This window comes from Eupeodes corollae, chromosome 1 (assembly GCF_945859685.1).
Source record: "Eupeodes corollae chromosome 1, idEupCoro1.1, whole genome shotgun sequence".
Taxonomy (NCBI): Eukaryota; Metazoa; Arthropoda; class Insecta; order Diptera; family Syrphidae; genus Eupeodes; species Eupeodes corollae.
In genome coordinates this window covers 96,698,946-96,758,848 of record NC_079147.1, presented here as the reverse complement: position 1 = coordinate 96,758,848, position 59,903 = coordinate 96,698,946, and the positions used below count along the sequence as shown (strand labels likewise).

The window sequence follows — 59,903 nt, the reverse complement described above, 5'->3', positions numbered from 1 at the left end:
TATGCCTACCTACCTCAAATATTCTTTTGAAATGGTTACAAATTTTTATGATTTTAGCTGACAATTTTACAAAAACAATCACTGCCGAATCAGTTACTACAGCCCTTATTACAAGTGAAACATCTACACCATGCAATAGCCCATCGTCTAGTTTTTCTAAACATTTACCATATCCGGATCGCATACAAAATAAGAAAGGTGTCACTTTACTCCCAGAAAATAGAGCCCCAATGTCGACCTCGTCTGCTAAATGGAAAGAGTTCTATAAAAACCGAGAAGGGATTAAGCAGCAAAAAAGAAAAGAAATTGAAGAACGCAAAAAGAAACGCAAGATCCTACAAGATCAGAAACCAAATAAGAAACAAAAAAAAAAAAGTCAATGTTTCAGAAAAGTCACGCAAGAAAGAAATATGTGAACAATGCAACGATGAAGTGGACACAGATGCAGAAGATGATGCATTAAAAAACATTGGATGCGACTCATGTAGCAGATGGTACCATTTGTCATGTACAAAACTCTCTACGAAGACATTCCAAGAAGCACAAAATGAGGATTTTGTTTGCGATTTATGCGCAAATTAAAGTAATGAAATAGCCAAAGCTATTTATATTGTTTTTACTTATTAATTTTTAATCAATGAAATACCTTTAATTTTGTCTTCTATTTATTTTTTTACCTATTTATTTATTTGTATACAAAAACCTACAAGTTCCTACACATAAAGTGTACCTGTAAGTACAAAATGAGTGCTAATATCTATTAAATAGATATAATAATGATAAAATTAAGCTATAAGTAGTTAGTTTATTAAAATCATTAAAATAGTACTATAATATATTTTTGTTCAAAAAAACAGATCCAATTGTGTTTCAGGTGACACGAAAAAAAATTGATTCTTTAAGGAAATTTGAATTTAGCCATGGAAAACCTTAATAGAATTTGTACGGGTTTGATTTTTGACAGTTTAAATTTATTAGGTAGTACCCATGGCATGATAGTTAGTGCGTTGGACTGGTATGCTAGAGGTCTTGGGTTCGATCCCTGCCTATGCCATCTTAAGTCCTTTCACGGGTACTGCCTAGTGCCTCTTGCAGGAATTGACAAATTCTCCAAGAGTAACTCTTGTCATGAAAAAGTGCTTTCTCCAATTAGCCGTCCTTATTCGGCATATAAACTGTGGGTCTTCTCCATTCCTGACAACATCACTCGCACACAGGAATGGTTGAGAGTTGTAAGTCACTAGGCCCTAGTTCTCAACGTACTGTTGCGCCACCCAATTTATTTTATTTATAAATTTATTGGTTACCAAAAAGGGAAGAATTTGTAAAAGTAAAATTTCATAAATTAATGATAAATACAAAGATTTAACTAATTTGTGCCATTTTACTGAAAATTTGTAGGTATACAAGCTTCTATTTAAAAAGAGTACATTTTTTCTGACACCTATCAAATTTTTGTTTGCATTTTTTCTTCAAAGACCGATTGTACTTACTTTCCTTCTTGCCAAGGTCATAGAAAGCCTGATTAATTATCAGCTCAAGAAATATCGCGAAGATCGAAAGCTTCTTAATGACCGACAGTACGGCTTTCGCAGCAATAGGTGATCTCATGGTTTATCTCACCAAACAGTGGACCAAATCTTTACATCGTTTTGGAGAAAGTAAGAACATTGAAATTGATATTTCCAAAGCATTTGATAGGGTTTGGCATCAGACTCTCGTGCTTTTGGTTTTCATGAATCGCTCCTTCATTGGGATTAGTAATTACCTTTCCGATACAAGTAGTATGTGATGCATTGAAGTTTTAAAACCACAAAATAAGTGCTGGTGTACCCCAGGGCCCTGTTTTATCTCCAACACTCTTGTTGGGTTAATCCGCTTGGCTCTTGAAGATTTTGAATCTCTTTGTAAGAAAAAACAACCAAATGCAATTTTGAACAAATTGTTCTTATTTATTAACTTAGTTTAAAGAAGATTAAAATTCTTGAAATATATGGTTATGCTTTTAAACTAATTAGAATATGATTTAATAATAAACTTACTTTAAGATTATTGATCAGACAAAGTATAATCAGTTTGGATTGAATTTGTAAGATTAAATTATAAGTAATTCAAGAAATCTTAAATAAGATGATAATGACAATTATATAATAGATATATAAGATTAAGTTATAAACAATTCAGCACATTTAGAAAAAGGTATAAGAAAGTTTGAAACAAAATGTAGTGGAATAAGTTAGAGGGTGTTGACAGTGGCGGTAACAACTCTTTCACATTTTTATTAATGATCTCCTGTATGCAACTTCTAATCCAATGCATTGTTTCGCTGACGATAGTTATCTTAGCTTCTCTCTTAGTTTCTAGTATCACACTTTTTAGTGTGGCGTTACTACAAGGCTAACAAGAGATACATCAACATTGACCGACCTTTCGTTATTGAAGAGTATAATACGTGCTTTCTAATTTTCCAAGCCTATCATTTTTCAAAATAGAATTATATTTTGCCTTTTTTTTGCTAAGCATTATGTAGCTGATGAGATTTTATACACACAAATTATAATAGGTTTTATTCTTACTTACTTAAGGTGTAGCTACAGTCCTGTGTGAACTAGGGCCTCACCCAACAAACTTCTCCATCTAGCTCGGTCCCTAGCTAGATGTCTCCAGTTTCGCGCTCCAAGTTGGGTGAGGTCACCTTCCATACTTGTGCGTGCCACCTGATCCGCGGTCTTCCTCTACTGCGCTGTCCTGTGGGTGCGGATTCGAAGACTTTCCGGGCCGGAGCATTGGTTTCCATGCGCTCTACGTGACCCAGCCATCTTAGTCGTTGGACTCTTACTCTTCTGGCTAAGTCTACGTCGCTGTACAGCCCGTACAGTTCGTCGTTCCATCTTCTCCTCCACTCCCCTTCGATGCATACGGGACCGTAGATCACACGAAGAACTTTTCTCTCGAAGCGACCCAAGGTGCTTTCATCCGCTTTTGTCATGGTCCATGGTTCTGCACTGTATAGCAGGACGGGGATGATAAGGGTCTTATATAGCAGCACTTTGGTCCCTCGAGAGAGGACTTTAACACTCAATTGCTTTCTTAGTCCAAAGAAACAGCGGTTAGCAAGAGTTATTCTGCGTTTGAACTCAGCGCTGGTGTTGTTTTCTGCATTTACAGCGGAGCCTAGGTAGACGAAGTCCTTGACTACCTCAAAGTTACGTCTGTCGGTTGTGACGTTTTGACCAAGACGTCGGTGTTGTATGTCCTTTCTTGACGACAGCATGTACTTTGTTTTGTCTTCATTAAACCCATTTTTGGCCTTAATTCTCACAAAAGCCCCATTGACATCACGCTGAGTTCTTCCGATTATGTCAATGTCATCAGCATATGTCAGTAATTGGACTGACTTTTGAAAGATAGTGCCTCTAGTGTTGACGTGTGAGCTCTGCACTATTCTTTCAAGCACGATGTTAAAAAAATCGCATGACAACGCATCACCTTGTCTAAAGCCTTTTTTGACATCAAAAGGTTCTGTTAAGTTGTTTCCAACCTTTATGGAGCAGCGTGAATTCTCCATGGTCATCCTGCACAAACGGACGTGTTTGGCAGGGATGCCAAAACTAGACATGGCTCTATATAGCTCGTCCCTGTTTATGCTGTCATATGCGACCTTGAAATCGATGAAAAGATGGTGGGTGTCGATTTGGTGTTGTTGGGTTTTTTCCAGGATCTGCCGTAATGTGAATATTTGATCAACTGTGGACTTTCCCGGTCTAAAACCACACTGATAAGGACCTATCAGGTTGTTGACAATGGGCTTTAGACGTTCACATATTACGGCAGAGAAGATTTTATAGGCGATGTTAAGCATACTGATTCCTCTATATTTGGTGAAGTTTAGAGGGTCTCCTTTTTTCAGGATCGGGCAAACAATACTGAGGTTCCATTCATCGGGCATGCTTTCTTCCGACCATATCTTACAGATAAGATGGTGCATGCTTCTAACCAACTTATCTCCACTGATTTAAAGAGCTTGGCATTCAAGCCATCCGCTCCAGCGGCTTTATAAGACTTCAGCTTAGATATGGCAATCTTTACTTCGTCTAAGTCGGGAGGACGGGATTGTTGGCTTTCGTCGTCTATATGTTGAATGGATCATCCTGCCTTACAGCGGAATTCAGTTCGTCGTCGCTGTTATACAGTCTGCAGAAATGGTCCTTCCATCCTCAGCATTGACTGCGGTTCCACTATGAAGTTTCCACTTTCGTCCTTGCAGCCTTCGGTTCGAGGTTTATGTACCTGTGAATTTCGTTTCACCTGTTCATAAAACTTTCGAACTTCATTTCTGCTTTTAAACCTCTCAACATCTTCGACCACACGCTTCTCATGCCATCTCCCACGATCCCTGTCCTGCTATACGGTGCAGAATAATGTTTTTTGACAAAAGAGGATGAAAGCACCTTGGGTCGTTTCGAGAAAAAGTTTCTTCGCCTGGTCTACCATACCGTATGTATACAAGTCTAAAAGGAAAGTCTTCAAATCCACGCCCACAAGATTGCGTAACAGGAGACATCATGGACCGAGCTAGACGGAGAAGTTTGTTGGATAAAGCCCTAGTTCACACAGGACAGTAGGGGCAAATTAAGTAAGTAAATAAGCTTTATTAGCTTTTGATAAGTATTCACAATCGGTTAAATAATATACTTACAGTGCTGTGCAAAACAGCAGATCTTTTAACTTCATAAATTGTCTTCAAAATCAAATACCAAACTTCTGACTTGCAAAATTTATTTATTACAACTAAAAAAACAACAATTTTTTTTGCTTCATCCTTCAATTTTTATAACAGCTGCACATCATCTAGGCATAAAAGCAATCAGGTAATTAATAACTGTGGTATGCCATTCCACTGCCTTTGAATTTCAGCATAAAGATCGCCCTTTCGCTGTTGTTGCCTTCCATCATGTCCTTACAAATTGAATTTTGATTCATCAGAAAACAATATTGTTTTCCTCCTTTATGATGAGTCACTAATTTCCTAGACTTACATCCCTATTATGAGTATCAATTTGATAGTTGATAATATCTATCAACTATTTGATGAATCGGTATTATGAACATCAACTTTTAATTTTTGAACCGATTGTGAATAGTTTATTGTGAATGAGATTTTTTTCTCGTTTGACGTTTTCAATTATTGTTTTAAAATTTTGTTGTGTCTGGACTTCTGGAGTTAAAATTGTTTTGCGAAAATGTAAGTTGTTCTAATAAAAAAGTTTTCATATTTTAAAAAATATATTTTATTTAGGAACAGAATAGTTAGTAACAGGAAGCAATTGGAAAGAATGGTAGAATTGATGGAGCAAAATCCTGAAGTGGCAAGGGGGATGTTGTCCAAAGTGGACCTAGGAAAAAAGTGGGAAGCTATCGCAGTGGAGTTGAATAGTTTGGGGCCTCCACAACGCGACTCAACCAAGTGGCAAAGAGTGAGTATAATTTGCTTAAGTATACATTTAATTTGTAATGTTTTGATTTTAATAGGTATGGATTGATCAAAAAACGAAAATTAAAAAAAAAGTTACAAAAAATAAGATAGAGACAATTGCAACTGGCGGAGGACCTAATAAAACAATCCGATTGACTGATGATGAAGAAGCAGTAAGTCGCCTAATGCATTTTAATGCCTGTCTTAATCTTGTTTGGAAAGCCTGAAGTTTTGAATGAATCTACAATGAAGTTTCATCAGCCAATGGAAGAATTAAAGAAAAGTATCTTATTACATGTGTTCGTCCAAATCCATTGGGTTGGAAGAATCACGTAATGCTCTGCGTATTTTGAGTTGCTGACTTGCGTTAACTTCATCATAACTCCCTTCAAAAAACAATTCCGTCGAAGTCATAATATAATTTCTTAAATTTTTTTTTGCCTTTGAAAATCCTGAAATATAAGTTTTTTGTTTGCATGCGAAAATATTCCTATAGCAACCGAATTAAACATCGTCAATAAAAAGTAATTTAAAAAAAAAAATGCGTACAAATCGCTGTTTCTTTAAATTTATATTTTATTCTATGGAGAGAATGAAAAAAACGTACCTTTAGTAATTTTTTCTAATCATTCACAATAATGATAAAATTCACAGTTCATCAACAAAGTTGATAGTTGATAGCCATAATACCAATGCATCAAAAATATTGTTATGTATCAAGTATCTAGTTGATAGTTGATAGCTATAATAGGGCTGTTAACTATTCGACAAATGGTAGATTTATGTAAAGAATATTTGATCGACTTTTCTTTCTGGGTTAATCCTTTTCTAAAATCACTCAAAATTCTTGATTTCAACTCTGGAGAATAATTGTTTCTGGCAACTTTAATTTAAATTTGATTATTTTTATTTTTGCACACACGGCTTATATGTATGTACTTACTTTATTAGGCCAATTATAGCAATCTACTATCAATTAGATATTTGATACATAACAATATTTTTGATGCATTAGTATTATGGCTATCAACTACCAAGTTTGTCGATGAACTGGGGATTTTACCATTATTGTGAATGATTTTTTAACTTGGTATTACGGATATCAAAAAATAGATACACATCAATTTTCATATCAACCACAAATTCTTGGTTGTTACCTCTCAAATACGTTTTAAATTTAAAAAATAATTATAAAAGTTACGTTTTTATCATTCTCTTCATAGAATAAAATATAATTATAAGGAAACAGCGATTTGTATGCATTTTATTTTTAAAATAACTTTTTATTGACGATGTTTAATTAAGTTACTATACGTATATTTTCGCATGCAAACAAAAACTTATATTTTAGGATTTTCAAGGGCAAACACAAAAATTGAAGCAATTATGATTTCGACGGAATTAGTCAGCAACTCAAAATGCGCAGAACATTATATGATACTTCCAACCCAATTTATTTGGACGAACACATGTAATAAGATACTTTTCTTTAAATATTGCATTAGCTGATGAAACATCATTTCAGATTCATTCAAAACTTCAAGCTTTCCAACCTTCATTAGTCAAATGTGTTGGTAATTCAACACCCGAGAGTTCAACATAGGCATTAAAATGCATTAGACGACTTACTGCTGCTTCCAATCAGTCAATCGGATTGTGTTTCTAATTTGTTCAATCCATACCGATTAGAATCAAAAAGTAACAAATTGAATGTACTTAAGCATTTTAAACTCACTCTTTGCTACTTGGTCGAGTCGCGTTGTGGAGACCGCAAGCTATTCAACTGCAGTGCGATAGCTTCCCAATTTTTTGCTAGGTCCGCTATGGACAACATCCACCTTACCACTTCAGGATTTCGCTCCATTGCATTGATTCCACCATTCTTTTTAATTGTTTTCTGTCACTTACTATTCTGTTCCCAAATAAAATATATTTTTAAAAAATGGCATTTTATTATTATTATTATAACTTTATTAACAATAAAATAAATTAGTAACAAATTTTATAAAAGTTTTTCTAAATTAAGTGCTGACATTAGTTTATATACATTATTAACATTACTATATGTGGTTTCAGTCAAAAGATCAGATAATTTGTTGTGAACTAGAGTTTGACTTTTTAAATTTATTTGAGTACATGATAATAGATGACTTATGGTGAGCGTTCGATTTTCATCGCAGAAGTGGCAGAGCGGGGGCGTCTCGTTAGGGATGAGGTGTTTATGTGTCAGGTTGGTGTGACCCAATCGCAATCGTATGTATATTTTAATCTTATTATTTGATATGTTTTTGGGGTAGTTGGCTTTTTCAGCATTAGGGTTAAATTTGGTGTAGGTGTGGTGATAATTCAACCAGTTAGTTTTCCTTTTGTATTTCCATGTCTTAAGTATATGGTTTCTTAAGTCTCTTTTATTGTAGGCATAGAATGTCGTTAGTGGTTCATTTAGAGCAGATTTAGCTACAGCATCTGCAACTTCGTTGCCATTGATACCTTGGTGCCCTGGGATCTATGCAATTTTTAGTTTTCCATTTCTGGAGATGAGTTTATCGCGGATGGATTCGATAATTTCACTATTATTATTAATGTTGTTGATGGCATTTACAGAGGATAGACTGTCTGTAAATATGATAGTCTTTTTGTCCTCGGATTTTTCAGTTGCCCTAAGAATGGCAAAAGCTTCAGCTGTGAATATCGAGGTGAAAATTGGAAGTATGCCTTTGCAGATGGTTGTTGAGTTTTCTGCGATAACAGCAAATGATGTACCGTCTTGTGTTTTTGAGGCATCAGTAAACAATAAGTGCCATCCTTGTTTCTTGTGGCTCTCTGTCATGTCAAAAAACATGGCTTTAAAAGCATCTTTACTGGTTGATGTTATGGTGTATTTGCTAAGGTTGGTGAGAATAGACTCTTTTGGTAAGTTCCAGGACGGATAGGTGGTTGAGTTTACATTTTGAATGGCAATAGGTATGTCAAGTTCTTTTGCAGATGTTAAAGCGGAGTTTAATGTTGATTTAGGTCTTGGGGTTTTCTTTCGTTTTATAGTTTTTTTGGCATCGTTGTGAATAGGTGACCTTCTGGAGCAGTTTATTTTTTTGTATCGTAGCCGTAGTAAGATATTCGATTCTTCCAATAAGCTGTGGTAAACCCGCATCTGTCAAGAGGTTCCCAATTGGAGTTGTACGAAAAGCCCTCATACCGCTCCTGATGGCTGCGCGATACGGTGTTGTGATAAGTTGGGTGGATGACTTCGAACATTTACCATAAATCGCTAAACCATAGTCGATCTTAGACAAAATAACAGATCTTATTACATTAATTATAGTATTTACATTGGAATAGCTGTTTTTAGAGGAAAGATATTTAATCAAATTAACTCTAGTAGTAAGGCTCTTTTTTAAATTTGTACAGTGTTTCTTAAAGGTAAAATTAGAATCAAAAATGATACCAAGTATTTTAGCAAAGTTAACATTAATTATATTAAAATTATCTAATTGTATTGAGATATTTTTACTACAACTATATTTTTTGTATTGAAATTTTTGAACCTGAGATTGCCCCCATTCTGAAAGGCTTTGAAGAATATATGTGAATTTTGAAGCTAGGGACGTTAAGTCTTTGCACTTTGAGTAAACAATCAAGTCGTCGGCATATAGTGTGTGACCTACAGTGCTCTGAGGATCAACTATGGAGCTGATTTCATTAAATGCAATTATAAAAAGGACGACTGATAAAGGCGATCCTTGTGGAATGCCATTTTTCAAATTATGGGTAGACGAATAGGTACCATTCGCCTTAATTCGGAAATATCTATTGCTTAAGAATGATTTAATATAATTGAGCATTTAGGGCCCAACTTTTCATTTTATTAATTGTTTCATAATTACGTGGATGCCGATTCTGTCAAGGCTTTTTCGAAATCAATCAGAAGAATTGAGACGTGATTTTTTGTTGACAGGCTAGACGTGATGATTTCATCTAGGTGAAGAAGTGCGTCAGAAGTACGCTCTTTTTTAAAAGCCACTTGGCGGTAATCAATAAATTTATTTTTTTCAAGGAACCAGAACAATCGTCTGGAAATTATTTTTTCTAAGACTTTCCCTGTACAGGGGAAGAGCGAAATAGGACGGTATCCTGAAATAGCAGAGGGATCTTTATTCGGCTTGGGGATCGGAACAATGCTCGCCACTTTCCATGCATGTGGGATTATGCCTTCGTTAAATATTTGGTTGAACAAATCCAACAATCTTAGTTTAAAGGTTGCGGAACTGTTTTTTAGCATGGCATAAGATATGCGGTCGAATCCGGGGGTTGTGCCTTTAACAAGGCATAGACAGCTTTCTAATTCTGTCATATTTAAAGGACATTCAATTAGAGCTGCTGAAGGGTTAATAGTGTACGATGCGATTACTAAATTTTGTTTTTCTCTTATGAAAGTAGGGTGAAAATTTGAGTCATCGCCGGAAATTTTCCATGTTTTTGCAAAAAATTCCACAATTTTATGTGGACACGTGATAGCTTCCGTTTCAGATCTAATAACTTTGATTGAGTGAGGCAAATAATTTCCAGTGAGTGCTTTTATGTAGGTCCATAGTTTCTTAGATGTGGAATTTGGGTTGATGTTCGATGTGAACTTTTCAAAACTTAGGACTTTCTCTGCTTTTACAGCTTTACGAATCTTGGCATTGGCTTTACGGTAGGTTACAAGATTATTATCAGTAGGATGTTTTTTAAAAAGTGTCCAGGCTTTTTGTTTTATTTGGCGGAGGTTACCTAACACCTTGTTCCACCAGGGAACAACTTTTTTGTAAGTCTTGTTTGTTGATTGCGGAATAGATACATTTGCTGCGGATCTTACACATTTTTGTAAAATGGCAGCTTCTTGATTAATGTCATGAGAAGATTTCCTTTGTACAATTTCTTTTGAAAGATTTGATTGGAATAGTTCCCAATTTGCCCTATCCCATGTGGAAATTGGATTCAGAGATGGTGTAATTAAGGTCAGGTCAACGTGTGTAAAAGTTTTATGCGTCGAAAAATGTGTCGGGTGACCATCATTTAAGATCGAAAGACCAAAATTAGTGATGAAGTTTTCGACTATTTTTCCACGACTATTAAATGTACTCGAACCCCAGGAAGGGCTCCATGAGTTAAAATCACCGGTAAGGATGATTGGGGTATTGATACCGTTGAGGATACAATCAAGATCATTGCGAGAGAATTGTTGCTCTGGTGGGATATAAATACAGATTATCGTGAGTTTTATTTTTAATTCTATTTGTACTGCTATTGCCGCTATATTTGAGTTAATTTGGATAAAATGATGTGGAATAGATTTGTGGACAAGAAGACCAACTCCCTGTTTCGATGATGTGTTTGTGTCTAAGTTATAAAAACAAGATGAGTATTGCTTTGGGCATAAAGGTTGAAAATTGTGTTTGATATGAGTTTTTTGTAAGGATATAACGCATGGTTTAAATCGTTAATGAGGAGTTGTAATTCATGGTAATAACTATAAAACCCTTTAAGGTTCCATTGGAGAACCTTAAATGTAGGTTTTACGTATGAAGTAGAATTTTGGATATGGTTTATTGGGGTGTGCGGGTTGGACAAGGGTTTGGGTGTGCCTCCGCTGGTCGAAAAACGAACAATCCGAGTTCCGAGAGGAACTTACATTTTCGCAAAACCAATTTTAACTCCAGCCACATAACAAAATTTTAAAACAATAATTGAAACGTCAGACTAGATCAAAAATACTGATTCACAATAAACTATTTACAATCAGTTCAAAAATTAAAAGTTGATACTCATAGTCATAATACCAATTCATCAAATAGTTGATAGATTTATCAACTATCAAATTGATACTCATACTAGGGCTGTATGAGTTAAACTACAGAAATAAATGTATCGTTTTCAAATTTAATTAAATTAACCGTTATCTAAATGAGTCATGGCTGTCAGTTGCAAATGTTTGGCACAGCACAGTACTCAGAAAGTACATTTTATTTCAAATCCCAAAATATTGGTTTTCAACTAGCGCAAGATGCAAATGATGGTATCGCAAATGGGAGTGACCAAATTGTACCTAGATTTAATTATTTGCCTGTTATAGGAAACAAGCTTAATCTTGAGAGGCAAAGTTGAAAATTTGATTTATAGCCACTTTTGACACAAAACTTCGAATAATAAATAAAATTTAAAACACTTATAACGTTTTATTTTGTAGAAGTTTAAGACATATTTATTTTACAAACCAATTTTGCTTTGGATTCAAAGTTTAAAAAAAAATAATCAAAAAAAAACATAAAATAAATTGAAAGTAATATTCCCACTTCCACTTTTTAAATAAAATAATAATTATTAATTAAAAAATAACATGTTATTGACTTCAAGCAAAATGTGTTAAATTAGTTTTTAACTTTAAACAATTAAACAAATAAACTATCTCTTTTCCGCTCTTTCCTTCTTCTATCTCGCTCCCTTTCTAAGTAATATATTTTACTTTCTCTTTTCCTCTTCAATTTTGACGATTTCTACACATCATTTGAAGTTCAAATCTTCGATTTGTACGAACACCTTTCAAAATTTCATTCTTATTTGTTGCTGCCCTCTGTGAGCTTTTCGACTTGAACATTTCCATCATTCGTTTGCGACGATCTTCAAGTTTATCGGCCTTAGGTTGTGGCTTAGTGGTTGTTATTGTTGTACTAAGATTAAAGTTTTCCCGGGGATTAGGCAAATGCATTCGCTGTGGCACAGATGCGACTGTTGTATTTCCACATGCGGCGGGTAACGTTGTTGAATCAAAGTTAAAATTGAATTTCTGTCTTGGAAGTTTATTGATGTTGTTTGATTGTTTGAATAGAGAGGTGCTACTTTCGCCAGTGACTTTAGTTGGTGTTTTACTAAGCAATTGTACATCATCCAAAGGCCGAACATCTTGTTTTGATTTTGTGCGTAATTTGTTTTCAATGTCGGCTTTGCTGCTTTTGCTTTCAACTCCAGACATATCAATTCTGTGACGTGCTTTTGGCATTGGGAGATGTGTTTTGTTGGCATCTTTGTTGTGATCTTTTAGAACCAAGTTTCTTGGAGGAAGTCCTTTTTGCACGGAAGCTGAAAAAAAGGGAAATGTTAAAGAATGTTAAAATATTAAAAAAAAGGATTAGGAAATTAGAACATATGTATGTTAAATATTTGGACCAACAAAGGCTTAATTGACAAGTTCCGTCTAAATTTAAATGATTAGAAAGTGTCTCCAAGCTCCATCGGGACCCAAATAAGATGTCCTTTAAGCATTAGTTAACCACCATAATATTCATTAAAAATATAATCAAACAGAGTTATTTTTTCTTGAAGTGATGTTATTACGATTTTAAAAGAGGAAATTCGTAAAGGTCGCCCAAAATTATAATGTACCAGAACGGAAGGGGTTCCGTGGCTACGAAAATAAAAGAGTCAAGGAATACGTGTATTTTTAGGGTAAGTAAAGAGATAGAGTTGTAGAAGGAAATGCTGTCGATGGAACCAGAAGAGTCAATGAATAAAAAGAATCAAATTTCCTGACATTCTTCCAACGAGCTTAAGTTGAGAAGTTTAAGGCGGTTGACTTAAGAGCAAGAATAAGCGGATTGTTCTCTAAAGGCAAAGATCTCGGAACTATCCTTGAGACACGTTTTCGAGGAGTGGCCGAACAAAGGTTATATATAGAGACATAAGGGTAAGAAAATTCCTTGGAACAACGTTTAACGAAACCAAGTGCTGTGTTGTCTTTAAAAAAGATAGGTATACAGCTGTGGACAACTAATTACAAACATTACTTGCTTCTCATTTCCACATTCACTTTATCAAGTCTGACTAGAATAGCGGTATCCAAAACGGTGTAATGCAAGCGTTATTACATAATTGTTTGAAAAAGCATCATTTGTGCATAAGTCTTTGCAAAGAAAGTTTTCAGTGCAATTAAGCATTTTCAAAACTTCGGGACTGCTGAAAATGTACCTCGAAAAAACGAGCCCGTAAGACAAGCTGCCAAATAGATGAAGCAATTAGTAGGCTGGCCAAAAATTACCAAAAATAAGGAAAAAGGCAAAAAGGAACAGCACTCCAACCTAAAAACGTTTTGCCAATAATTAAGCATGGAGGCGGCTCGCTTAACGTTTGGGGTTATTTCTCGTGGTGTGCAGTTGTCCACCGAATGGATGGAACGCTGACAGCCGTTCAATACATTAACATTCTTAAGGAACGATTAGTGGATTGGGTTGATGAAAACATGCCAGTGATATGGAAGTTTCAGCAAGACAACGACCCCAAGCATACTGCTGGAATTACGAAACAGTTCTTTAGGGACCAATCGATAACAGTTCTGGAATGGGCATCATCAAATGCACACCTACATCCGATAGAGCATCTTGGGGGAGATGTTAAAAGAGCTGTTGCTCTCAAAAATAACCTCAACAATGATGTTCTTTCGAAGGTATTGAAGATAATAATAAGCTGCTTGGAAGGCTATACCCGTAGAGCAGTGCAGGCGGCTTATTTCATCAATGGAACAAAGATGTCGGGAAGTTTTGAAGCAAAAAGGTTTTACAACAAGGTATTTAAGATAAATATAAGATAAATGATATTATAAAGTTATACATTTTTCTTTTTTGTATAAATTTTTATCTTGTATATATAATATATATGTATATTATATTTTATTATTTTTAAAAGTCTAAGAGAGTTATAATACTTATAGACGTAAATAAATAAATATACATTTTATAATAAGATATGATTTTTCTCTTTGTTTCTAATTAGTTGCCCACCAATAAACGCTGTGTTTTCGCAGAAACTGCCATATGAAATAAATGTTATGTTTGGGAAACATTGTTTTAAGTTTAAAAAATATATTTTGAAAAAAAAAATACAGATACTGCTTTAAAAGTGAATTAAATTTGTGTTTCTAATTAGTTGTCCACAGCTGTATCTGGGTTTGGGTTGATTATGCAAAAAGTAGAGACGGGCAGGCGTCTAAGCGTAATTTATTTAAACTTGGCAATATTAAGTCCCAAGCTGAAAAACAGTTAAGATCATGTTAAATACTCGTATAAGAGTCATGTAATTATGAATGGTCTTGAATTTTGTTTCATTACCATGTAGTGAGATAGAAGAATGATTTGTGAACCTTTCAAGATCGTTGCTTGTAAGAATGAACAAAAGAAGTCCTAGGTGGCTACCTTGAAGTACACTTTAGGAAGCTAAAAGCCGTGAGGTGGCAGATCTGAAATGAACGCTTAAATATTGCTTTTCGAGGTAAGAGAATGTCCATTTTTTAAAATGGGGTTCAAAGCCAAGAATTTAAAGTATAAGTCTAGGACTAGCTCTTGTCAAGTGCCTTGCTGAAATCTGTTGAACGAATTCGTTACCTTTTTCTAAGGAACAAACTCAACGAGATTAATGGTTGACGACGTGCAATTAAGAAAACCATGATGCCTAGGGTTAACATTTCATACAAAATACTTTTTAGGTATATGAGAAACTTGAAAATGAGTCTATAATTGTCAACATCACCTTTTTAACTTTTTTTGTGTACTGGGATTATTCATAATCATTCAAATCTGAGGAAACTCACTGTGAAAGGAGAGGGGAGGAAGTGCATTTTTTTTTTAGAAAAAATGTCTTGAAGTTTCTTTAGTTTAATTTGGACAAGATGAAAGTTTTGATGAAAATAAGAAACACAGTCATCAGCAAAAGATTGTTTAAAAAATATGGCAATGGTTTTAGGGTCGTTTGAGATTTCGTTATCAAATGAGAATCAAATTTTTTCGTGTAGGTAATAAACTGAAAGAATGTTTTAGGATCCTTATTAAGGTTTGCTAGTGTTTCCAATAGATAGCGTAGGTAAAGTGACTTGTATTTGTGAGTAGAGTGTAAATAACTGCCAAGATAGTTCGAATAATCAGCAGGGAATCAAGAACACATGATTATTTTCTACAAAAAACGAATTTGCTAATATACCAAGGTGGGGAAGTAGACAAAGTTTCAAATCAATAATTCTCGGTCAAATAGTTTTGGCATCAAGGGTTAGTTACATTATCTAATTTAAAGGAAAAATTGTTACAAGAACTTAAGATTCCACAAAATTTTTAAACTAATTTCACCTTGAGGTATCTTTGTTTGTATATTAATATAAATAAATATTAATAATTAATTACTGCTGCAAAATTTTGGAAACTTAATAATTCCAAAAATCTATAGATATTCTCGTAGACTGTAAATAAAGAAATGAATAAGGTGGCGCAAAACTGACCGTTGAGAACTAGGGACTAGTGACTCTCTCAACCATTCCAGTGTGTGAGTCATTTTAGGGATGGAGCGGAACTACTGTTTTTATGCCGAAGCTGAACAACGTATTTAAGACACTTTTCATGGCAAGAATTACTCTGAGGATTTGTCAATTTTTAGGGAGGTATATTACCCGTGAAAAAACTTTTAGGTGTCGCATGCAGGGACCTCTGGCATTACAGTCTTATGCACTAACCATCACATCACGGGTACTACTCTCATAGACTGTGCTTTTGTAAAAATTTAAATCTTCTAAATTCGAGTAACATTCTGCAGGGAATAAGTCTGGTACATTCAGATTACAGAAAATACAAGCCACCGTTAAACCCTGTACATAATACATAAAGGCATTGAGGTAGTGTCTCAGTTTTTATTTTAAATTTTCAAAGCCTCTTAGGCTGTTACTGAAATGATTATTTGAGCCCAAAGAATGATTTATTGTTCTACTCAGTATTATGGATTAAAACCAATACCCACTGCTTAGACAAGTTAAAAAAGGTGATCTATTTATACCATGTTATCGTTTAATTTTGTTAGCTTTTTTTTTTGTTTCGACTGATAAATGAAGTTTTAGCTAAAGATCGAACCAATTTTTGAAAGACTAACAATTACATCTAAACGCATAGGTTAAAAGTTCATCATGAAGTTTTGTTATCTTGGGCGTTTTATTTGAGTCTTTTGCAGTATAATTAAGAGCCATATAGGTTTCTAAGGTTGTTTCTTTAGTGGTGTGGGTTTTCAATCTGGTAATACTTTCCTCGCAGTTAGTCTTTTTGTCGTTGTTAGTTATTCAAGCCATTGTTCAGACGCAGCTAAATGATTAAAAAACCACTGTTTAGTGCACTTTATGGGTTGATGAAAGCAATGGTTTATATTTCTTAAAAAATTAATCCGATTATAATTTAATAGTCAATGGAGAATACTAAAAGGCCATAATTAATTACTTTTTTCCAATCTGAACTGTAGGATATTGATGTGGACTACATTAGGTTCCAACAAGTCCCCGATACATACCATACTACCAACGAAACAATTAATTTATTGAAGAAAACTATCTCGTGCCGTTGACCTCCAAGATCGTGCGATCAGGGGGAAAAGGGTAAATATACCTCTTGGAGCTATGAAAAACAAAATTTTCTCAATTTTTTTTTGACAGAATCCAACCGCAAGTGGAAAAGTCTAACGGACTGTACCATATCCAGGAAGCAATGTAAAAAAAAACCGTTCTATTGAACTATTTTTTTTTTTTATAATTAGCGAGCACTAAAAGGGTTTTGTATACCTTTAATATGCCAAAGACATTTAATATGTGAGCATTAGGAAAAGGGGGAAGGGTTGGATAGGAGGTGTCGGTGTACATTGATTTTAAATTCCTGAACTTTGCAGGAAGTTGGACTAAAGGGTAAACTGAAGGGCATTCCTAGAAGCGCGTGATTACGGTTTAAGGGGAGGAATGCAACTTTCTAATTCACTAGGGCATAGTCCGTTAAAATAACGGTAAAAGCGTGAGACAAGAAACTTAACGACGATGTTCGAGTGACGTGATCGAGTTGATGATATTAATGTTCAATGCTCGGTTTTATTTCAAGGAATGCTAAAAACTTCTCAGATCCTTTTACTTTAAGATCTCTATATTTTTGTTATGAACGATCTAATAGAATACTGCTCTCCTATATGGAATCCTTTGTACGCTGCTCATGCTAATAGAATTGAAAGAATACAGAAACGCTTCACTAGAACAGCAATCCGGATTTTACGATGGAATATCGATATGCCATCATATAAAATGAGGTATCTGTTATTAGGCATTCAATCTTTGGAAACACGCCGTTAATATTTTGATGTCATGTTTGTAAGCGATTTAATTAATTATAAAATCAATTGCCCTGATTTACTTTCGTTAGTGGGTTTCACGTTCCAAATCGTACCTTACGAAATAATCGTTTATTTTATTTTCCTTTTCATAGGGTTAACTATGGAACCAATGAAACCTTAACTCGCTGTTTAAGACAAGCTAACTCTTTATGTAATGTCATTGATTTCAATTTATATATGAGTAGAGATTGTTTTAAAAAAAAAAGGTTGTTACTAAGTATCTTATTTTGTTATATTTGTATGTATATTGTTAAATCGTTTTAAGTAGTCTTTAAGAGTGTCTCTGCTTGATGAATAAATAAATAATAAATAAAAAAATAAATCAATTTAAAAGCTCTTCTTTCAATAATGTCCCAGAATTCTATATAAGTTACTGGAGCACCAGCCCAGAGATGAGAGTTATATTTAAGTTTCGGGCGTATATAGGTTTTGTAGATTTTGCCAGATCAGAGAGAAAAATTTCTTGCATCGTCTCAAAAAACATAGACATCTTGCGACATTTTTGGCGACATCGCAGATGTCATCCTTTTACAAAATGTGGTTGCTCATGCACATTCCAAGGATGTGTAGATAGTGGCAAGGAGGGTATATCTCGCTTTAACAATCCAAGACAGCATTGGGTTTTCGAAGTATTAAATTCCACACGGTTTTTTATTCCCCATTGTACAATGCTGTGTAGGTCGGAATTTAATGAGCTAATCATATTTTGCCGTTGCAGTTCCACATCCGAAGAGGAGGGTTGTGAGTCTGGAAATGAATATGAAAAGCTAAGAGTGCTATCGTCAGCGAAACAATGTATTGGATTAAAAGTAGCAGCCAGTAGATCATTAATATTTAAAAATCAGAAAAAGGGTCGGAGATAAAACGAAGTCCTGGGCACACCAACATTTAAGTTAAAAGTACGCAGATAGATTTTTAATAATATATTGTTTAAATGCAACAATTTTGTTGTATATATAATAATGGGAAATAATGATAAAAGTAGATTTGTGATTATTATGTTGTTTCATCGTGGAAAAAGTAATAGAAAAAAAATTAGAATGGTACGCTTTTTGCAGCGAGAAAATAACTTAACGGTAAAAGTATTTAAAATTCTTTGAGTATTTTGTAGTGGCACTCTTATTATTAATAACTGCCTTCACTGAATTCACTAATTCGGCACATGTCTCTATCTCTACAGGTATGGAGTACCATTCCCTTTGAATTATCGACTACAACTAGTATTTCTTTTTGGTTTTACAACCTCCGATCCTTCGCTTTAGGATGCCCCATAAGTGTTCAATTGGGTTTAGGTTGGGGGGATTGTGATGGCCATTCCATAACATTGATTTTGTTTTGTTGTTAGTACGAGGTGTGTTCAAAAAGTACCCGGAATTTTTAAATTTCGCGGGTCTGAAAGTCCGAAGGCCAACATTTTTTTATTGTGTTGGTATACATGACCCTAAAGTATGATGCAATTTTCAGCTATATTCACTGTTTACTATGTCTGTGGTAGCTGCTAAGGTTCGACGTGTTTTTATGAACTCGGCGATTTTTGCTGTAACTGCTAAAATTTTACCAAAAAAACAATCGCATTAACATGGCTCAGTAGCTGTTAAATGACGTCAAGGACAATCCAAGTTTGCTTGAAAGGGTGATGAAACTTGGGTGTGCGGTTATGATGTCTAAACCGAAGCACAATCGTTTTTTTTTTTAATTCATTTTTATTAATTCATTCTTAACCTATCTTAAACCTAGACAAAAATTCATAAAACTAGCCTAATTATCCATAACTTACAACTAACTTAATGGTCCCATACGGACACTCTAAGTTAAACTATAACACTAACTACTAATGCCTTTCGGCCCTAAGATCTATTTTAACTTCAATTCATATTTATTTATAATTGTATTAATTAGAAAATTAAAAAAAAACTAATATCAATATCCTTTTTATTTTTGCTTAAAAACTACTTAAATAAGGTCCCTAATATAAAACTTAAAACTAACTTAAACTACCTATAAACTACTTAAAACTAGAACAACCACAGCAGCAAATCTAACGTTTTTTGTTTTTATATTTTACTGTCTTTTTTTGTATGTTTTTAAATTTTTTTTTTGTTTTTTTATATTCCATGTATTTTTTTTGTTTTTTTTTTTTAATTTTTTTCTGTATTTTTATTTTTTTATTTTTTTTTGTATTTTTTTTTTGTGCCACCATGCCTATTCTACTTAAAACTAAACCCTAAAACTATAAAACAAGTATGTAAGCCGGCCAAGGCTTAAACCCCATCCCGACTATCCACTATCAAGTGCCGATTGAAGCCACCAAAACTGGTTCTCCTGCTTCACCCTATCAGTTCGGTCCCGCTCGGACACAGCCCTACTGAACCGAAGGAGCTCCGCTCCGCCTTGTGCCATGACGTCCCGACTGTACGGGAGTCGCCTATCCACGGTTCTTCGTCTGACGTGGTAGATTAACAGAACTGCCTATCTATCCTATATCAGACCGCATTTGTCTAAAAAGAGGAATGCCTCTGGTGGAATGAACCCGCTCAAGCGTGCACTTTCAAAATACTCGTCGTTCGGATAGAACGCCCTGAAAATACATTTTTGGTCGAAGACATAGCTCTTGCAATGTGACCTCGAACGAGTTTTATCACGAAATTGTCAATTCTGTTGATTCGAGCCCCGTTGTATAGGACCTCGTTTGAATAGTAATGCACATAAGAAGATTCGGCTGTTCGATATAAGCCGTTACAGCGTCGTAAACACTGCCGCTCGAACACCTGAAACTTCTCCATATGGGAAGGGGCAACGTTGAACCACACAGGACAACCATAAACGATCATTGGCCGTATGGCCATGTAGCAAATTACCTTCACTCTGGGGTCAAGCCGACTGCTAAAAAACAGCCGTTTCGTCAGAGCGAAGGCTCCTCTGGCCTGGTCAGAGCAGCATTTATATGTCTGTCGAAATATAAATACTGATCTAACCAGATACCGAGGTACTTCACAACACTTTTGCTCGCTAATGGCTGCCCATGAAGATCAACGATGACCATCTTGCGCCAATTCTTGCACGTATCCCTCGTGGCCCTAGCCAACGGAGTCCGGAACAGAATTGTCTCTGACTTCTGGACATTTATTTTCAGTTTCCAGTCGTCGCAATATCGCTGAATCTTGTCGAAATCACGCTGCAAGAGAATTCTAATAACCTCAACCTTTCGGGCCGTTCTGTACGCAATTAGATCGTCGGCGTACGCAATTGCCTTTTTAAGACTACCTATCAGATCGCTGGTGTAAATGCTGAAGAGAATCGGCGAATTCACCGCTCCCTGTTGAAGACCATTTTTAATTGAGAATGTTGTGGTAGAAGTTACATTGCCACTTTTGACAACAAACTTTCTACCGTTAAGCATATCATAAAGTATATACAACAATGGCTTGCTTATGCCAAGCCTGCTCAGTTTTAGGTAAAGACCCTCTAACCATACGGTGTCAAAGGCCTTTTCCAAATCAACCAGAACAGCACCTGTGCATTGTTGTTTTGATTTATTCCATTGGATATCAGAAACGAGTTTAGACGCAGCATGAATTGTGTCATGACCCGCCTTGAACCCGAACTGTTTATCCGGAATTATTTTGTTGTCCGCAGCCCACTTAGTCAGAGCCCTATTAATGATTTTTTCGAAAACTTTGCTGATGCTCGGAAGAAGACTTATCGACCGAAGATTTGACGGGTTGGAGTTGTCCTTTCCCTTTTTCGGGAGGGGATGAACCACAGCAGTCTTCCAATGCACTGGATAATATGCATTATTCAGTGCATTGTTGAAGAGTGTGGTGTAAATGTCAATTGCCGAAGCACAATCGTCCACATAGAAGCATCCAACGTCACCAAGAGCGAAAAAAGCACATCAAGTTCGATCATATGTGAGGGTTTTGCTTAATGTGTTCTACGATTATAATAGCATAGTGCGTTCAGAGTTCTTACCACAAGGTCGTACGGCTAATAAGGAGTATTACCTTGAAGTTATGCGACGTTTCCGAGAAAAATTCCTTCACGAGATTTATGGAAAAACAATTCATCGCATTTTGCACAACGATAACGGACCTGCTCACCCGTCGTTTCTTGTTCGTAATTTTTTGGCCAATACCGTGCCTCCGCCTCCAGATATGGCTCCGGGTGTCTTTTTTCTGTTTCCAAAATTGAAAAGACCCATGAAAGGGCGGCGTTTTTCCTCGATTGAAGAAACAAAGGCCGAATCGCTGAGAATGCTCAAGGACATATTAAAAAGAAGATTGGAAAAAACGCTGGCATAAGTGTATTATATGTGGGGGAGAGGATCTACTTTGAAGGGGACCACATTGATGTCAACGAATAAATATATTTTTTTTTTAAATACAAATTCCGGGCACGCTTTGAACGAACCTCGTATTTGTAAGCCAATTTCGAAGGAATCTCCTTTTCAGCTAATGGTAGCATAACTGAATTTAAGATTTAAGATTTAAGATGTATACATAATCTACAGTGCACATCTAACCTTTGATCCAAAATATTGAACCTAAAAAAAAAAGATGCTGTAAAGTACACTCGAATCATTATAATTCCCACCACCGTGTTTCACCGTCTCCTTTGTGTATTTTGAGTTAAACTTCTTGTTTTTTGAACTTCTCACATACATTTTGACATTAGAAGTAAACAAATTGATCTTTATTTCATCCGACCATAGGATGTTATTCCAATAAGAACGTTGTAAGTGTTTGTTTGCAAATGGAAGTCTTCGATAATGTTTTTCTTGGTTAAAAATTGGACTTCTACCAGGAAGACTTGATAACTGATCCCTTTAATTCATTTTTGAGTTTTCTTAACAAAATAAATGGTTTCTTCTTACATATTCCTACCAAATGTAGCAAAACGTGAGATATTATATCTTTTTCCATATCCTGTTTCCTCTTTAGGCTTGAATGTAAGTTTTCAAATACTTATTTCTTCGAACAGTTTAAGGTCATTGCAATTTCAACCATCGTTTTTCCAGCTTGCCTAAATTTTTCTCATCACTTAGCGTTCATTTCTTTCTTGTTTCTATTATTTTTTCTAGGCGAAATGATCATTGACCTCAAACTTTTTACCGTTAAGTGAAAACAAAAAGTTTTTTCCAGAAGACAATTTTACCATTTGAGAGTATTATTAGGTATGATTAAAATATAGAAAGGCTAACAAGAAAAGACTTAATTGCTAAAAAATAGTGTGTATCGAAAATGAAAAGCCGCTGGAGCGGATGGCTTGAATGAAGCAGCTGGAGACAAATTGATTAGGAGCATGCACCAACTTATCTGGAAGAAATCATGCCCCATGAATGGAACCTAAGTATTGTTTGCCCGATCATGAAAAAAGGAGCCCCTTTAAACTGCACCAACTATAGAGAAATCAGTCTACTTAACATTGCCCAAAAAATCTTCTCTGCCGTAATATGTGAACGTCTAAAGCCCATCGTCAACAACCTGATAGGTCCTTATCAGTGTGGTTTTAGACCGGGAAAGTCCACAGTTGATCAAATATTCACATTACGGCAGATCCTGGAAAAAACCCAAGAACACCAAATCGACACCCAACATCTTTTCATCGATTTCAAGGCCGCATATGGCAGCATCTACAGGGACGAGCTGTATAGAGCCATGTCTAGTTTTGGCATCCCTGAAAAACTTGCCGTTTGTGCAGGATGACCATGGAGAATTCACGCTGCTCCATAAAGGTTGAAAACAACTTAACAGAACCTTTCGATGTCAAAAAAGGTTTTAGATAAGGTGATGCGCTGTCATGTGATTTTTTTAACATCGTGCTTGAAAGAGTAGTGCAGAGCTCACACGTCAACACTAGAGACACTATCTTTCAAAAGTCTGTGCAATTATCGAAGGGAGTGGAGGAGAAGATGGATCGACGAGCTGTACAGCGACGTAAACTTAGCCAGAAGGGTAAAAGTCCAACGACTTACATGGCTGGGTCACGCAAAGCGCATGGAAATCAATGCTCTGGCCCGGAAAGTCTTAGGATCCACACTATCAGGACACCGCAGTAGTGGAAAGTGACCTCACCCAACTTGGAGCGCGAAACTGGAGACATCTAGCTAGGGACCGAGCTAGATGGAGAAGTTTGTTGGGTGAGGCACTATGTCACACAGGACTGTAGCGCCACCTTAAGTAAGTAAGGTAACTTATATTTAAAACCATGGACGAGCCGATAGTAAAGTTACGTGAAGCAAATTATTGACGTTTTGTAGATCATCGTTTTGAAAATTACGGAATGACTTCCCTGATTTGAGAACTACCTCGAAGCAAAATGTCTCCGATTTGTAGGAAATCGAAGAAAATTCAGCTTTGGCGGTTACCTCGATAGGGCCGATTATCTTTTTATTTTTCAATACATAGATCCAACGAGTTTATGATGCCGAAAGGGCGCGGCGCTTTTCTGAGCTAATTGAGTCACTTATCAAGGGTTTCTTGTGACTGCCATCTCTACCAACCTACCTACCACGCCCCTAATTGCTGCAAAGTGGTCAAAAATTGGGTCCTTTGGTTGGAATTCATACGAGCCGGTCCGAAATAATTTTTAAAACATATCTCTATAAAAAGTACATAAACAGCAAACAAGGCCAAACACCTGCTGCTATAATGTATATGTTTTTCTTTGAGAGTATTAACTAGGTTCTAGGAGGTGAGTTAAATCGAATTTCAGTAATTTTGTTTTCAGTGTTCCAAATTTGTATTCATTTTATAAATTACCACCAAATCAAAGTCAAATAAATAGAATAAATAAATTGGGTGGCGCAACAGTCCTTTGCGAACTAGGGCCTAGTGACTTACAACTCTCAACCATTCCTGTGTGCGAGTAATGTTGTCAGGAATGGAGGGGACCTACTGTTTATATGCTGAATCCGAACCGCTAATTTGAGAAAGCACTTTTTCATGACAAGAGTTACTCTTGGAGAATTTGTCAATTCCTCGCAAGAGGCAGTACTCGTGAAAAGACTTAAGATGGCATAGGCAGGGATCGAACCCTAGACCTCTGGCATGACAGTCCAACGCACTAACCATCATGCCACGGGTACTACAAAATAAATAGAAGCTTAGCCTTAATATAATATAGGAGACCCTCTAAACTGCGCCAACTACAGAGGGATCAGTCTCCTTAACATTGCGTATAAGATCCTCTTTGCCGTATTATGTGAACGTCTGAAGCCATTCGTTAACAACCTGATTGGTCCTTATCAGTGTAGCTTCAGACCAGGAAAGTCCACTATCGACCAAATATTCACACAACGGGAGATCTTGGAAAAAACCCAGGAGCTTCAAATCGATCCCACCATCTCTTTATCGATTTTAAAGCCGCGTATGACAGAATCTATAGGGAAGAGCTCTACGGAGCAATGTCTAGTTTTGGCATCCCTGTCAAACTTATCCGTTTGTGCAGAATGACGATGGAGAATGCACGCTGCTCTATCAAGGTCGGAAAAGATCTTACCGATGCATTTGATGTCAAAAAAGGTTTTTAGACAAGGCGATGCACAATGATATTGACATAATTGGAAGATCAAAGCGTGATTTCAGTGGAGCGTTTTTGAGCATTGCGACGGAAGCGAAGAAGATGGGTTTAGTGGTCAGTGAGGGCAAGACCAAGTATATGCTGTCATCAAAAAAGGACACTGAACGACGACATTTTGGACAAAGCGCCACCATGGACAGCTATAACTTTGAGGTAGTTAAGGACTTTGTCTACCTAGGTACCGTTATTAATACAGACAACGACACCAGCGCTGAAATCCAACGAAGAATAACTCTTGCAAATCGCTGCTTCTTTGGACTTAGAAGGCAATTGAGAAGTAAAGTCCTCTCTCGAGCATGTAAAATCACCATCTATAAGACACTCATCATCCCGGTTCTCATTTATGGCGGTGAGGCCTGGACCCTGTCAAAGAAAGATGAGAGCGTCTTAGGATGCTTCGAGAGAAAAATTCTTCGGGTGATTTTTGGTCCCGTACGCATAGATGGAGAATGGAGGAGAAGATATAACGACGAACTGTACGGGCTGTACAGCGACACTGACCTAGGAGACAGCTAGCTAGGGACCGAGCTGGTTGGAGACGCATGTTGGTTGAGGCCCAGGTCCGCCCCGGACTGTAGCGCCACCTTAAGTAAGTAAGTAATTTAGCCTTAATATAAAAGGGGATGATTCAAAAGCTTCGAGTTCTTGTTGTCTAATATTTTTCGAATTCAATTTCATTCCAATCGAAATTAAAAGTCAGACCATAGCTGTATAAAACTTATTGTTATGGTTAAATAAATGTACCTGGTCTAATTTTTGAAGTTGAATTAATCAAAACCTTAGCACGTTCAGCTCGTCGTGCAACATGATCTGTTATTGATTCCATTCGTTGAAATTGTTTTTGATGAATATTCGAAAAGTTGGGCATTTTAATTTTTGATTGATGAACTGATTTCTTTTTGGGAGTTGCATCTTCTAAAATTAGAAATTTTATATTAAACAAAATAAACTCTTTAAGACTTTAACAAAACTTACGTGATGGTTTTTTCATTTGAATATAATCCAAAAGATCTCTTTCGGTCTCGGTTACCGAAAGTGAACGCTTACGACGTTTTGTTACATCTAAAATTTCATAAAGGAAAAGTTAATTACTGAAAAATGTTTGAGCTATTTAAAATAGAACTCACTAATAGGAGTTTGTTTGGCAGGACTTTTGCAAGGAATCTTGGTCGGCTGCTCAGTGTGGATGTTAATATTTATCGTTGTATTTGATGGACTATGAAATGTAACATTTTTCTTGGGCCTATTGACGCAAAACGAGAACGACCGCTTTCGACTACCTTTCAATTGTGTATTCTCTTTTGATTCATAGATAAAATTTGGAGTTATTTCAAGCTCTTCTTCGGGTTCAATGATTATATCTGGGACAATTTGTTTGTCTGATTTGAATGGAGTTAGAATTCGAGTGATGGACGACGACGAAAAGTCAGTGCTGGTGACTGAACGACAAGGGGTTTCTGGTATTTTCGTGGGTGATTCATCTGCGTCAAATGTTCCATTTAGAGGTGAAACTTTTGATGAATCTTTAGTAGGATCCTCCTCGGGTATTTCTTCAATCCCAAGAACAATTTTCCGAATCTCTTTGGGACTCAAAAGAACACTCTCAATGGTTGGTATTTCTTCTTCTTGAGGACTCATTTCAGTGTCAATTAACTCTTCTTCTTCTTTTTCTTTTGCCTGTTCGTCGGAAGTAAAGGTTCCATTCATTGGTTCAGGTTCATCATTCGTTTCACAAGGCTCTTCCTCGTCCATTGCTAATTGAAAATTCTCACCAGTGGGACTTTTGAGGGCATCGACAAACTCTATTTCTTCATCTTCGTCATCGGAGCACACCAACAAAGGTGGCATATTAACTCCAATAGAATCCGTGGAGACATTCACCCCAGACTTAGATTCAACCGTAAATGAAGCTGACTTACGACCTAAACTTTGTCTTGATTGTGAAGAAGTATCGTTCAAAGAGAGCATAATGCAGTCACTGTCGTTAGATTTGTTAGTCGAGTTTGCACCTGGATTATCTGATTCTGTAATTGGGTTCTGTGGTTCTGCAACTGGGGTAGTTGAAACGGATATGTTGGAGTCTTGTTGAAGTCTAGGCTTCTCTGGACTAAGCATACAATCATCTCCTGTTACTGGCATTGCATTTAGAATGACATCTCCTCCGTCCATTGAGTCCTCAGATTCAGCTAAAGGACTTTGTTCAGTTGGAATTTCAAAAGCTACTCCATCTGCAGGCGGAATCTAAGAAGAGAAATGTAAGAACAAGGTAAAACCTAAATTCTTGACTTTTGCTTTCATGGAAGCAAAGAAACCCCCTTAATATTAAATTTACCTCGACCTCTTCAGTCTCTTCCGCCAAAGCAATTGGATTTTCATCTATTTTAGTTTCCTCCTCCTTCCCTTCCTCCCTCTCCTCTTTCTCTTTCTCCTTCCCTTCCTCACACTCCTCCTTCTCCTCCGCCTCCACAACAACACTTATGTTGTCCTTTATGTTTTCTTTGTTGTCATTGTCCTTCGAATCATTGTGCTCCAAGTCTTCTCCCGTTTTGTCACTCTGCTCGACTTCCATTCCATCCTCGGTGTCTTCTGCTACGACTACTTTTTTCTGACGTGCCAATCGTTTAGACTTTGTGCGCTTCTTCTTGCTTCTCTTGGATGATACACGACCTATGTCAGCTGGGATCCACTTGGTCTCACGTTCTTCAAACGTCGTCGTTGAGGCAGCAACTTCCTCATCGACGTCTTCACTTTTAGTGGGATCTACGGATATGACATGTTTCGCACTGAGACATTTCTGGGCAACTATATTTTCATATTCCTTAATTGGTTTGATTGATTTGCGGCAACTGCGACGCGGAGTTTGTGTTGCAGAAGGCGTCTCCGGACGACTTGGAGTACGAAGATCGACCATTCGTGTCGATCGAGCGGGGGTCACTGAGTCTAACTTATTCTCCACCGATGATTCATCTTCTTCTATGGTCGGAGATTTATGCAACTCTAAGATCGACGTATTTCTAGTTCGCCTGGGAGTTTTCAAGATGGGCCTAGACTCTGTAAAAGTTTGAAATTATAAACTTTATTCGATTTATTTTGTTTTGTATGCAAACCTTTATCTTCCATTGTTTTTCTTTGTTATTATTTATAAAACACAACTTAAACAAACATACAAAATAAGTCAAATACAAATTGGAAATTTTAAATTCAAGGAACGCTTTGCTTTTGCTTTAAAAATGCAGCTGTGCTGTACAAAAATAATTCCGTTGTTCACCCTTGTTTTGAAAATTGAATTTCAGCGGTTTTTTACCGATTAGCCGATTCAAATTAAACATCTGTAGGTTGGTACAATGTCAAATTTTGTTTTGTATGTTGGTGTAACTGGACGACTGAAATGTGGATCGCGTTATGATATGCCCACACTATTAAAGCACAATTCACATGAGCACGACCAACGGTCAACGAATGAATAAATATACAGCCATTATGACACTTCCTTAACATTGCTTGTTTTTATTTGTTATAACCATTGACATACTATACTTGGACTGCTAATGGTGTGAATTTTAAATACAAAATTTGAATAAAAATGGTTCCACTTCAAATTAGCTACACTAGCCCTTCTAGGCATAGTGGCAAAAAAAGCTATGAAATATATAGGGACATCTGTTTGTAATCAGTTGAGATAAGCTTTTTCTGACATAGAAAGTATTGACATCAAGTATAATTTGTTGAAGACAAACGACGCCATGTTATATGACATACTATACATGGACTGCTAGTAGCCAACTTCACGATGGTTCCACTTTTAACGGACAAAACACTAGCGCAAAGAGGGCTATGCGGAAAAATTGTGTAACATTTAATACTCACATCCACTGCTGTCGTTTTTGCTACTATAGTAGTATTTTACTATTTTCAAAGTCAACTGCTACTCTACCCACGGACGAAAACTACTCCCCAAAATAAAACGGAAAAGAAATTTGTATTTGCTTTACAATAAAAACCAAAATTTAAAATATAATGCCCCAATAATAGTGCAACAGCAGAAATAAAATTTTTAGATATAAGTCTTATAAAAGATAAAAAAGAAATTCACTCCAGGTAGAAACGGTAAATGCCCTGCTAAGGAACTCCTTAAAAACAATTTCACAGAAAAATGGGAGCCATCGAAAACTTTAATCGAGAATAACAAATCATTGTATAAGGCGCCAGTTATAGCTATCATTGGTGTTCATCATTGAAAACAAACATTATAATTTTTTTGACAGGTCGTTTATAGCTATCCTTAAACATTTCTGTCATTGAAAAAATTTCCCGATTGAAATCCACCTGCAAAATTTTACTGACAGAAATCTATCATTGGAATTGTGTAAAATTGGAACACAAATCAGTGGAACGATTCGTTTCACCTTTGAACATAAAGTATCAGCTGTTCAGGAAAATGAATTTCCGTCCGTTGTAGAGTTTTCTCTACAATTACACTTTTTTCTTAAAAAACAAATTCTTTGTTTGATTTCCGATGGATGATTATATAATTTTTATTTCTAATCAAAGGGAAACACCGTCTTGATCGATTTCAATGGTAGCTATAATTGACCCCTAATGATTGTAACTGAAAATATGAAACATCGAATTTACAATAATGACTTTAATTTATTCTTGAATATTCAAACATGTATGTTGATGTAAAATATAATTTCAATTGTCAATTTCTTATTTAATAAATAAAAGTTATGAATTTAAATTATTTATTTCAACTATATTATTTTAAAATGTTGGCCTTTAAGCAGTGAAAGCAAACATTTGGTACGACATTATTCGCAATAGGCCAATTAACTTCGAATATGGACAATTTTATTTTCAGTTTTTAATTTTGTTCGTGGGCCAAGCATGTGTTTGTTGTTTTTTTGTTTTACTCATCAATTTAAGAAAATGCTCCCCAAAATGATAGAAAAATACTACTCTTGAAATTTTCAAAATGACAGCACTGACACAGCAAAAGAAACATGGCATCGTTTGTCTTCAACAAATTATACTAGATGTCAGTACTTTCTATGTCAGAAAAAGCTTATCTCAACTAAATACAAACAGATGTCGCTAAAAATTTCATAACTTTTTTTGGCATTGTGCCTGAAAGGGCTAGTGTAGCTAATTTGAAGTGGAACCATTTTTATTCAAATTTTGTATGGAAAATTCACACCACTAGCAGTCCATGTATAGTATGTCAATGTATTTTAACCTCCATGTTTCGATTATAGGCAAAAAGAATAACCCGCAGCAATGACTTAAGGGCCTTGCACATGAGAGTGAACGATGAGTGGACGAACAAAGGTGATTTTACACATTTCAAAAAGTATTATTAGTATTATCAAATAAAAACACATTTAAATTTTAAGATACCAATTGACACTATTGTAAGGATAGTAAAATTAGCATTTTGTTTTTTAAAACAGGAAAATCTTATGAAAACACTGGTAATAACGAATTGCAGTGTGGTTGCGACGAACTGTCAAATTGTATTCGCGTTCCAGATACCGTCCACACTGCAACGCATAAATAGTTCGCACGCAACATAACCTCAACATTATACCACTCTTGTTTTGTTTTTGTGTGAAAGATCATGGTTGAGTAAAATATTCGCTGTCTGCGAATAGAAATAAAGCTCATGTGAAAGAAAAGTCAAAATATGCGAACATCCACACTTCGCAGTTCGTAGTTCGTAGCTCATGTGCAAGATGCTTTAGTGCACTATATAAAGGGTTTTTCAAAAAGGTCGGGTAGATGTGTGTAGATGTCGTGACGTTCGTTGTGTGGCACGTAGCGCCGTCCTCACTAACAGTCTTTTTCAAAAAAGTATGGACAAAGTCCTGACCCAAAATGCACAATGTTGAAGTCTGCGAAAGGGCTAGTTCTTTTGCATGGCAAGGAATAGACTGCCTCGACTGCTGATCCTGCTTTCCTTGATCTAACGGGTATTGGCTGATTGTTTACTGAGCCGGTCGTCTCAAATCTGGCCACCAAACGTTGAAGAGTCAACTTTGAAGGGCCACCACGTCTACCGTAAAATGGGAGCAATGCGCGCATCGTTTAGTTATCATCGTTATGAGACGGTGACCGCCTCACTAACGTAGTTTTCAAAAAAGTACGGACCAATTACTCTGCCCGGCCAAAATCTACACTGAACGGTAACTTTTTGAGGATGCTAGCACCTAGTGAACCTCGCGTGGGTTGTTGTCGTCCGACAATTTTGCTTGTTAACACACCCATATATCCAAATATGCACCTCGTCACTAAAGATTAGTTTTCGGCCAAAATACGGGTCCTCTTTCAAACGATTCGAAGCCCAGTTAGCGAACAAACGGTGTTGTCTATGGTCATTAACTTTAAAAAATTGTGAAAGGCCGAGTTCTTGTGCATGGCGAGAAATAGACTGCCTCGGGTTCCGCTGTACACTTTCACGTACCGACCTTTCGTTGCTTGAACGTAAGGGTATTAGTACGGGTCGTCTCAAATTTAGCCACCAAACGTTGAAGAGTCGACTATGAAGGGCCAACACTCATTTTGATAATAAAGTTTTATCATTTGAACGTGCTATTCAACCTTGTAACTTGCCATGCTGATTTGACATAAAAACCTAAATAATAAACAAAAGATAGATTTCACCAAAACAAAACGGATGTCATGGGGCGCCAAATCTCCCCAAAAAAAACCCTATAGTATTATTGGCCCACTCATGCAGATTTGGCTCTAAACAAGCGTTTAATCTTTGAATAAAATTAAATAATCAATTTCTTTGCCTAATATCTAAAACATTTCTATAAGCCAAGAATATAAGTGCTCATACAAACGATCCATCCAACACTTCCGTGATATTGTAACATGTTTAGTTTATTAACTACCACAATCAACCCGATTATTTTTATTTATTAAAAAAGAATAATGAATTTATAGAAAAAATTGACTTTATAAAATTGAGAGCCTGCTTCTTGTCGGAAGCAAGTTAAGTACAGAGCATATTTGATTGGTAGTGCTGCGCCCATCAGCCATTCATCTTGGAATGATAAAAGCTCTAGTATCCATACAGCAGAAATTTATTTTGTCCATTGGTATAGATTACTCTTTTCTTTGATTTTAAATCTAAAAGAATATTATTGTTGAAATATAAAGCAGCACGAAACTTATGTTTTAACCGTATCGGTTAGTCATCTTAATTGGAACGATATCCAAGTATTTCATTTCAAGGCTACTTATATGATTCTAGTAATCTCTCCACCCTCTTGTGATACTGGCTTGGTTTGTAATAAACCCTGGCACTACTCGAGTGAGTGATCATCTTAATCTGGGTATGAAAACAAAATGTATGGTGACTGTTGGCAAAGAAGGTAAATCATGTTCTTAACGGATTGGAATTAAAATTTTATATTTTTTTTATTTATTTATTTATTTATTTATTCATCAATATGAGATTTAAAAATCTACAATTAGACTACTAGATAAATATTTACATGTTTACAATTTATTTAAATAAACTTAAACTAACTTAAATATAATTAATATCAGAAGTATAAAAAAATAAAATATAAATTAAAATATATAATTAGTTCGTTCATACATATGATCAAAATATAAAATCAATTAAAATGAAAATACAATAATAGTTTACTTTTCAAAGAAGATCTACTTAATTGAAAATCAAAATCGATACAATTTAAAATTAAGTTTGTTTCTTTGACACAGCGGGTTATAGGTTCATTTTTCGCGTAATTAACTCTGTGTACATCTTCTCGAAACAAACAACGTATTCGAAGTTGTCGCGATGGAGCATACAAATTTATTAAAGACAACAAAAAAAGGCATTTGATATGGTATGATAAAATATCACTTATAAACATCACAGAAAACATTTTACGTCTATTTTCAAGTGATTGAATACCTAAAATTTGGCATCTAGTTTTGTATGATGGAGTTTCGATGTTCCACCCAAATTTTTGAATAGTGGATCTTGTAAATTTTTTTTTTACCATTTCAATTCTTTTAGATTGAACGTTATAAAAAGGGTTCCAGATAACACAACAGTATTCCAAGATTGGTCTTACATAAGAGGTAAAAAGCGATTTGAGAGTAAAAGGGTCTTTAAAGTCTATGCTATTGCGTTTGATAAAACCGAGCATGGAATTAGCTTTGGTTACACTAAATTCAATGTGCTTAACAAAGTTAAGTTTAGGGTCAAAAACAACACCAAGATCTTTCTTCTCTCCTACTCTTTCTAGAACTTGATTTTCAATATTATATTCAAAGATGATTTCAGAAAAGTTGCGGCAAAACGAAAAACATTGACATTTAGCTACATTTAAATATAATTGGTTTTTCTTGCACCATTGAGATAATTTCAAAATATCGTCTTGTAAGAGATGACAGTCATTAATAGATTTTATGCAACGAAAAAACTTTAGGTCATCGGCAAAAAGAAGTTGACTAGAATTAAGGAAAATACTAGGTAAGTCATTTATAAAAATTAGGAAAAGAAGTGGTCCAAGATGGCTACCTTGGGGCACACCAGATGAAACCAAAATTGGTTTTGAGAGAACTTCGTCAATGCAAACAAATTGAACTCGACCCTTAAGATAAGATTCCAACCATTTCAAAAACATAGAATGAAATTCAAAGCTTTTTAATTTCTTAATTAAAATAGAGTGACTTACTCTATCAAATGCCTTTGAAAAATCGGTATAAATTACATCAATTTGATGTCCTTCTTCGAGATTATTTAAAATGAAATTGGAGAAAATAGAAAGATTAGTCGTTGTTGATCTTCCTGCAACGAAACCATGTTGTAACGGTGAAATGTGTTCCTTAACTAAAAATGTTAGTTTTTCATATATCAATTTCTCGAAAAGTTTTGGAATACATGACAATTTACAAATCGGACGGTAGTTACATATTTGCTATTTAGACCCTGATTTGTGAATAGGGTTTAAAAATGATTTCTTCCATGATGGAAGAAATTCGCCTTTCTTTAAAGAGCTATTAAAAATTAGGAAAAGCGGTTCAGCTAGAGAAGCAGCACATTTTTTAAGAACAATAGGTGGAATTTCGTCTGGACCTGGTTTATTGTCATCATTTAAACTCAAGAGACCGTCTTCAATTTCGGAAATATTTAACTCTAAACAACCAATATCAGTCTTACCTTCAAAAGACAAATATTCGGCTGTCCATGCTGAACCTGCATTCGAATTAGCGTAACTAGATTCAAAATAGTGTGCGAAGGAATCAAAAATACTTGACACATTTGAAAATGTTGACCCAAGGTAATTCATGCACCTGGGAATACCAACCGAATTTTTTTTACTCTTGATGTAGGACCAGAATGACTTACTATTTTTTTTTAGGTTAGATTCAATTGATAAAATATAATTTTGAAATAAAAATTTGTTAAGAACATTAAATTCTCGCTCCAATTGGATATAAATATTTTGTAGTTCATCTTTATTTTCTGCTATCCGTAAGCGTTTATAAGCCTTGTTTTTTCTATTGCTTAAGTTACTTAGCTTTTTATTGAACCAAGGCGGCTTAGAATTTGATTTAATTTCAACTTTAGGAACATACATATCAATTGCCAATTTCAGGTTATCAATAAAAATGTCATAAAAATGTAATAAATCCAAAGAACAAAAATACTCACACCACGGAATATGCACCATGTAACTCGCTATGCCTTCGAAATTAGCTTTTTTGTAATTCAGTTTCAATTTCACACAATTGTTAGATTTGATAAAATCATAAAAAGAGAAACAAATATCTAAAGCATTGTGATGAACAGAGTTAGAAAACATAGGATATATTGATTTATTTACAGATAAACTGTCAACAAAAACAAGGTCCAGAATACGATTTAAATTATTCACACAACAGTTAATTTGGATTAAGTCATAACTTGAAAAAGTATCAATTACTTCACATTCTGGGCGTTTTTCTTTTTTAGTTCAGAGCTGAGCTCTGAGCATACTCTGAGCGAACAGAGTAGAGTAGAGTAGAGTTCTGAGCAGAGTATGTTCAGAGCTCTCTGATTTAATTATGAAACAACTTGAGCACTAAACTGTCATGATTTTAAATGTCGTCTGTTTGAAGGCCCTCAAAATTTTCTTTAATCAAATTAATCAGAAAAACAGTCATATCGTTGGTCCATTTGACGCCTGAAATAAATTTGATTCATAAAAATGCTATATGCAATTAGTTTTTCCAAAATTATCTTACCTTCTACACCAGAGCAACCAGCCTCTTCCGCCATTTTTATTGTTTTGATGATGATTTTTTTTTTATTTCCCGGCTTTCAGATATCAAATTGTTTGTGTCAGCATTTTACTCCGTTTACTCTGTTATTTTATTCTGAGCTCACAGAGCGCGCTCTGAACATCTTCAGAACTAAAAAAGAAACACGAATTTGAAGCTCTGAACGCTCAGAGCTCAAAAAGAAACACAATTATTTTTTTGACAGTTCGAGCTCTGCTCTGAACTAAAAAAGAAAAACGCCCTCTATTTCTGAATTTACATTAAATGAGAAGAGATGTAGTTCCTCGGGATCGAATACCCATTCAATGTTTGACAGATTTAAATCTCCAAGAATAATTACATGTTCCGATTTAAGCTTTGTTAGATAGAATTCACAATTTTTTACATGTACTTTATAAAGATCTAGTGGGCTTTTAGGCGGAATATAACATACAATAACAATCACATATCTATTTGCGAAGTTTATTTTTACAATTATTTGGTCTATGTCATATGTCTGTGACGTTGAAATATTTAGAGATGAAGATGTTTGAAGAGACAATTCTTTATTCTTATTGTTGTTGCTGCTTTCTCGCGATACGAATTTCTTTATTTGAACAAAGCACGGCCATATACACGAATCCATTATGATTGAATATTAACACATTGTGCTTATTATTGGAATCAAATATCATTTGTTAATTTCGCATTTTAGGTAGGTATCAATAATCATAAATCAAAGAAACCAATACTAACCTTTTTTTATAGAATTCGGTGTTTTCGCCTTTTAACTTCTAATATTTCAGCTCTTTAAACAGAACTAAGGAAAAAGACAAAAACTCACTTCTTTGATACATTTTAGTCATAAACAGGATACGAACCAAAGCCATGTGTTCCCTTGGATTCACACTAAAAACAATTTTTTTATTTATGATTTTGTTCCTTTAAGCTGGAGATCAAACGTGATATGTCAACACGAAATGTTTATTTTAGCAGCTGTCCATGATAATAATGATAGATAATAATAGATGTCCTTAGTTTCTTTGACAAAAATGGTTTTTGAAGCAAAGAAACAACGAATGGCACTTTGAAAATGAATTATATTTTTTTCAGCCAAACCTACAAAAGGGAAAGCATAACTAAAGAGGTTGAATCACTTTTAAGAAGGGTTTGTATGAGAATTTGTATTGACTAGCCTAGCAGCCCTTGTCTAGTGTGTCAATATCACAAGGGCTGCGTTTATATCAAAATTCGTTCCTCGGTAAAGGAAACTTCAACCTATTAGACTTAAAGAAGTTTAACTATGACTTTACTTATATTGTAAAACAAGCCCTTAGAATTCTCAAATTCTCAATTATTAAATGAGTGTATTTTACAGTAGACTTGGAATCACTATTTTTCAATTTCAGCGAAAATAAATGACAGTTCATTAGTGACATTTGACGTCCAGAAGACAAAAGTTTTCACTATTCCTATTCCCATCCAAAACAAAGTGCATCATCCAAAAACCGAAATAATTGCTGTTTTTAAGTGTGAAAATTAATTGTTTAAAAAAAACCAATCAAACAACACAATGGCTTTGGCAAACGTCCTAGTTCTTAGCCAAATTGCTGGCCATGTTATTCTCTTCATTCTTTCGCTATGTATGATTTTCCCATTGAGTATGAATCTCAATGAATTTAAGTATGTGCAAAAACTGAATACCTTCTAATTTATGATTACCAACAATTGAATCCAATTATCTTTTTATTTTTTTGATTCTTAAATGTTAACTCATCACAGCGGTCATTGTCTACTGTTTGCGTCGGGCAAATGGAGAGAGGAAGATGGATTGTTTAATGTCGAATGGGCCTCCCCCGGATTCTGTAGATTCCCCCTTGCAACTGGAGTTATTCTATTCTTTATCTCAAGCATTCAAATCTATCGGTAAGTCAAAACTATTCACTTTCCAGAAAGAAGAGTAACTCATTATAAATGTTCGTGGTTGATGTAGATTTGCACGTCTTCGTGAAGAAAGCTCATTCTTGGCCCTTTTCATTGATGTCGTATTGGGCATTCAAATGCTTGCCATGTCAATTTTATCGGCTATCATGATTACTCTTGGATTTATTGTGTGGTGTTCGGAGATGACCGAACGTTTCCCGTCGTGCGAAACAGCTGCTGGTCAGAATATTACCCCGGGTGGTGAGAAAATTGATACATCGGGATTCTACATTGAAATGGGAACAGCACAGTTTGGTGCATGGGGAAGCTTCGCAATATCAGTTGGAGTCGCTGTTATTGCCCTTCTCAAACTCATAAACAACCACCAAATTCGTAACATTAAGGTTTCAATGTACTTGGAACGTCAACGTCTCGTTAATGAGGATGCAATGAATGTGAATAATCAAAGAGATGGCAGATCAACTCCACCGATCGAAGCTGCTCAGTGAAATGCAATGCAATCCAAACAAAACAAATCATCTACTTTAATTTTTGTTTTCAGTTAAAAACTGTTAAAATCATAAGTAATATAGTAAATCAACAAAATAACCGATACATTAAGTTCTAGAGTTATGTACCTTCATAAAAATGACTCATTATTATTATTATCTATTGTTTTATGCGTTTAATAGCGAATAACAATTGACTTCTTTGAAGATAGTTTTAATTTTGAAGCAAGCATTCGATTTCATAGACATAATTATGTACACTCACATTTTGTAATCTAATCAATGGTTTTTTCTTTTCTATGTGATATTTTAAATTAAAATTTAATATGAATAAATTAATATTGAAAGTAAGTCGATTATATTTTAAATCATAACTTAAGTGCAATCGTTCAGAAGTTGCACAAATGCACAAATAGAATAGCATGAGTAATAGGTAGGTGGTACTCAGTGGTGTCTTTAGGCATGGGCCAGGTCCCAGGACCCCATAATTATTTGCCCTCCAATTCTATCAGCTCAAAATTAATGAATCTATACAAGAATTATATAAAAAAACGAAATAAGGTTAGGAAACAGCAACAGAAAAACAAGTTTCATTTTACTCTCCGTTCCGTTAAAATTCTCCTCCTCAACATCTTAAACTTCTGGAACATGAATCTTTAATCATACACCTTCACACTCTGTCAAAATTATTTTAACAATTCTGCTTTCGTTCTACCCTACAGTTCTGCACACATGTTAACTTTTCAACTCACTCCATAAACAAACACAAAGTTGTCCCATGATTATTCATTTATCGCAGATCATTTAAAAAAATGTGAAAACTCAGGAAAGGGATACACTTCTTATTTATATTTGCAACGAATTCATTGCTATAATGGGAATACAAGTCCTAATGAAAATTGTAGGTGAAATAAGAACAGCAAAATATTTTTCCCTAAGTGTTGACAATACACACGACCTTTCTCATATCGACCAGTTGACTTTTGTAATTCGGTACGTTAAAAATTGTGTTCCCATCGAAAGGTTCTTAAAATGTATACCTATTCAAGAGCATAAATCTAAATATTTCGCTGACACAATCTTGACATGTCTGGAAAATCATGATATTTCATAATGGGATTGTAGAGGACAAAGTTATGATAATCCGTCTAATATGTCGGGAAAATATTCTGGCTTGAAGCAAGATTAAAGGAGAAGTGCGAATTTGATACCTTTGTACCTTGTGTAGCACATTCTCTAACTTAGTAGGCCTTCATGCGTCTGGTTGTGTACAGGAGGCAACAAGTTTCTTTCAAGTGGTTCAAGAAATATACAACTTTTTTTCTGCTTCTACCCATCATCGCTGGAATAAATTGAATGTATGTTTAGGTTCAAATAGAGTTCTTATAAGTCTTTCTGAAAGCCTTGACATCTATCTCTAGAGATCCAGAGCCGTCTAAAAAAATGTCAAAACTGAAGTTCCTCATTTTAACAGAAATTTGGAGCACAATATTAAAAAAGAACTTATAAAACCAGCGAGAGCCTTCAAAAAGAAACAATACCGATTGAGGTTGCTACCAAAATTCAGAATCCGGATGCTTATTATAAAGACTTATTGCAACGAAAAATAGTACGAAGTTCGAGTGCCACATATTTTGATAGTCCTGCACCATTACTTTGCAATTAAAAATACGTTCCAATTGCTATCAAGAAATGAATGCATTGTTTGTCTTTTTTTGTCTATTGCAATATTTGACTTCAGTGAAGTTGCAAAAAAAACCATAGAGATGTTAATGCACAAGAACTTGATGTAGAATGCTTGCACCTCGTACAATATTTAAAAGAATTCAATAAAAATGTAAATGAAGATCTTATTACAATATCAAATTGTAATTACAGTGTCGAAACTGCCTGTAGAATTTGTTATCTTTGATGGTCTCAAACTGCAGTGGAATCCTGAATTCCAGAACGGTTTCAGAAAAGGACGAAGTTGTGCTGATAACCTCTTTATCCTAAGTGCAATCACAGATATTACTCTTGCAAAAAAGAAAGGAAGTTTTTTTTGTAGTCTTTGTTGACCTTAAAGGAGCTTTCGATAGTGTGAATCACGATAAGCTATGGACCCACCTTAGATCCATTGGAGCAAGTGGGAAAATAATATATGCATTTCAAAACATATATGTGAAAACCAAAATTGCTATTTAGACAACAAGTGGCCTAACAAGAAGAAGCGAATGTCACAAAGGGTGTTCTACAGGGTGATCCATCAAGTGCCCTCCTATTTAACTTATACAGCTGTGTTCAAAAAAATAGGAGTGCTCTTACAAAATTTGTCTAAGTTGTTTTTTTAACATGTGTTTAGTGGTGAACAACTCATTTCTCTTCCGGTAAATATAACGGCACCTTGAGTATGATAACACAATAAATTGGTTTGCAATTCATGCACATTTGCATTCATAACCACAATTTAAGTGTTTATTACTCCCAATTGGGCTGTTCATTAAAATAGGAGTGTGGGTAAGATTTCACGTTTTAAAAGCAATAAAATAAAAAAAATTCAAAAAAAAAATAAAAGTAAGTATGAAAATTGAACTAGGAATATTTAAAAGTTGAAACATCGTTTATTTCCACACATTTGATTATTTAGTGGGCCGAGGAAGGCATTGCACCAACGAAAAGCGTCAATTAATTAAAAAACTTCGAAATGAAGGCAAAACATATAAAGAAATTAAGTTACTGTTAGAATGCTCTGACCAGATGATCGCTAACGCCATGAAATACAAAGAAAAATCCGAAACCCAAGGTAGGAAGCGAAAAACAACTGTAACGGAGGATCGTCGCATCGCTCGGTTCAGTCGAAAAGATCCCTTTGCTTTCTCCCAGATGATCAGGGAAGATCTCGGACTGTCAGTTAGTAGTTTAACTATAAGAAGGCGATTTTTAGAAAATAAATTAACCGCAAGAAGTCCGCGAAAAGTGCCCATGCTGACAAAAAAGCATGTAGCAGCACGCCTACAATTCGCAAAAACACATGCCAACTGGCCTTTAGAGAAATGGCGAAACATTTTGTGGACTGATGAGACAAAAATTGTTTTGTTTGGTGGAACAGGTTCCAGGCAATATGTACGACGTCCAGAAAATTCCGCATATAAGCCCCAGTACACCGTTAAAACTGTAAAGCATGGAGGTGCTAAGGTGATGGCATGGGGCAGTTTCTCTTATAGTGGTATTGGCCCCATACATTAAATAATTGGCACAATGGATCAGCGGGTTTATGTGGATGTCTTGTCCAATGTGATGCTGCCTCATGCGGAATGGAATATGCCGTTAAAATGGGTATTCCAGTAAGACAACGACCCGAAACATACGAGTAAGTCTGCTAAGGAGTGGTTTCGTGTCAATGGGGTTGAGGTTATGCAGTGGCCAGCTCAGTCGCCTGACCTTAATCCCATAGAAAATTTATGGGCAGATGTCAAAAAGGGTGTTTCCCAGCGGAGACCTTCGAATTCGCGGCAATTGTGGGACGCAGTTCAGGAAGCATGGCATCAAATACCAATTGAGCGCTGTCGGACCCTAGTCGACTCAATGCCGCGTAGATGTGCAGCGATCATAAAAAACAAAGGTTTTCAACAAAGTACTGAAAAAATAATGTTAAGTTTGATCATTTGCTTCCTTTTTTTATACTTGAAATGAAATACTCCTATTATTTTGAACAGTTCCTTACTGACTAATTTTAAGAAAATTTATGTTTTTACTATCTTATTTGTTTAAAGCAAAATAGTTAATAAGCATAATTAACACATGACCGAATTTCCTACCTTGTACAAAAGAAAAAGTAAATAAAAATAACTTAGTTAACTATTGAATTGTGATTTTATTTTTAAAAATTAGTCACTCCTATTTTTTTGAACACAACTGTATATAAATGATTTGGAAGAATTCTTAAGAATCGAGGGCCTTACAGGAATAGACATTTCGGAAACAACAAATGCTATCCTGATAGCATATGCCGACGATATTGCTGTCTTCGCTCAGTCTGAGCTTCATTTAAGAAAAACTCTGAAATCACTTGAAAAATATTTTACAGCAAAAGATATGACATTAAATACTGAAAAATCGAAGATAGTAAACTTTGCAAAAAGAAAAATATCATCATGCCCGGAAAGATTTGCATATAAAGAAAACTCAATTGAAGTTGTAGATAGCTTTGAATATCTGGGAATAACCTTGAGTCGAACTGGATCTTGGAATGAAACCATGAATGTATTCAAAACCAAGGCAAGAGCAGCAGCAGCAGTAACCGAAAAAAATATGAGGAGCCCTTACATGGAAAACTGGGAAGGAAGAATCAAAGTATATAATTCAACAATTAAATCGACTTTAATATACTGTGCGGAGATATGGGGTCTGGAAGCTGGAGACAAAATTAAAGTTATTCAAACTTCAGTTTTAAAGAAGTTGCTTGGTCTAGCTAAAAACACACAAAGCAATGTGGTTCGCTTAGAAACTGGTACACTTCCATTAGATTACGAGATAGCGAAAAGAGCTTTGCATTTCTGGGAAGAACTGTTGAATGCCTCTGATGAGCGCCTAATTAAAAAGTGTTACAACGAAATCTTGAGAACCCATAACAACTCCCAACGACCAAACTGGGCAACAAAATTTAAGGCCGCCTTAATGAGTAATTTTATGGATATATGGGAACAGCAAAACTTATTACCTGTTCGTCAATACTTTGTAAGCATCCTTGAAGACAAGAAGAGAAGCATTATAAATGAAGATTTCAGGAAGGCATCTAACTCAACTTCTTGCTGCTATTATGCTCCTTATTTAGCGAACATACAAGAACCAGAATATAAACCGGCTGCGTACCTGAATTCATCCTGCAAACCATACGTGCATAAAGTCTTAGCGCAAATTTGGTGCGCGAACAGATATGCCCACAGAATAGTTTTACACGGTGATAGACATATATTTGACCCAATGAACATTTGCACATTGTGTAATACATATGAAGATGATACAATTGAACACTTCCTTTTAGGATGCCCAATTTTTAATGCAGTTAGAAACCACTTCCTATCCCCTATGAACTTAACTGACATGAATAGTATAATGAAAGTTGAAGATCAAAACGTTGCACTGAATATATATAAATATGTTAGAAACTCGCTTAACTTAAGAGCTTTTATCCTTAACGAATGATAAATCCAGGTTTCAGGTTAAGTAATAAAAGTAATTATTTGTTTATTTCCTTTATAATTGTTGCTTCATATCTTACCTTATTGTTCTGTTACATGAATTAAAATTATATTGCACTTACCTTATGAAATAATGTAATATTTACATATTGCCAATCTATTTGTAAAAGCTAAGCTTATAAACAAATAAATATATCTATCTATCTATCTATCTAACTGCAGTGGAGAGTGTTCATTTTCGAAATTGAACCGGATAAAATATGAACTTCAAAGCACAATGCTACAAGATAGACTAAATTTTAAAAAAGAACCGTTGAAATTAGATTTGAAACACTCATGAGCTCTGGAAATACTTCAACACTTACAGAAAAAATAAAAATAGAGGCTTTGAAGGATTAAGGACTCTCAAGACGTAACAGAAGCAAGAAAGTTGTAAGCAGTAATTTTGCTGATCTACAAAAATATAGGAAAAATCAAGGAGGCTTTCTAAAAACAAGAACACTTTGAGAAAAGCGATTCATTGTACGACTTGTGTTAAATAAGGGCCAAAAGCTGAATATCAACCACAATAACAACGGTTTAAAGGAAAATACAAAAAAGTGATACTATCCGGAGAAAAAAAAAATATAAAATTAACCTAATTTGAGGCAAGTACACAAGGAGCTTCGGTGAATTTTGCAAGAGGGCATGTTGCTTGGAGTGAATGAGAACGCGTTGTCTTTTCGGGTGAAAAAAGTTTAAGCTTGACGGCCCGTCAAATTTCCTGTGATATAGTCGAGTATTTCAATTCCAAACTAATAAGTAATTTATTTTTGATTTTGGAAAAATCCAACGCTCCAATTCCAATTTACGCTTTAATTTTAGAAATTTGTAATGTTGAAATTCGTACCTACATATGTATTGACAAAAGTTTCCAGGTACAAACTTCCACCAGTTATAAAAAAAGGCGAAAACCGATTCTTAAATCTGTGACCTCATCCTAGTGGTTGGCAGTGCATATTGTGTTGTAGAAACAGTTAAAAGTTATCAGATGACTTATGAGCCATTATTTGACTCTATATGAATTTTTTTTCAAATCTTGAATGTAATGGGTTCATGATTCTGAACACATGCTTAAGAGTTAATTCTTATTGCTGATTCTAGATCCTAATCCGATTTTAGCAATATTTTGAAATTTGAAAATATCCAACAATATTTTTTTCAAGATAAATATGTATGTAAGTAGACGTACACATGTATATTTAAAAACTTGGTGTGGTAACCCTTTTTTAGAAAACAAATTGTTATAATAACAAAAATTTGCTTTTATAGAGGTTTGTGTTTTTTCTATTAACCTTTTGAAGATGAAATGTTTGAATGTTAACAGTCGAATTGTTTGTTCCTGAACACCAATTATTTTTAATAAATATGATTAAAAATCATGAAAATAAAATTTTTATTTTTAAAATCATGAAATGAAAATAAAAATAAACCAGCATATGTAGGTGTTCTTATATGCGTTTCGCCCCGATGTAATGGTTGGGCTCATCAGAAGATGACCATTACACCTTGTCTTGACGCATATTTTCTCGACCGTTTGCATAATTCCCTTACCATTACCTTAAGTTTTAATTAAACTAATAAGAAAACCCTAACATAGTGTTTTTTTTTTATTTTTAAAAGCTTCTAGCCTGGAGCGATAGATTGCTAAGTACAAAACCTTTTTGACTAGTGTTTTAGAAATTCTATAATTTCGAATTGCGCTTTCCTCAAAAATAATTTCTTCTATCATCTTTTTTTGCCTCTTTCGCATAGTTTGCCAATCCGCCACTTTCCATATAAAGTTCCTTACAGAAATTGCCAAGTCGGATACTTTACGATCAAATGAGTTGATCACCTGTCCTCTGAATACGAGTCGAACAAACTTAGTTTTTTATCAAATTGAGTTTTTGAGTTAAGAAAAATAATGCTTCAGATTCCATTTTAAAGAGAAAGTTAACTATTAAAAATGGTCTTCTAGTCACAGCATTTTTAAAGTTAGTTTCATAAAGTTTTAACCTATCTCCCCAGCTCAGGTTAGCTTATTTGAATAAAAACGTCAATACTCTTTTAGTTTTGTTTAGAAGATTTTGAGGTTTATAATTATCTTGAGTTATGGTGAATTATGACCGAGCTTAGTAAAGGGTGATTTTTTTGAGGTTAGGATTTTCATGCATTAGTATTTGACAGATCACGCGGGATTTCAGACATGGTGTCAAAGAGAAAGATGCTCAGTATGCTTTGACATTTCATCATGAATAGACTTACTAACGAGCAACGCTTGCAAATCATTGAATTTTATTACCAAAATCAGTGTTCGGTTCGAAATGTGTTTCGCGCTTTACGTCCGATTTATGGTCTACATAATCGACCAAGTGAGCAAACAATTAATGCGATTGTGACCAAGTTTCGCACTCAGTTTACTTTATTGGATATTAAACCAACCACACGAATGCGTACAGTGCGTACAGAAGAGAATATTGCGTCTGTTTCTGAGAGTGTTGCTGAAGACCGTGAAATGTCGATTCGTCGCCGTTCGCAGCAATTGGGTTTGTGTTATTCGACCACATGGAAGATTTTACGCAAAGATCTTGGTGTAAAACCGTATAAAATACAGCTCGTGCAAGAACTGAAGCCGAACAATCTGCCACAACGTCGAATTTTCAGTGAATGGGCCCTAGAAAAGTTGGCAGAAAATCCGCTATTTTATCGACAAATTTTGTTCAGCGATGAGGCTCATTTCTGGTTGAATGGCTACGTAAATAAGCAAAATTGCCGCATTTGGAGTGAAGAGCAACCAGAAGCCGTTCAAGAACTGCCCATGCATCCCGAAAAATGCACTGTTTGGTGTGGTTTGTACGCTGGTGGAATCATTGGACCGTATTTTTTCAAAGATGCTGTTGGACGCAACGTTACGGTGAATGGCGATCGCTATCGTTCAATGCTAACAAACTTTTTGTTGCCAAAAATTTAAGAACTGAACTTGGTTGACATGTGGTTTCAACAAGATGGCGCTACATGCCACACAGCTCGCGATTCTATGGCCATTTTGAGGGAAAACTTCGGAGAACAATTCATCTCAAGGAATGGACCGGTAAGTTGGCCACCAAGATCATGCGATTTGACGCCTTTAGACTATTCAACAACTATTCCAGCTTTGGAAGACAACATTTTCGAAGAAATTCGGGCTATTCCGGCCGAAATGCTCGAAAAAGTTACCCAAAATTGGACTTTCCGAATGGACCACCTAAGACGCAGCGGCAGTCAACATTTAAATGAAATTATCTTCAAGAAGTAAATGTCATGGACCAATCTAACGTTTCAAATAAAGAATCGATGAGATTTTGCAAATTTTATGCGTTTTTTTTTTTTTAAAAGTTCTCAAGCTCTTAAAAAATCACCGTTTAGTAGTAGTACCCGTGAATCGTGGCATGATGGTAATAGAGTTGAACTGTCATGCGAGAAGTCTGCCTATGCCATTAACGGGTACTGCCTCTTGCGAGGAATTGACAAATTCTCTAAGAGTAATTCTTATAATGAAAAGTGCTTTCTCAAATTAACCGTTTGGATTCGGATTAAAATTGTAGGTCCCCTCCATCCCTGACAACAATACTCGGACACAGGAATGGTTGAGAGTTGTAAGTCACTAGGCCCTAGTTCTCGACGGACTGTTGCACCCCCAAATTTATTTAGTTAATGACCGAGCTTATGCGGTTAAAAAGGACTTATCCAAGTAGAGTAGGTGCACTGACTTTTGAGTTGAGGGAAACTCTTATGTAAAATTGATTTAAAAAATGGCTTTTTTGCTTCAATATTGAAACTATTAGTCATCCTCATTCATGACATTACTTGCACACGGAAATGATTGAGAGTTTTACTTCGACCTGGTTCATTACGAGTCTAAGAAACTTATTCATTATTAATTTATTTAAGCCAAAGCTAGTTAAGTCAAAATATTTGAATTAATAAGCGGATGATAAAAATATAGACCTAGACCTAGGATTTTATTCGAGGATTCTTCTTCACATACGGGGCCAACAATTTTTCTAAACACTTTTTTTAAATTTAACAAAGCATTCAAGTATCGAGTTCATATGTGCAATCTGGATGGGTCATGGTCAAGTTAAGCAGCAACTTGGAAGTCATATTTAAACAGTTTTCGAAGAGGATAAATAAATTGTATTTTCCTAATATTCCCAATTTTTAAGCTAGGCGCGTGAGGAATTTTTACGTTAGCCTTTTGTCAAAAACTTAAAATAACAGTTTTAGGAAAGCGGTTGTGAAATGACCACTCCATAGTAATATTGTTGAAGAAATCAGCAACAATAATTTATAGAGAGATGGAAAAACATTGATTTATAGGCAACAACGGGGGTGGCCAACATTTAAGGTACCAACTTACCCAAAAGATAAGGCAGGTTTTGAATTTTAAAGTGAGATTGACTGTTTTCTACCTCAACATTTAAATAAAACAAAGTTTGTGTTTGAGAATTCATACTTCCTTAGATCCTCAGACCTATAAAGTCCGTGGGCGATGCTTAACGTAACATAGAGCCGCAATTACTCCTATACGCTATATGGCTGCCCGCAGCATATTACTGATCACCAATATACAGTCCGGTCCAGCTTGACTGGACTTCAAACTATTCTGACAACCTACCTCCGTGTAAGATGTGTCATTTGGACCCCTGTGAGAATTCAACGTTAAATATTTTTTTATCGTTTCAATAACTTTTTTTGAATTATTTGTGTATTTACGTTGAATTTTTGAACTGAACAATTTAATTTTTTTGGCCTACTCATTTTCCAGAGATAAGACTTATCTCTGAAGAAAGTTGTTCGATGAAAATTTGGGTAAGTTTGCAACTGTTTTGGAGCCCATTCAGCTAATAAACTTCCATCATTTCCCTTTAGTTAGATCCTTTTTCAGTTGAACTTTTGTACATTGACTTTATTGAATACCTGATATTTTTTTGTCGATTCGTAATCTCAAAATTTTCATCTAAATCCTCAGACTTTGGCTTTGCAAGAAGAACTTGAATTGAAGAAGCATACACATATCTAGAACTGGCCAGAATAGGACATTAACAGAGAAAGTGAATCACAGGCTCCCTTTCATGCTGGCCTTCGCAGCTACGGCAGTGAGTATTGTGAGGTATGCCCATCTTTGCTGCATGCTCTCCTATCGGCCAATTTTCGCTACATATGGAAAACGTTGATGAAGATCTTTCTGGTAATTTTCCTGCGAGCAGAACGGTCTTCGTTCTATCAGGAAATGAAGTTTCTACGGCTGTATTTTACTAGGCATGAAACCTTAAACGTTTTAACTGATGATTCAAAAATTTTAATCCTGGATTGCAGATCTTCTACAGATTCTATGCTAAGATTAGGAATTTTGTTTACTTTTGACTTAACTATTTGACCGAATTTTTTCCTGTCGGGGCGAGGAGTTTCTGACTCAAAACTTAGTGTTGAAAAGAAATTGTTAATTGAGTCAAGAATATGCGAAAATAAATCGAGTCATTAGATTACTTACTTACTTAAGGTGGCGCTACAGTCCTGTGTGAACTAGGGCCTCACCCAACAAACTTCTCCATCTAGCTCGGTCCCTAGCTAGATGTCTCCAGTTTCACGCTCCAAGTTGGGTGAGGTCACCTTCCCACTTGTGCGCGCCACCTGATCCGCGGTCTTCCTCTACTGCGCTGTCCTGTGGGTGCGGATTCGAAGAATTTCCGGGCCGGAGCATTGGTTTCCATGCGCTCTACGTGACCCAGCCATCTTAGTCGTTGGACTTTTACTCTTCTGGCTAAGTCTACGTCGCTGTACAGCCCGTACAGTTCGTCGATCCATCTTCTCCTCCACTCCCCTTCCATGCATACGGGACCGTAGATCACACGAAGAACTTTTCTCTCGAAGCGACCCAAGGTGCTTTCATCCGCTTTTGTCATGGTCCATGCTTCTGCACCGTATAGCAGGACGGGGATGATAAGGGTCTTATAAAGCAACACTTTGGTCCCTCGAGAGAGGACTTTACCACTCAATGGCTTTCTTAGTCCAAAGAAACAGCGGTTAACAAGAGTTATTCTGCGTTTGATCTCAGCGCTGGTGTTGTTGTTTCTGCCTTTACAGCGGAGCCTAGGTAGACGAAGTCCTTGACTACCTCAAATTTACGTCTGTCGATTGTGACGTTTTGACCAAAACGTCGGTGTTGTATGTCCTTTCTAGACGACAGCATGTACTTTGTTTAGCCCTCATTAACTATTAAACCCATTTTTGCCGCCTCTGCCTCAATACTCACAAAAGCCCCATTGACATCACGCTGAGTTCTTCCGATTATGTCAATGTCATCAGCATATGCCAGTAATTGGACAGACTTTTGAAAGATAGTGCCTCTAGTGTTGACGTGTGAGCTCTGCACTATTCTTTCAAGCACGATGTTAAAAAAATCGCATGACAGCGCATCACCTTGTCTAAAACCTTTTTTGACATCAAAAGGTTCTGTTAAGTTGTTTCCAGCGTGAATTCTCCATGGTCATATTGCACAAACGGACGAGTTTGGCAGGGATGCCAAAACTAAACATGGCTCTATACAGCTCGTCCCTGTAGATGCTGTCATATGCGGCCTTGAAATCGATGAAAAGATGGTGGGTGTCAATTTGGTGTTCTAGGGTTTTTTCCAGGATCTGCCGTAATGTGAATATTTGATCAACTGTGGACTTTCCTGGTCTAAAACCACACTGATAAGGACCTATCAGATTGTTGACGATGGGCTTTAGACGTTCACATATTACGGCAGAGAAGATTTTATAGGCGATGTTAAGTAGACTGATTCCTCTATAGTTGGTGCAGTTTAGAGGGTCTCCTTTTTTCAGGATCGGGCAAACAATACTTAGGTTCCATTCATCGGGCATGCTTTCTTCCGACCATATCTTACAGATAAGTTGGTGCATGCTCCTAACCAACTTATCTCCAGCTGCTTTAAAGAGCTCGGCTCCAGCGGCTTTATTAGACTTCAACTTAGATATGGCAATCATTCCTGCTTTTATACCTCTCAACATGTTCGACCGCACGCTTCTCATGCCCTCTCTTTTTCCTTCTGAGAAGTCGGCGTTCCTCTCGCCTCTTCTGCTCATAGAGCTCACGGGCAGCTCTCGTCCTTTTATGCAGCGCCGCTTTGCGTGCCTGTTGTTTGGCTGCATTTGCCTGCCGACATTCCTCATCAAACCAGGGGTTCCTTGTTGGTGATTGTTTGAAACTCAGCACATCAGAGGCGGCTTCTCTGATTGCATCTTGGCAATGTTGCCACTGGTTTTCGATACATTGTGTTGGCGGCAGAGAACTTCGAGAGAGGTAAATTGTAACTCGGTCGGAAAAGGATTTGGCGATCTCTGGCGATTGTAGCCGTTCGACGTTGTATCTTCTCCCAGCATCTCCCTGTTTTGCCTTGGGTCTGGAAATCCGAAGTGCTACCTTGGCTACAACGAGGTAGTGGTCCGAGTCGATGTTAGCTCCTCGGAAAGTTCGTACATCCATAATGTTGGAAGCGTGTCTGGCGTCGATCGCAATATGATCAATCTGGTTGACGGTTTATTGATCTGGAGAAGTCCAAGTTCCTTTGTGGATGTTGAGGTGTGCAAAACGCGTACTGGCTACCATGACGTTTCGCCGCAAAATCTATGATCCTGAATCCATTGTCGGAAGTGTTGTCGTGCAGGCTGTTCTTCCCGATTATTCCACCAAAGATGTCTTCCCTTCCTAGCTTGGGATTCAAAATTGCCCAAGACTATTTTAATATCGTAGCTAGGGCACTGCTCATATGTTTTGTGTAGGAGCTCGAAGAACATATCTTTGGTGTTGTCGTCTTTCTCTTCTGTGGGGGCGTGCGCGCATATCAGGCTAATGTTGCCGAATTTAGCCTTGATGCGTATGGTCATGAGGCGCTCATTGATGTACCTATAGCTCAAGACTTCTTGCCTAAGTCTGGCTCCGATGACGAATCCGCATCCAAATAAGCGCTGTTGGTTTTCGTGGTAGCAGTCACCATAGTAGATATCGCAGTTTTTCATCCCCTTTTTGCCCGGCCTATCCCATCGTATTTCCTGGATGGCGGTGATATCTGCTTTATATGTTTCTAGGGCCTCCGCTAATTCTTCGGCCGCACGTGATCTGGGTTCGTTGTCCTTCATTCGTTTGCGTTGGTTGTCAACAGTAAATCCGTCCGTATCCGAGGGTTGTTGGTGTTTCTCAACTATGAAAGCTTTTACGTGGCCAGGAAGTCACCCCGACGCACAAACCCCAACCTGGAGGGCCAGATCCTAAGTATAACTCCAAGGATGGGGAGCCGGATAGAACCGCTCCTTACAGGCCTGGGCTCCGAATAAGTCGAAGAAGCCCTATAAGGTGTTCACTAAGTAGTTCAACCTTACTGGAACTGTAGACGCCACCGTTGATTCCATCTCGGGAATTCCTCCGCTGCCGTCTGGATAAGGAGAGGTGCCTTAGTGGAAACACCTCTCCCCACCTCTCTCGTTCGCTGCCCCAACAACTTTCCACTGGGGTTGGAACCCAATCTCCAGTTGAGGTACTAGGCACCCGGTGTTCACCACGTGGAGGTGAGAGTAGGAGTTGATAGACAGAGGTTGGTTTTAAGAAAAACCTTTGGTTCTTGTGTCCTCTTGAATGCACATGTCTACCATTTGAACATCTAATTAGATTAGAAGCAGTTAATAATACATTTTTTTTTCTGGTCAAGTCACTAACAAGTCTTGATTGTGGGACACTCTGTGGACAGATACCATCACCAAGTTGTCCATTCTGCATCATCTGCACACTGATTGTAAGTATCAAGCAAAAGAAGAAAAAACCTATCAAAAGGAGAAGAAACAAAACTAAAAGTTAATGGCGTACGTCGTAGAAAGGTATTGTAGCATCGAACTGAAACAAAATACCATTTCAAATAACTCTTCATTCATATACAAAAAGTCTACTTTATTTTTTGAATCATTATACGTAAATAATTATGATAAGTAAAAAGGTTTAGAAAGAAAACTTAAAGAAAACATAAAAGACAAGAATAGAACAAAGTCATTAAATAAGAAAAACAATATCATCAGCAAGCATAATTTGATTGTCCTCAGTCATCTTATTAACCGCCGCTTCAATTTCTCCAGCCGAGAAAGCTTCATCATTATTCTTATTGACTGCTGCTGTTATCCTTGCCAAGGGCAAACTCTGCTCCCTAGCTTCACGGAACATCTTCTGAAGACTATTCTTAAAGACATTCAGCCGAGCCTCAGATATGAAAGCGGGTGTCGATACGACAGTTGATTCGGTGTTGCTTTCAGACGAAGTTGCTGCCTGAGATCTTCTTGTGTCACGCAGAGTCAAATCACCGGCATCCGGTTGTGGTGGCACGAAATCATCATCTTCATCGGCTTCAATTGGTTCCGATTGAGTGCCCTCAGTTCTGGAGCGTTTGGTGCGACGCGATGGAGTCGTTTCCTGGCTAGCACCTTCATCCGAATCGCTATCGCCACCATCACGACGACGTTTCTTCTTCTCTTTTTCGAGGACTTTCTTGAAGTACGCGAATTGAACAAGCTCAATGGCGGCCTGAGCATCGTCCACTGTTACCGATGCCGACATACGTGCACGAGCATGGGCTGTAGAGAGACGAATCAAGGTTTCCAGACTACGTGCTGTAACAGGTTGTGTCCTGGCCACATCCGATTCGACATTGTCTTGAGAACGAAGACGAGAATACTCATTGGCAATAGCTTCACAAGCTTCTTCGGTAAGCTTAGGTTTCATACACTTAGCAGCTTGAATGTATTTACGCATGAAGTCGACTGAGAGAATTTTGTCCTGACGCTTGCGTGATTTTCCATGCAAAAGTGCGTCGTATTTCTCATAAAGTTCTGTTTCTTTTTTATTCTATGAAAATCAAAATCATTAGAAGGAGAAAATTAAAAAGAGTCCAAGATTTCTTACTTCTTCTTTGTTGCTGACAAATGCAAGGGAATCGGCATAGCTGCTTCCCATGGACAAAACTTCACCATCAGTTTCTTTTGGGTCTCTAAAACGAAATAACTTTGATGAGTTTAAGATAAACAAACAGAAATAAAAACTTCATGCCTGTAACGATGCATGCGCACCACATGGTCGGCAATCATGTTATCCGTATCGGGGTTAATGACATCCAACATAACAAACAGTAAATCGAAACGAGACAACAGCGAGTCCTGCAGACCTATGTTCTCCATTGGAGTCTTGTACTGATCGTACTGAAAAAAGAAACTTCAAAGTAAACAATCTGATTTCTGTGATTTCTCTCTTAATTCCTTACCCTTCCGTAGACAGGATTAGCTGCAGCTAGCACAGAACAACGTGCGTTCAAGGAGGCATGAATTCCAGCCTTGGAAATTGTAACCCTTCCCTGTTCCATAACTTCGTGAATGGCCGTACGATCCATGTCGCTCATCTTATCGAATTCATCAATGCAAACAACACCTCGATCGGCCAATACCATGGCACCGGCTTCCAGACGACGCTCACCAGTTTCCTGGTCGGTGGTCACAGCTGCTGTCAGACCCACTCCAGTGGATCCTCGACCTGTGGTTGGAATGGCCCTCGGTGCAGTGTTTAAAACATATCGCAGCAATTGTGACTTAGCCACACTTGGATCTCCAATGAGGAGAACATTTATATCTCCCCTCAGGCGTGTTCCATTAGGCAAGTTCTTCTCGACTCCGCCAAGTAGGAGACACAAAATCGCCTTCTTGACGTATTCATGTCCATGGATAGATGGCGCCAAACTCTTCGATAGTAGCTCGAATACTTCTGGATCTTTGGAGATTTTCTTGAAGGTCAGATAATCTTTACGAGTGATTCCCAAATCGTTGTCCTTCTTCAAGTGTGACACGTTATTGGCGAGAAGAACTGTCTTGAATGTTCCAGATGTGTAACCACCTTGTTTGCCCGGCAAACATCGATAGTTCCCTGTGAATTGTACTCTGTCACCAGGTTTGCATTTGTCCACTAAGTCATCATCGCAAATGATATCTATGGACCGTGGTAACTGCCCAGCAGGCGCCTTTTCAGGCATTTCCTGAATTGTTAGACTCTGATGATCCTTGTATATGGATAGACCGAATTCTGTCTCGAGAAGATTGCCATCGTCATCCTTGGTCGGATAGACGGCACTCGATGGGACTGCTTCATACGACGTCAAGTCAGTGTACTTCCTTTCCATGACTTTCTTGGTAGCTGGACAAAAGTGAACACTTCGTACGACTTTCGGTCGGATGAGGGAAACTTTTGTGACAATACCTTCAACACATACCAGATTTCCTAGATAACTAAAGGGGGCATTTTAAGATGATTTGTTTGAAGTGGAAAATAAGAAAACTTACGTGGATGTGAGCCCTCTGGGAGTGAAATGATTGTTACCGAAGCAACCCTCGAAGCCGACAAAGAAGTCTTCGTATGTCTTAGCATATGTCGGGTCAATAGACGCGACATACTCCTTTAGAGCGCGCCCAAATGCCAACAGTTCATCGGAGGCGTTCTTTAAGATCCCCAGAGCACGTTGTGGATTCTTTCGTTTCAAGTCGTTGATATTGACAATAAGACGCTTTTTCTTCTCGGCTATCATTTCTTTAACATGGCCAGTATATGCACCTTGATCTTCCTAAGAGTAGTACAAAAATATGGACATTCAGAATTTATTGTTTGGAGTTCCTAAAAATCCTTTACTAACCTCATCGTCAAGGAAATCCAAGTATTCTCGTTGGATATCTCTTATAAATTGCTCAGCATCGGTCATAATGATATAATTTTATTATTTTGTAGTTATTTATGGAATTATGTTGAATGTAGATTCTAAATTGTTGAAACAAATTTGTTTCTGTTTTAAACTTCTTGGTAATATTGCAAATGCAAAACGCAAACAAAAATCTTACAATTTGATTTCTGTTTGGTCTTTGGCGGGAAAATTACATGAGTGAAGTTAGTTGCATTTGCAGTTGGAACAGATTTTGACATTTTAGAGCAACAGTAGAACCCAGTGCAAAGCAGCGCAACTATTTGGTGTGTTTGGTCAGTTTATAGTATTATGAGAATTTTCTTATACGGATTGAAAATTTTGTATTCATTCTCACTAAGCAGTCAAATTAGCTTCGTGTTAGATAATTCTTGAGAAATCAAAGCATTTAATTTTATTGTCAGATTTCTGAAATCAAACGTATATTAAAAATGTTGTTCATATTTCTTGGAATACGGAGATGTCTAAAATCTAACAGTCAAATAAATAAACGTAAAATAACAAAGGGTTTGGTCCTATAGACTCAGTTATGAATAAGACGATACCTCTAATGAGTGACGTTTACTAAGTTATATCACAGAAGTAGGTGGTTTAGGGAAAGAAAAAGATCTGATAGAAAAATAATAAGTGAACAATTTTTATAATAATGTGTGCTAGACTTGTGGAGTTTTTAAACCAATTCCAATTATTGGACTATAACTAACTATCAACCAATAGAAAAAGAAAAATATACAAAACAAAGTATGATCCAGTGCAAGTGCTAACCGAGAACGATTTCAGGAAGAAATGTAATTTTTATAAGGAAAATTTGAGGAAACTTATTGCGGTTTTTAACGATGACCTAAATGGAAACACAAGAGGTAGATAGAAAATAGATACAATAAAAACAGTTGAAAAATGATAATAATTTTGACAGAAACATATAAACAAGAGAATTCTTATGTTTTTTTTTTATTACAGATTATCAAAATTTACTGTCAAAACCCATACGAAAAAAAATCCAAGTTTGCGTAACTTGGTGGAAATTTCAAGGTATTGTAGTAGATTTTCTTGAAGGATTTTTTGTTAACGTCCTTGAACATTTTGATTTTAATCATGGAACATTTTAACCCACAGCTTAACTCTGATTCCCTGATTTGGTAAACTCGCGGAATAATGGTGGAATACGCGTTTTTTTATTAATTTGACTGTTAGAATATATCATTGCAATACTTAAGAATTCAAAACTAATATGCGGCTTGTGTCTTAGGCATGAAAAGGGTGAACCCTTGAATACACTCTCATAATAAGCAACAATTGAGCAATTAATACCGAGTTGCCAACAAAGTTCTATGAGTAATTTTGAGCAACTTAGTTCCCTAGTTGGCATATAATGATATATATGAGGCATCTTTATATAACATGGGCTAAAAGATATTAGTCGAAAATCCAAACCTTGAATTTGGTAAGTATACCTAAATATATAGATTGTTTCTTGAGGACTAAACAAGTATGATTTTTAAAATTTTCATGAAATTTACTTTTACTTTGTCAACTTAAAGTTAAATAATCCTAAAAACACCATTTATAGGTGCGAAAATGCATGCTACCCAACGAACCATTTAAAAAAGCATATACGATTTAAAGATACGAAGTCAATTGGCTACAATCGCAAAAGATCGCTAAATTCTTCTCTGACGGAGTCATAAAAAACCTCTCTCAAAGTTCTCTGCCGCCAACACAATATATCGAAATTCAGTGGCAACATTGCAAAGATGCAATCAGAGAATCCGCTTTTGACTGCTAGGTTTCAAGCAGCCACCAACAAGGAACGCCTGGTTTAAAGAGGAATGTGGAAGGCACGATAAGCGGCACTATATAGAAGGGAGCATGAGAAGCGTGAAGTCGAAAATGTTGAGAGGTTCATAAGCCTCGAACCGAAGGCTGCAAATACGAAAGTGGAAACATTATATTGAAACCGCAGTCAATGCTGAGGATATGGAAGGACCACTTCTGCAAACTGTAAAACAGCGAGGTGAAACAAATTCCGCTGTCGGGCAGGATGATTTATTCAACTTAGACGACGTAACCCAACGATCCCGTCTTCTCAAATTAGATGAAGAAAAGATTGCCATTTTTAAGCTATGCCGAGCTCTTCAAATCAGCTGGTGATAATTTGGTTAGGAACATGCACCCACTTATTTGTAAGATATGGTCGGAAGAAAGCATGCCCAATAGATGGAACCTCAGTATTGTTTGTCCAATTCTGAAAAAGAGACACCCTCTAAAGTGCACCAACTATAGAGGCATCAGTTAACTTAACATCGATTACAAAATCTTCTCTGCCGTAATATGCGAACGTCTAAAACCCATCGCCAACAATCTGCTCAGTTTAGTTTTAGACCAGGAAAGTCAGTCGATCAATTAGTCACATTACGGCAGATCCTGGAAAAAACCCAAGAACATAAAATCGACACCCACGACCTCTTCATCGATTTTAAGGCCTCATATCCATATGACAGCATCTACAGGGAATGTATAGAGTCTAGTTTTGGCATCCCTGCTAAACTCTTCTGTTTGTGCTCACGCTGCTCCATAAAGATTGGAAATAACTTACCAGAATCCTTAAAAGAATAGTGCAGAGCTCCCAAGTCAACACTAGAGGCACTATCTTTCAAAAGTCTGTCCAATTACTAGTACATATATGCCGATGAAATTAACATAATCGAAAGAACTCGTGAAGTCAATGGGTTTAACGTTTAATAAGGGCAAAACAAACTACATGCTATCATCAAGAAAGGGCCTACAACAAGCTGAGTAACGTAGAGTTTATAGAAATTAATGCTCCGGCCCGGAAAGTGTTCGAATCAGCACCCACAGCTTTTCAATTACACAAGAATGAGTCAAGAATAATTTTATGAACTGTAAGTAAAACCAAGAATGGCTAAGGCTTCGCTTATAAGGTTTTCCAAGGGTGAATTCAGATTTCCTTCTAAAATTGATATTTTTTTGTAGCATATGGAAAACGATTGGAATTGTTTTTTTTTGTCATTTTTGGGTAACTTTCTGATCTGCAGATTTGAACCTCAATCAAAAGTAAATCAATTTTTGCGAATGCAAAATGTGTTTTCATAGATCTAAAAAGACCAAGAATAATAATAAATATTGCCCTGGAAACTTTTTTTTTTGTAGCACCATCACCAAATGTACAACAATATAGTACAATAGGAATATAATTTGCCAGGGCATCAAAGAAAATATAAACAAACTCAAAATCAGTATTAAAAAAATAAACTTATTTTAAAGGTCATTTAAGGTTCCTCGGAGTCCAAAAAGACAGTAGACGGGATAAATTAAGAAATTAACAAAAAATATAAAAGCGAAAATATGCAGTGTTGGGATTGGGTAAGACTATAAAATGAAACTTAATGCACGATGACCTTAACCGAATGATCGAACCGGAAGTAATCGAGTAATATTTATAATTCTCTGGTGGTTTTAGTAAGGAAGCAAAGCAAAAAAAACAAATAAACTTCACTTATATTCACGGTAGATGAAGGCAACAACGAATGATATTGATGATATATGATGGACAAAGCAATACCCCTAGATTGATAGAGAATGTGTTTGTCTTCTTAGATGATCGGGTTTTCTCCCCAAATTTTGATAACCATATAGATGACTGACTAAAAACTAAGACAGGAGTAAGCTCTCCCACACCGAATTTAAAGATCGAGCCTACTTTATCGGTAATGCAGGCTTGAAAAAAGACAGAAAATGTTTCAGCCACTTCATTATTCAATGCCGAAAAATATAAAACATTATTCGATACTTGATACCTATTTTCCATCATATACACTGCATTGTCTTGCTTTCTACGTCTAGCTAATACACACAAACATTGGACAGGTTCAGACAACATAAGGACTTCATGCATTCCAAATTTAGAACTTTACTTCCCACACCTTTACTTTAAGTTCATAGTGCAAAAAGTAAAAAAAAATTGTTGTCTACAAAATACTCCTCAGGCTAGGTACATCAAGATTTGTATTTTGTATTGTGAAGAAATATTAGTTATTTTTTTTCCAAGGAAGCTTTTACAGAAAGCATTAAATAAAGTTGTACAGAAAATAAATAAATCATAGAGTAATAAAGTTCAGCTTTCAGTTGAATGAAAAAACATGATTAACTTTCATTTTGACATAAGTACACTTGACATGATAGCAAGAGATTTTTCTTGACTAACTTTCCAGTCAACTTTCCAATAAAGTTGCCTTACTTTCAAATCCTTTATGTCGTCTGAACATGCCCATTTGTTAAAAAAATTTCATATTGTCATAGGGTGACAAAAATACTAGGTAAAATTAATCAATTTATTCTTGATCTAGATCTGTCAAAAATTTCCCCTATTTTTGCATTCTATGGGGCAAACTAAATTGATTTATTTTTGATTTAAGATAATAATACAATTTTTTAAAAATGTTTAGCCGAGAATTTCACAACACGGTTACAAAGTTTTCCCCGTTTTTCGACGACCTTGCTGGTGGGATGGAGTTTGCTGAAACCATGATAAAAGTACTTGTGTTTGCCGACGATGTTGTCCTTTTTACTTATTTACCGCACACACTGCAACTTATGTCATTGTATATATATTTCCTATAGTACTCCTATGGAACGAAAATTTTTATTTCATCTCCACGCCGTTTATGGCGCTGCGTGTATCAAAATGCTTGGTAGGAAATCAAAAATGAGGAGAAAATTACTAAAGAAAGAATGAGAAAAGTAAATTTGTTTAGGTTCCATAAGCATTAATATGTTCGAGGGAGATAGCCAAAGTACAAATTTCAAACCAAAAAGGAATAATTATAATATTTGTTTACATTTTTGTTTTGCTTTCACGCGTGAATGTAGAGGAGATGTGCATATGTATTCATATGCTTGTAGCT

General features: G+C 36.2%; 3 protein-coding genes and 2 long non-coding RNA genes across 5 annotated transcripts; 2 read left to right on the top strand and 3 right to left on the bottom strand.

Moving 5' to 3' along the window:
* The first annotated feature begins 5,039 nt into the window (after positions 1-5,039).
* LOC129942126 (uncharacterized) lies at positions 5,040-5,672 on the top strand. Its single transcript, XR_008780977.1, has 3 exons — positions 5,040-5,245; positions 5,300-5,477; positions 5,533-5,672. It is a non-coding gene; the product is annotated as an uncharacterized LOC129942126 (long non-coding RNA).
* Positions 5,673-11,681: 6,009 nt separating this feature from the next.
* LOC129941829 (cell surface glycoprotein 1) lies at positions 11,682-28,517 on the bottom strand. Its single transcript, XM_056050582.1, has 6 exons — positions 28,369-28,517; positions 27,594-28,312; positions 26,389-27,502; positions 26,237-26,323; positions 26,006-26,176; positions 11,682-12,592 (listed from the first exon to the last, which is right to left on the bottom strand). The coding sequence occupies exons 1-6, from the start codon at positions 28,379-28,381 to the stop codon at positions 11,994-11,996; spliced, it is 2,703 nt and encodes a 900-aa protein (XP_055906557.1). The 5' UTR covers positions 28,382-28,517; the 3' UTR covers positions 11,682-11,993.
* Positions 28,518-35,246: 6,729 nt separating this feature from the next.
* On the bottom strand, positions 35,247-35,783 carry LOC129942798 (uncharacterized). The gene is made up of 2 exons (XR_008781098.1): positions 35,513-35,783; positions 35,247-35,451 (listed from the first exon to the last, which is right to left on the bottom strand). It is a non-coding gene; the product is annotated as an uncharacterized LOC129942798 (long non-coding RNA).
* A 1,187-nt stretch (positions 35,784-36,970) lies between these two features.
* On the top strand, positions 36,971-38,310 carry LOC129938843 (transmembrane protein 179). The gene is made up of 3 exons (XM_056046636.1): positions 36,971-37,210; positions 37,310-37,453; positions 37,521-38,310. Exons 1-3 carry the CDS (start codon positions 37,101-37,103, stop codon positions 37,957-37,959), a joined length of 693 nt encoding a protein of 230 aa, XP_055902611.1. The 5' UTR covers positions 36,971-37,100; the 3' UTR covers positions 37,960-38,310.
* A 13,835-nt stretch (positions 38,311-52,145) lies between these two features.
* On the bottom strand, positions 52,146-55,133 carry LOC129942302 (DNA replication licensing factor Mcm3). The gene is made up of 6 exons (XM_056051172.1): positions 54,916-55,133; positions 54,569-54,846; positions 53,503-54,514; positions 53,292-53,440; positions 53,148-53,232; positions 52,146-53,090 (listed from the first exon to the last, which is right to left on the bottom strand). Exons 1-6 carry the CDS (start codon positions 54,979-54,981, stop codon positions 52,245-52,247), a joined length of 2,436 nt encoding a protein of 811 aa, XP_055907147.1. The 5' UTR covers positions 54,982-55,133; the 3' UTR covers positions 52,146-52,244.
* Positions 55,134-59,903: the final 4,770 nt, after the last annotated feature.

Bases quoted from the DNA above. Each gene is read 5' to 3' on its own strand.
- LOC129941829 (XM_056050582.1), bottom strand. The intron at 26,177-26,236 runs GTAAGTTTTGTT...TTCTAATTTTAG, and splicing joins TCAAATGAAAAAACCATCAC to AAGATGCAACTCCCAAAAAG. The intron at 12,593-26,005 runs GTACATTTATTT...CCTTTTTTTCAG, and splicing joins AACTTCAAAAATTAGACCAG to CTTCCGTGCAAAAAGGACTT.
- LOC129938843 (XM_056046636.1), top strand. From the start codon at position 37,101: ATGGCTTTGGCAAACGTCCTAGTTCTTAGCCAAATTGCTGGCCATGTT. The intron at 37,211-37,309 runs GTATGTGCAAAA...AACTCATCACAG, and splicing joins ATGAATCTCAATGAATTTAA to CGGTCATTGTCTACTGTTTG. The intron at 37,454-37,520 runs GTAAGTCAAAAC...TGGTTGATGTAG, and splicing joins TCAAGCATTCAAATCTATCG to ATTTGCACGTCTTCGTGAAG.
- LOC129942302 (XM_056051172.1), bottom strand. From the start codon at position 54,981: ATGACCGATGCTGAGCAATTTATAAGAGATATCCAACGAGAATACTTG. The intron at 53,441-53,502 runs GTAAGGAATTAA...TTCTTTTTTCAG, and splicing joins CTAATCCTGTCTACGGAAGG to TACGATCAGTACAAGACTCC. The intron at 53,233-53,291 runs GCATGAAGTTTT...ATTTCGTTTTAG, and splicing joins GTGCGCATGCATCGTTACAG to AGACCCAAAAGAAACTGATG.